This window comes from Tachysurus vachellii, chromosome 12 (genome assembly GCF_030014155.1).
Source record: "Tachysurus vachellii isolate PV-2020 chromosome 12, HZAU_Pvac_v1, whole genome shotgun sequence".
Classification (NCBI taxonomy): Eukaryota; Metazoa; Chordata; class Actinopteri; order Siluriformes; family Bagridae; genus Tachysurus; species Tachysurus vachellii.
This window is the reverse complement of record NC_083471.1, coordinates 2,215,336-2,285,219: the sequence shown is the minus strand read 5'-3', so window position 1 is coordinate 2,285,219 and position 69,884 is coordinate 2,215,336. Positions and strand designations below refer to the sequence as shown.

At 43.3% G+C, this 69,884-nt stretch overlaps 5 protein-coding genes and 1 pseudogene across 8 annotated transcripts; all 6 read right to left on the bottom strand.

Moving 5' to 3' along the window:
- Positions 1-4,140: 4,140 nt before the first annotated feature.
- LOC132855057 (E3 ubiquitin/ISG15 ligase TRIM25-like) lies at positions 4,141-7,580 on the bottom strand. 2 transcript variants are annotated; one of them, XM_060883772.1, is made up of 6 exons: positions 6,933-7,580; positions 6,475-6,570; positions 6,094-6,336; positions 5,750-5,939; positions 5,505-5,561; positions 4,141-5,345 (listed from the first exon to the last, which is right to left on the bottom strand). In XM_060883772.1, the coding sequence occupies exons 1-6, from the start codon at positions 7,530-7,532 to the stop codon at positions 4,795-4,797; spliced, it is 1,737 nt and encodes a 578-aa protein (XP_060739755.1). In that variant the 5' UTR covers positions 7,533-7,580; the 3' UTR covers positions 4,141-4,794. The 2 variants fall into 2 exon arrangements, with proteins under 2 accessions (XP_060739755.1, XP_060739756.1); XM_060883773.1 differs by lacking the exon at positions 5,505-5,561.
- Positions 7,581-21,191: 13,611 nt separating this feature from the next.
- On the bottom strand, positions 21,192-24,016 carry LOC132855063 (tripartite motif-containing protein 16-like). The gene is made up of 6 exons (XM_060883784.1): positions 23,393-24,016; positions 22,980-23,075; positions 22,598-22,840; positions 22,203-22,392; positions 21,847-21,903; positions 21,192-21,760 (listed from the first exon to the last, which is right to left on the bottom strand). Exons 1-6 carry the CDS (start codon positions 23,981-23,983, stop codon positions 21,210-21,212), a joined length of 1,728 nt encoding a protein of 575 aa, XP_060739767.1. The 5' UTR covers positions 23,984-24,016; the 3' UTR covers positions 21,192-21,209.
- Positions 24,017-25,793: 1,777 nt separating this feature from the next.
- Positions 25,794-42,721, bottom strand: LOC132855056 (tripartite motif-containing protein 16-like). Of its 2 annotated transcripts, XM_060883771.1 has the most exons (9): positions 42,095-42,721; positions 41,654-41,749; positions 41,272-41,514; positions 27,920-28,009; positions 27,538-27,780; positions 27,183-27,372; positions 26,938-26,994; positions 26,697-26,753; positions 25,794-26,600 (listed from the first exon to the last, which is right to left on the bottom strand). In XM_060883771.1, the coding sequence occupies exons 1-9, from the start codon at positions 42,692-42,694 to the stop codon at positions 26,050-26,052; spliced, it is 2,127 nt and encodes a 708-aa protein (XP_060739754.1). In that variant the 5' UTR covers positions 42,695-42,721; the 3' UTR covers positions 25,794-26,049. The 2 variants fall into 2 exon arrangements, with proteins under 2 accessions (XP_060739754.1, XP_060739753.1); XM_060883770.1 differs by lacking the exons at positions 25,794-26,600; positions 26,697-26,753; positions 26,938-26,994; ... (1 more) ...; positions 27,538-27,780; positions 27,920-28,009 and adding exons at positions 39,483-40,556; positions 40,665-40,721; positions 40,909-41,098.
- Positions 42,722-49,154: 6,433 nt separating this feature from the next.
- LOC132855058 (tripartite motif-containing protein 16-like) lies at positions 49,155-52,141 on the bottom strand. The gene is made up of 6 exons (XM_060883775.1): positions 51,512-52,141; positions 51,061-51,156; positions 50,679-50,921; positions 50,314-50,503; positions 50,069-50,125; positions 49,155-49,930 (listed from the first exon to the last, which is right to left on the bottom strand). The coding sequence occupies exons 1-6, from the start codon at positions 52,100-52,102 to the stop codon at positions 49,380-49,382; spliced, it is 1,728 nt and encodes a 575-aa protein (XP_060739758.1). The 5' UTR covers positions 52,103-52,141; the 3' UTR covers positions 49,155-49,379.
- An 8,768-nt stretch (positions 52,142-60,909) lies between these two features.
- On the bottom strand, positions 60,910-64,782 carry LOC132855054 (tripartite motif-containing protein 16-like). 2 transcript variants are annotated; one of them, XM_060883769.1, is made up of 7 exons: positions 64,289-64,782; positions 64,051-64,111; positions 63,647-63,742; positions 62,655-62,897; positions 62,330-62,519; positions 62,090-62,143; positions 60,910-61,993 (listed from the first exon to the last, which is right to left on the bottom strand). In XM_060883769.1, exons 1-7 carry the CDS (start codon positions 64,774-64,776, stop codon positions 61,449-61,451), a joined length of 1,677 nt encoding a protein of 558 aa, XP_060739752.1. In that variant the 5' UTR covers positions 64,777-64,782; the 3' UTR covers positions 60,910-61,448. The 2 variants fall into 2 exon arrangements, with proteins under 2 accessions (XP_060739752.1, XP_060739751.1); XM_060883768.1 differs by having other exon boundaries at positions 64,051-64,782.
- Positions 64,783-69,877: 5,095 nt separating this feature from the next.
- Positions 69,878-69,884, bottom strand: part of LOC132855064 (tripartite motif-containing protein 16-like) — a 7,366-nt pseudogene continuing 7,359 nt past the window's right edge.

Sequence of the window (69,884 nt, the reverse complement as noted above, 5' to 3'; positions counted from 1 at the left end):
TGTAATATTGGTGATTAGTGATTCTTGTGAGTATTGGTGATGAGTGATTCTTGTGAGTATTGGTGATGAGTGATTGTTGTGAGTATTGGTGATGAGTGATTGTTGTGAGTATTGGTGATGAGTGATTTTTGTGAATGGTGAGCAGTGATTATTGTGAGTATTGGTGATCAGTGATTATTGTGAGTATTGGTGATGAGTGATTGTTGTGAATGGTGAGCAGTGATTATTGTGAGTATTGGTGAGCAGTGATTATTGTGAGTATTGGTGATGAGTGATTCTTGTGAGTATTGGTGATGAGTGATTGTTGTGAATGGTGAGCAGTGATTATTGTGAGTATTGGTGATGAGTGATTGTTGTGAGTATTGGTGATCAGTGATTGGTGTGAGTATTGGTGATGAGTGATTGTTGTGAATGGTGAGCAGTGATTATTGTGAGTATTGGTGATGAGTGATTGTTGTGATTATTGGTGATCAGTGATTGGTGTGAGTATTGGTGATGAGTGATTGTTGTGAATGGTGAGCAGTGATTATTGTGAGTATTGGTGATCAGTGATTATTGTGAGTATTGGTGATCAGTGATTGTTGTGAATGGTGATCAGTGATTGGTGTGAGTATTGGTGATGAGTGATTGTTGTGAGTATTAGTGATCAGTGATTGGTGTGAGTATTGGTGATGAGTGATTGTTGTGAGTGTATTGATCAGTGATTGTTGTGAATGGTGATGAGTGATTGGTGTGAGTATTGGTGATGGGTGATTGTTGTGAGTATTGGTGATCAGTGATTGTTGTGAATGGTGATCAGTGATTGTTGTGAGTATTGGTGATCAGTGATTATTGTGAGTATTGGTGATCAGTGATTATTGTGAGTATTGGTAATCAGTGATTGTTGTGAGTATTGGTGATAAATTGCTGAGCATTGGGAATGATGCTGATAGTGAGCCAGCACAGTGAATAATAGTGACCAGTTGATCATTGGGAATAAAGGTGATCAGTGAGTGGCTCTTAATAGCAATGGAGTTCAGTATCTGGTCGCTGTGAATAAAGGCGATCAATGATTGGTTGCCAGGTGATTGGTTGACCCTCATTACTTTGGATCCTGGGGAATCCAATATAAAAGATTAAACAGAGCTCACATTAGATATCTAACTAACAATTATTTGAAATGTCTTTTACATTGTGGTACGTTTTCTTTCCTGAATGGAATGTTTGGATTTTACTGTTTACTTATATGACAGGCTAAAACAGAGCAGAAAAAGCACACACACATACACATACACACACGCGCCTGCACACACACACACACACACACACACACACACACACACACACACACAGAATACACTCTCCTCAAAGAGTAGTAAACAGCAGCAATAACATCAGACAAAGATGATGATGATGATGATGATGATGATGATGATGATTGTAGGTGTAGGTCGTGCAGAGTGATTTAAAACCATTTCGAGCACATCTGATTCTTCTTAAAGAAAAAATCTCAAAGAATTGAACATAGCCAAAAGAATGCTACAATCTCATAGCTTCCATCTGAGCTCCATGTTTAAATCTTTACAATATCTAAATCTTTTGTACTGTAGATTATCGACATGACATACCTCAAACCTCTGGAAGCGTCACATCATCAACTCGGAGTTGGACTTATTATGTTTTATTATGGTTTTGGTGGGTGATGAGGAAAAAGACTGACCATGTCGTGGAGCTTCTTAGTACTGAAGAAAAAAGAGCAAAACTTCATTCCTTACAGGATATAATACAATCATTACCTACATGACAATGTGGAAACAGGAAATATAGAACACCCGAGCTTATTCCACGGATTCAGACGTATCTCAGATCCCAGAGATACCGTGATAGTATTGTATGTAATCCCAGTATAAAACTAATCCCCTTAAAATGGCATGTTGACATAAAATGTCAGCGTGTTTCATATGTTTGTTTGTTGCTGTTTGGGTGTATTTGAATTAAATTTAAGGTCATTATCAGTTATTTTCTTTATTTTTATCTTAGAATGATGAAGAGGTTCACTGAGAATCGGATAACTGTTAATTCATCGGCTACATAACAGAGTCGACCAGATGGATCACTGACTGTTGGTGGTCTGATCTGGTTTCTTCTGAGAAACATGTTGCATAAACATGGGGGAATTGTGTAGGTGGATGTGGGCACACACAAGGACACACACACAAGGACACACACACACTCCAGGATGACATGCTGACGCGTATGTTTTACTGCAATGTAAAAAAATTCCCATATATCACACAAACTACTTCCCAATTTCTAACTATATTACTAACGAATGATATGAATTAATAAAAATAATATGTCTCTCCTTTTTGTCATAGTTGCTATGGAAATGTCTGAAATTGGTGGAAGTTTTGTGAACACAGGAAATGGATTTGTTTCAGAAATATTTCTATCACAAATCAGCTTTTTTTTTACATGCAACAGCTTGTTTATTTTTGGATAAAATAACGATAAAGTGTGATAGAGTGCCAGATTTGGATGAGTCCATCTCTGTCATTTCAGAGCCTGTGTGTGGGCCGAGACTCTTCTGCTGTCTGGGACACGGTGTCCAGATTGGTGTTGGAGAGCCTGTAATTTCATCACGCTGGCCTTGGATTGGAGAACAATGTTTCGTGATTTTATTTTTTCCAAATTTCCAAAAATACAACCTCTGCCACCTCCTGCTCCAGACCGGTGCGTCTGCAGACGTTATTTCATAATCGATTGTACGAGATGGTTTCATTTTTGCTCACCTTTATTACAGATAGAATAGAAAGGATGTTACAAAATGACAGAATTAAAATTCCTGATCAATTGCATCTATAACATGTCCTCAGTTACAATGCAGTAATAAAAATGGACGTAGTAAGTGATTTGAATATCTGAATATTAGCATATTTAAAGAATCTCCGCCCACTTCATAATCACGTGAGGTCAAACAATCCCTGGAATAATTCAGTTTTCTTGTTTCTACATTGATTTTTAACAAGAGTTTTCCTCAGTCATTTTTTCCTACATTCAGAACCTCAGATCTCAGTTTCTAAATGACATCATAAAGCTTGTTCCAGACACAAATTTAAAGCTTATTACTGAAGATTTGCCTCAAATGCTGACTATTGTTCTAATACTGAAAAAGTATTTTCAGGGTTTTTTTAATGCTAATTTACGGATGAATTAATTAACATAATTAACAAGACCTCTTTTGTCTTGTAACATCTTGCATTAAACTTTGACTCATATAATTTCACTTTTTATTATGTTATGTGTTAAAGTAAATAATTTGTAGTTGAATTTAAAGTTTTAGCATAAATATAACTTATTTCACATCATCTACGAGGGTCAATTATATGAATTATATGGAAACGATATGAAACTGGCTGTTGAAATATGTTAAAAGATCAAAATAACAGACATTAATAGATTCGATATTAGGTAATATTTTTATTTGACCATTTTATTCACTTTATTTTATAGAACTCTAAGGCAGAATAGTGAGCAGAAACCTCCCACACAACCAGTGCTCACATCATGTCAAAGCGACATACAACTTGTTTCCTATAGCTTAACATTTGAGTTAGAGATGATTGTTTATGTATATATGTGGCCTTAGGGGTGAAGCAGGGTGGCAGCTGCCACCCCAAAATAAGCCTTGCTGTCTCGAGCCACATATCTGTTTAAGGTTTATTACTTTCTCTGTGTTCTCTCATTCAATACGTTCCACACAGTCGTGGCATTTGACTCATGATGGGCTATTTTCTTATATACTGATTTTACACACACACACAACCACACACAGTTTCACTTTAACAGTAGATCATTAACTATAGCTCAGCAGGAGGTTATAAATAGTTACTTATATACAGAAAACAGACTGGGTGTCTATTTGTGTGTGTGTGTGTGTGTGTGTGTGTGTGTGTGTGTGTGTTTTCCCAAGTTCCCAAATTACACAAGACGTCCAGCTACACAACCCCATATTTGGCGCATTTACCGTTTAAAAATATGGCTGTTTTACTGCCCCATAGTGGTCATAACAGGTAACTACAGTTCCTATAATTATTATCAAAGGCACATCTTCTTTATATTTATAAAGATCTGGAGTTTATTCTTTTGATTGTATACATGGAGAATTAATGCCCTGAAAACTTAAAAAAGAACAAATATGAAAACATGGTAATGAGCCTGAAAAATCCCCAGAAAGCTATGGATTACATGTTTATGGATTACGTTTTCATTACAAATTATGGATTACATGTTCATTAATGACAGCAAGTTGTCAAGTCCTCAGTATTTGTACAGTCAGAGACTCGTGTGTACAAATAATGACAGTGTGTACAAATGTATTGATCTTTACCATGAAATTAGCCATCAGGTCCAGCAGCCTTTTTCTTCAGGGTCACAGACCCGCTTGTCAGACTGGCGGTACAAAGCGGCGAAGGCGTGGGATGGGGTGGGGGGATGGGTGAGTGCATATCTTTATATATGTGCGTGTGTGTGTGTGTGTATGTATAAGTGTGTAGGCCTGGAGAGTCGTTGCTCCCAGCATCAAATCTCGGTGCCTCAGTCCGCAAGATTGTCATAGCGATACACAGCAAGTTGCCATGGAGACAGCCTTGATCAGGTCCCAGACAGAGTCAACATTATTACCATTTTTACAAAGTTTTACATTTCCAGACATAAACCCCAGTGATTAGAGGCCATTTCCCTATAAGTAACTAATTAAATAGGTAAAGTTCATAGAGTTTAAAATTTAAAAGAGTTTAAAACACCACAAACCCATTATTTCTTTCGTTCACACAACCTCACAGTTGATTCTGGTTTACATGAAACATTCCAGATGAGCCAGAACCCAGCGTATAGAGGCTGAGTGAATGTGGTGTGAACTCTGTGGAGGAGCTTCATGGTGTCAGAGACGCTGTAGAAGGACAGAGTTCCTGCACTGTGATCCACATACACTCCTATTCTGGAGGATGATAGAACTCTGAGATCAGTCTTAATGCTGTTATGATAGAAGAAGAGAGAAGAAGGAGAACATTCCAGACTCCAGGACTGATTGTTGCGTCCAAACCAGCACTCAATACCCCGACCTTTCCTGCTGATGTCTTTATATGAGACTGATATTAACACGTGTTTCTGACTGCTCCACTTCACCTCCCAGTAACAGCGTCCACAAACACTCTCCTTACACAACACCTGACTGTAGTAGTTAAATCTCTCTGGATGATCAGAGTACAGCTGATTTGTCTTGGTGTACGTCACTGCTCTGTTGTTCTCAGACAGAATGAGGTGATAATTTGCTGTGTTGGGATCCAGAGTCAGATCACAGAAATCTAAACACATGACATTTACAATTACATTTACAGAATTTGGCATACGCCCTTATCCAGAGCGACGTACATAAGTGCTTAAATCTTAAATGTGTGTGTGTGTGCGTGTGTGTGTGATTGTGTGTGTGTCTGTGTGTTTGTGTGTGTGTGTTATAGACTTACATTTTAGAAACTCGTCTCTGCCTTTTGGCTCTAAGAGTAAAGTCTGAACGTCCTCAACTGTTGAGACAGAAATAAAATGCCCTTATGTTAAAACCCATAAAACCAGACAGTTGTATAGCTCTGAAGTGTGTGTAGATCAAGTGCCACACTTCAGTGATGAAGCACCAGAGTGCAGAGTTTCTCAGCTCTAACACAAACTCATTCACATCAGCAGTTTATCATCTCTAAAAGGATCATTTCTTTACCATGTTCGGGGATTTTGATGAATTCCTCCTGACAGATTTCCTCGAGTCTCTTTTTCAGATCAGAGAGAGATTTCCTCATTCTCTCAAATGAGAGATGTTGATTGGAAGTGATGCTGGATGAATCCTCACAGAGATCAGACTGAAAATTTTGTCTATTGTATGGAAGAGAGCAACGACGAGAGACTAAAGCCTGCAAACAGCAATTAGACATACATTTATTTTAAAGAATCTTAAAGCTCGTTGTTTCCATATCAAAAAAGGCTTGAAGTGGAAACATTTTAGAAACCTAAGAACCATCATTTATCCACTAGAGCACATAACCTGGAAATGTGGATGTTGTTTACCTTTATTTCCTGGAGGAAATGGATGTGATCGTGTGTGTGTGAAAGCTTCTCCATCTCAGTGACTCTCCTCTGAAGATCATCAATCTCCTGCTCCAGTTGCTCCAGGAGTCGTTCAGCTCGACTCAGTTCAGCCTTCTCCTGAGCTCTGATCATCTCCGTCACCTCCGAGCGCTTTTTCTCCATGGAGCTGATCATCTCAGTAAAGATCCTCTCATTGTCCTCCACTGCTGTCTGTGTACTGAGCTGTTAGGAGACACACAACACATGAAGGTCCATTTAAAGCTCATCTCTCATTCTCTCTCTTACTGGGACTCTAAATGACTCCATGTTGTCCATGTCCATGTGTTTCTAGGAGCAGCTCTGTCTCTGCTCACTGCTCACCTTTATAGTGTTCACAGTCTGTTTCAGCTCCTGCAGCTTCTTCTGCTTCTCCTGGAGTCTCTGCTGGGATTTCATCTGCTCCTTCTTTAACTCACTCTGAGGACAAATAGTGATTTAGGTTATTTTTTTTTAACTTTACTTCCTCCTGCATTTGTTCCTTCTGTATACATGAGTTCACACCCTCACAGATTCTGACAGTACTGTCTATACAACATTCTCTCTCTCTCTCTCTCTCTCTCTCTCTCTCTCTCTCTCTCTCTCTCTCTCTCTCTGTTAAACCTACAGTATGTTGACTCACCCAGTCAGCAGGAATGTTCTCTGACCTGTTTGATGGGTTTATAATTAATGCTGAACAAAAATATATTCAACAGTCTCTTAATGATGTTAAATTATATTTAAATAATTTTTATCTCGATTTAAAAATAATTTTGATAAATACATAAATGGGATTTTCTCACCTGTTTTTTAGTTCTTTCTGCTGCAGCTGTGACTGTGTCATGACCTCTGTGTTTATCCATCATACACAGATAACAGATGAAGCTTTGGTCAGAACGACAGAAGATCTTCAACACTTCATCATGTTCAGAGCAGATCTTCTCTTGTAGATTTCCAGAAGCTTCGACTAACTTGTGCTTTTTCAAAACAGGAATTTCAAGATGAGGTTTGAGATGAGTTTCACAAAACGAAGCCACACACACCAGACAGGACTTGACGGCTTTGTGTTTTCTCCCGGTGCAGAAATCACACTCCACATCTCCAGGTCCAGTGTAACAGTGATCAGGAGAAGCAGCTTGAACTTCAGTCTTCTTCAGTTTCTCCACCACTTCAGCCAGAATGTTGTTTCTGCGTAGAACAGGCCTTGGTGTGAAAGTGTCTCTGCACTGAGGACAGCTGTAGACGTCCTTCTGATCCTCCTGATCCCAGCAGCCATTAATACACACCTTACAGAAACTGTGACCACAGGAGAGAGTCACTGGGGCCTTCAGGAGATCCAGACACACAGAACAGGTGAACTGATCCACTGAAAGCTGATCTACTGAAACACTCACCTCAGCCATTTTTCTGAACTCACCCAGTGACAGAATACATGAGAGGGAAACTCTGACTTTCGTTTTCTCTGAAATGAGGAATGGCTCGCTGCTTCCTTCTGAGAGAGAGAGAGAAGGAGGAGGAGCATTTATTACACATAACTGTAATGGACATTCTATTAAAAAAGTGAATGAATGGTTTTTCAATCACGCATTAATCATGTTAGGAAATAAAAGTTTAAATGATTTAAATGCTGCATCTGTGATGTTACTTTGCAGAGTGATGCAGTTCATACCAAAACCAGGATTGGGAGAATCAGGAAGAAGGGTTTGTAAATGTTAGGTATATGGAAGTGCAGCAGAAAAGCTTAAAATAAGTTTGAATAAGATTTAATGAAAGAATTCTTTACATTATTACCAGTCAAATAATTCAAGGAGGGTTTCTATGTGAATCATCTTTAATAATTAATTATTACAGTCTTAATGGATATATGTGTATCATCACAACACAGTAGTTGAAATAAATTTTAGAATAACCTGATAAAAGAAGAAAGACAGGGAGAGTCCAAGAGTTACGTTTACAAACTGTTATAACAACCCAAGCTCCCAGCCACCATAGGGAACCCTCGATGGTTCACACAGTTTCACCTTCGGTTGTTACTTCTGGGTTCACAGACTTATAAACCACGCTCATGCCACAATGTACCATGAAGTAACGTCAGTTTGTTCTGCATACTGAGCCATTTGTTATGCTCTAGTGTTGCTTTTCTTTGTTTTGACCATTGCCTGTGAATTTGTCGTTTTCTTTGTTGCCATATTTTTCTGCCTGTTTTGTGACTATGCCTTTGCTCTGCTGTTTGTGCATTTGTATGTCTGATCCTATTAAAATGCCTTTATGTGTCACATGGATTTTGCACAATCAACATTTCAGGGTACTTTGCCACAAATGGATCCAGTGGATATTACACAACTCTAAGCCATCAAGGTACTACAGGGCATAGCCTTACTGGATAAAGTAGGTCGCTCTTAGTAGGCGTGCCATCCAAGACAGCCCCACAACATCCAGAGACTTGAGGTACTCAGGGCGAATCTCATCCACCCCCGGTGCCTTGCCACTGAGGAGCTTCTCAACTACCTCAGTGACCTCAGCTTGGGGGATTGACGAGTCCACAACTGAGCCCTCGGCCTCTGCTTCCTCACTGGAAGATATGTTGGTGGGGTTGAGGAGATCCTCGAAGTACTCCTTCCACCATCCGAGGATGTCCCCAGTTGAAGTCAGCAGATTCCCACTCCACTATAAACAGTGTGTGCAGGGCACTGCTTCCCCCTCCTGAGGCGCCGGACGGTTTGCCAGAATTTCTTCAAAACCGACCAATAGTCCTTCTCCATGGCCTCACCGAACTCCTCCCAGACCCAAGTTTTTGCCTCCGCAACCACCCGGGCTGAAGCTCGCTTGGCCCTCCGTTACCTATCAGCTGCTTCCGGAGTGCCGCGAGCGAACCAAGCTCTATAGGAATCCTTCTTCAGCTTGACGGCATCCCTTACTTCTGGGGTCCACCACCGGGTTCGGGGATTGCCACCATGACAGGCACTGGAGACCTTACAGCCACAGCTCCGAGCGGCCGTGTCGACAATGGGGGTGGAGAACATGGTCCACTCAGACTCAATGTCTCCAACCTCCCTCGGGATCTGGTTGAAGCTCTGCCGGGGTCGGAGTTGAAGATCTTTCTGACCGGAGACTCTGCCAAACGTTCCTAGCAGACCCTCACAGTAAGTTGGGTCTGCCAAGTCTGTCCAACTTCCTCCCCTGCTATCGGATCCAACTCACCACCAGGTGGTGATCATTTCACAGCTCTGCCCCTCTCTTTACCCGAGTGTCCAAGACATTAGGCCAAAGGTCAGATGAAACAACCAAAAAGTCGATCATCGACCTCCAACCAAGGGTGTCCTGGTGCCATGTGTACTGATGGACACCCTTATGCTTGAACATGGTGTTCGTTATGGACAAACTGTGACTAGCACAGAAGTCCAATAACAGAACACCACTCGGGTTCAGGTCAGGGGGGCTGTTCCTCCCAATCACGCCCCTCCAGGTGTCACTGTCACTGCCCACGTGGGTGTTGAAGTCCCCCAGTAGAACGGCGGAGTCCCCAGTCAGAGCACTTTCCAGCACCCCTCCCAGAGACGCCAAGAAGGTTGGGTACTCTACACTGACATTTGGCCCATAAGCACAAATAACAGTGAGAGACCTATGAAACGACCCTCTCATTCACCAGGGTGAACTCCAACACATGGCGGCTGAGCTGGGGGGCTATGAGCAAGCCCACACCAGCCTGCCGCCTCTCACCGCAGGCAACTCCAGAGTAGTAGAGAGTCCAGCCTCTCTCGAGGAGTTGGGTTCCAGAGCCCAAGCTGTGTGGTGAGGCGAGCCCAACTATCTCTAGTCGGTATCTCTCAGCCTCCCACACCAGCTCAGGCTCCTTCCCCCCAGCGAGGTGACATACCATGTCCCTAGAGCCAGATTCTGTGTCCGGAGATTGGGTCGCCGAGGCCCCTGCCTTCGACTGCCACCCAATCCACAATGCAACGGCCCCTTACGGTTCCTCCTGCAGGTGGTTGGCCCACGGCAGATCGGCCCCATGTCGCTCCTTTGGGCTGAGCCTGGCCGGGCCCCAACACTAAAATAGTTTAGCATTAATGTTTGAGCAATACTGACACATTTTAAAGGGTTATTAAATTCAAATTCAGATTTATTTGTACAGTGCTTTTAACAGTTGACATTGTCTGAAAGCAACTTTACAGAACATAAAAAATGGTTAATATAAAGATTAATATAATACAAAAATTCAAGATTAATATATATTTAAATGTGTTTGGATTTATCCCCAATTAGCAAGCCTGAGGTGACTGAGGCAACAGTGTCAAAGAAAAACTCCCTTGGACAAGGAAGAAACCTTGACAGGATCCAGACTCAAAGGGGAACCTCATTCTCAAAGGGGAACCAAATTTGGGTGACACTGGAGGTTGTGATTATAAATATATGCTAATTCAATATACAGTCAGACAAATGTTGTATTAATGAGGAGTTTGTTGTCCTTAATGACCACATGTAGTTGGTATCTTCTCTTAGAAGTGACATGACGTGACGTGATGTGACATACAGCTAAGTATGGTGGCCCATACTCATTCGTTCTCTGTATTTAACCCATCCAAAGTACAGACACACACCGTGAAGACACACCCAGAGCAGTGGGCAGCCATTTATGCTGCGGCGCCCGGGGAGCATTTGGGGGGTTCGGTGCCTTGCTCTCCGGGTATCAGTAAGCAGTATGGAGGTGCTAGGAAGGAATAAAAGGGCACCTCAGTCGTGGTATTGCCGGCCCGAGACTCGAACCTGCAACCTTAGGGTTAGGAGTCAAACTCTCTAACCATTAGGCCATGACTTCCCCACCAAATGTATGAATACTTCATGAAGCAGAGTTCAACTGGAGCTGGTAAATCTCTAGATGTCTCAGGATCCTCCTATGGGTGGCCTCATCTCAGTGAGGGTCCAAAATCTTCATGGTATGGAAGACAATCCGAGCTGGTACAATTTCTGGATGCCTCGGGGTGGGTAGAAATAGAAAAGCAGTGGAGGGCTGCTGTTCATAATATTAACAAGCACTAGATGATAATGTGCATTTGGTCAGATCTATTAAAGCACAAGATATGGGAAGTATTATGTATATGTCTGACTAAAGAGGTTTTTAATGTAAATTTTAAACTGGGAAGGTGTGGGAAAGTGTGTCTGGGCCCCAAACATTATCAGGAAGACTATTGCAAAGTTTGAGAGCTAAATACAAAAACATAGATTTTGGTAGATTAGTAGATTTTGATATTCTGGGAACTACCAGAAGTTCTGAATTTTGTGATCTCAGAGAGGCTGAAGGATTGTAATGTGTTAGAAGACTAGTTAGCTACATGGGCGCTAAACCATTAAGAGACTTGTACGTAAGTAGCAGCATTTTGTAATCAGTTCTAAATTTAACAGGTAGCCAGTGTAGAGATGATAAAATTGGGGTTATGTGTTCATATTTTCTTGTCCTGGTAAGAACTCTGGCAGCTGTATTTTGGACCAACTGTAGCCTATCTATTAAAGATGCAGGACAACCCCCTAGTAACAATAGTTACAAACGTCCAGTCTGGAGGTCTTTTAAATTCTAAGGACTGCAAAAAATTCTAACTAAAGCATTTTTACAAAGTATTATATCTCCAGACATAAACCCTAGTGAATAGAGGTATCAGTAAGCAGTATGGAGGTGCTAGGAAGGAATAAAAGGTCTTGCGACCTGAAAGTGACGTTACTAGTGAGCACCACAAACTGGAACTCCGGAGGAATACGCTGACAGTACCCCTCCCTCCACGGGGCGTCTCACGACATCCCACCTGGCAGGACAGGGTGCTCACGATTGCCAGAACCCTCCCAGTCAACCAGGTACTTTAGTCCTCTCCCAGAATGAAGAATGATCCTCGGCACAGAGGAGGCGAAGTCCCGTCTCCAGCTCCTGGATGAGCCATTCCGTCTGCCCATTAGAGGGGTTAAACCCCAAGGATAGGCTAATGGAGACACCTAAGAGCTGGTAAAATTCCCTCCAAAACTTGGAGGTAAACTTTGGTCCTCTGTCTGAGACTAAGTTCCAGGGAATGCCTTGGAGTCGGAAAACATGGAGGAGGACAAGGCCAATTCTTTGGCTGAGGGAAGTTTGGTCAGGGGAACAAAATGGGAGAGCTTAGAAAAGAGATCGACCACAGAGAGAATAGTGGAGTAGCCATCGGAAAGAGGGAGACCGGTGACAAAATCTAACGAGGTATGTGACATTGGTCGGCAAGGAATCAGCACGGGCTGAAGGAGACTGGATGGGAGAGATCGAGAGCGCTTGTCTGTTAGCCCGGTTCTGCTTGTACACACTACACCCTGACTCCCTACTTTTTACACAGGGCGAACACATCGGCAATACATCTTAAACCTAGAATAATCGCTCGATATACGTTTTGATATCGCTACATCCTATTTATTTGTTTTCCCAGCGTCCACCCCTAGCCGGCTAGCATAACTAGCCTGTTAGCCAGAGTATCGCTAGTACACCTTTTCACACCAATTATCTCTGTTGTACTTGCTATAAAACATCATGTCGGATACGTCTCTGCCTTTGAGTGCAGGTGAGAACACGTTCGAGCTGCACTCGGTGGAACTGGAGCTGGAGGCCGTGGAGAAGCAGATCCGCGACCTACCGGTGAAGCAGGCCGAGCTGCGGGAGCGGAAAGCTGCGCTGGAAGCTCCCCGGTCGGCCGCTCACCTGTCTCAGGTAAACTCCCGGCATGTAATTACTACTCCCTCCACCTCTACTCTGTTTCTCTGTCCAGGCCCAACGCACCCAGGAAGTGGCCTGGCCATGGGCAGTTCACTCCGGCGCCAGGGCACTGCGGATCTTGGGTGCAGCAGCGGAGGACACGTGCCGGGTCCCGGTCGAGGACCTCTCCCCCTCCACAACCGCCGGTCTTCGAGATCCCCACCCGGAACTGCTTTGCCCCACTTCGCGAGATTAGAGATAAAACGCGTGCACCTTGGTATAATAGTCATACTCACACCCTCAAGAGAGAGACCAGTAACCTCGAGTGAAACTGGAGAAAAACTAAATTAGAGGTTTTTAGAATTGCATATAAGGAAAGTATGTCTAACTATAGACAGGCTCTAAAAGCTGCCAGGGCTGAGCACCTGAGCAAACTCATAGAAAATAACCAGAACAATCCCAGGTTTTTATTTAGCACAGTGGCTAGATTAACAAAACACCAGAAATCTGAACACACTATTCCATCACAGTTCAGTGAGGATTTTATGAGATTCTTCACTGATAAAATCGAAAGTATCAGGAATAAAATAGGTGACGCTCAACATATGAGAGCAACTAGTGACCCAGTCTCACCTAAGGCTCTAGACACACAACTACATTGCTTTGCAAGTACAGGACAGGAAGAGTTAGATAAGCTTATTACTAGAGCTAAATCAACAACTTGTTCACTAGACCCCATTCCAACTAAATTACTGAAAGAAGTGTTAAATAAAGCTGGTGAGCCTCTTCTCTATATTATTAACTCCTCGCTATCTTTAGGTTACTTCCCTAAGTCTTTCAAGTTGGCAGTTATTAGGCCACTCATCAAAAAACCTAATTTAGATCCAAATGAACTATCAAATTACAGACCTATTTCACACCTTCTGTTTATGTCTAAAATACTTGAAAAGGTTGTGTCTGTTCAACTGATCTCCTTACAGGAGAACAATATCCTCAAAGAGTTTCAGTCAGGTTTCAGGCCCCACCACACCATTCTTAGCTTCGGACCAAGACTGTATGTCACTATCAGTTCTACTTGACCTTAGTGCAGCATTTGACACTATAGATCACAACATTCTCCTAGATCATTTACAAAATTACACAGGTATTCATGGACAAGCTTTAAGAAGTTGGTTTAGATCCTACCTATCTGACCGATACCATTTTGTAGAATTAGACGGTGAACCCTCCAGTTTACTACCAGTTAATCATGGGGTTCCTCAAGGATCAGTTCTAGGACCTCTGCTTTTCTCGATATACATGCTTCCATTAGGGAACATTATTAGAAGACATGGGATTAGTTTCCACTGCTATGCTGACGATGAAATAACTAAATTGTCCAAATTAACTCAATGCTTTAGAGAGATAAAAGACTGGATGAGCTGCAATTTTCTGTTGTTAAACTCTGATAAGACAGAAATACTCCTTATAGGTCCAAAAACCAGTACACAGAAACTCACAATTTAACTTCCAATTAGAGGGATGTACTGTTACTAGTAACTCAACAGTGAAAGACCTGGGTGTTATATTAGACAGCAACTTGTCCTTTGAAAATCATGTCGCCCATACCACAAAAACAGCCTTCGTTCACCTTAGAAATATTGTCAAGCTGAGAAACATCCTGTCTGTATCTGATGCAGAGAAGCTAGTTTACGCTTTCATGACCTCTAGACTGGACTATTGTAATGCGTTTCTAGGTGGTTGTCCTGCACCTTTAATAAATAGGCTACAGTTAGTCCAAAATGCAGCTGCCAGAGTTCTCACTAGGACAAGAAAGTATGATCATATAACCCCAATTTTATCATCTCTACACTGGCTACCTGTTAAGTTTAGAATCGACTACAAATTCCTGCTACTTACGTACAAGGCTCTTAACGGTTTAGCTCCCACGTCTTCTAACACGTTACGATCCTTCACGCTCTCTGAGATCACAAAACTCAGGGTCTTCTGGTAGTTCCCAGAATATCTAAGTCTACTAAAGATGGTAGAGCGTTTCTCTAAACTCTGGAATAGTCTTCCTGATAGTGTTTGGGGCTCAGACACACTTTCCCAGTTTAAATGTAGATTAAAACAGGCGTACACATAACACATCCCATTATATTGTGCACTATTACACTAGACTTGCACATTTTTAGGAACAGCAGATATGTTAATCCCTCTGCACTGCTCTTCTCTTTTTCTACCCATACCGAGACACCCAGACATTGTACCAGCTCCGATCGTCTTCCGTGCGATGAAGTTTTTGGACCTCCCCTGAGATGAGAATCCTGATCTCTACATCTACAGATCTACCAGCTCCAGTTGGACTCTGTGATACTAAGAGGAGATCTGAACGCCATGTGATCCCTACACCAATACAACACCTGTCTGACTGTATATTTGTAGTCACACCATCTAGTGTCACCCATATGAGGATGGGTTCCCCTTTGAGTCTGGTTCCTCTCAAGGTTTCTTCCTTTACCATCTAAGGGAGTTTTTCCTTGCCACTGCTGCCTGAGTCACCTCAGACTTGCTCATTGGGGATAAATACATATACATACATACATACATACATACATACATACATACATACATACATACACACTGTGAACAATATATATTTTGAATTTTTATTATATTAATTCTTTATACTACTCATTATGTTTATCTTCTGTTCTATGTTTATGTTCTGTAAAGCTGCTTTGAGACAATGTCCATCGTAAAATGCGCCATACAAATAAACTTGAATTGAATTGAATTGTGTTGAGCCCATACTGGACAGGCAGCAACAAATCCCAAATGTCCCATCTGAGTGAGGGCCACCAGAACCGTTGCTGGAGAACCGAGAATCCGAGGGTGACAGAAAAGTCGGGAATTGTGACACCACAGGAGAACTTGGGACCAGAGCTGATCTGGAACATAGAGTTTGCCATCCAGACAGTCAGTAGGAAAAGGCAGGTTAGAACTCTTCTCTCTATCCCCAGTTAAAGGGCCAGAATAGCGACTGAGTGAGGAAGAATGTGTTCAGCGACGGCCTCGACGGGATCAGGGGAGAACTGACGAGAGAGCGCATCTGGCTTCTCGTTCTTTGTTCCCGGCCGGTAGGACAGCGCTGAGTTGAACCTCCCAAAGAAGAGGGCCCAACGAGCCAGTGGGGGTTTCAGCCTCTTGGCTGTCTTTCCAGGTTCTTGTGGTCTGTCCAGACCAGAAAAGATTGTTCAGCCTCCTCCAAACAGTGATGCCATTCCTCCAGGGCAAGTTTGACAGCCAGTAATTCACATTCGCCAATGGTGTAGTTCCATTCGGACGGGGAGAGACAACGAGAAAAGAATGCACAAGGGTGAAGTTTATTGTCCTTGGGGTCCTCCTGAGCCCTAATACCGGTATCTGATGCATCAACCTCCACCACAAATTGTCGAATGGAATCCGGCGAGGCGAGGAAGGGGGCAGAGGTGAAGAGCTGCTTAAGTTGTTTGAAGGCTTGAGGTCTCCAAGAGTAGGGTTGAATGGGGGAAGTTAGCTGGTGCAGGGGTGCTGCGACTGAACTGTAGCCCCGGATGAATCGTCGATAAAAGTTGGCAAATCCCAACAACTGCTGCACATTTTTCAGCTTTCATGTGTAATTGGTTCTGTAAGAGCCTCTGAAGCACCACACAGACATGACAAGTGTGTTCCTCAGGCGTGCTGGAAAAGATGAGGATATCATCCATTTCATTTCTAGCGCTTATCCGAACTACCTCGGGTCACGGGGAGCCTGTGCCTATCTCAGGCGTCATCGGGCATCAAGGCAGGATACACCCTGAACGGAGTGCCAACCCATCGCAGGGCACACACACACTATCATTCACTCACGCAATCACACACTACGGACAATTTTCCAGAGATGCCAATCAACCTACCATGCATGTCTTTGGACCGGGGGAGGAAACCGGAGTACCCGGAGGAAACCCCCGAGGCACGGGGAGAACATGCAAACTCCACACACACAAGGTGGAGGCGGGAATCAAACCCCCAACCCTGGAGGTGTGAGGCGAACGTTTTAACCACTAAGCCACCATGGACAAGTGGTATAGGTCACAATGGGGGGGTTGGTGGAGTGCCCGGCAGGAGGTCGATGGCACAGTCATAAGGTCTATGAGGTGGCGGGGAGGTAGCACAAGCTCTACTGAACACTTGGCCCAGATCAGGGTACTCAGCAGGCAGCAGAGAGATGTCAGATGGAGGGTCATCCTTGACCTGTACTGGACAGGATGTTAAGGTGGTCAGGCAGTGCACCTGGCAGTAAACCCCCCAACCAAGGACCCGGCCACTGGACCACACACACATGTCACTCCTTCTCCGCTGAGGACAGGAGGCGACGTCCAATCTCCATGGGTTGGGGAGATGGCAGTGAGTATGATCTGCTAGGTTCTGAGCGGGGCTTGACAAACGGGGTTCTGGGAGGCAAGTATGATTTGCCAGGTTCTGAGCAGGGCTTGACATATGGGGTTCTGGGAAGCCAGGAGCGGGTTGGGTGATCAATCCTGGTTGCCAGACAAATCAGGTCATCAAGCTCGTAGGGAAGTTCTCATGCAGCTAATTCATCCTTCAACTGGGGAGCTAGGCCTCGGTAGAAGGCATCATAGAGAGCCATGGTGTTCCACCCACTGTCCCCTGCAGCCATGCGGAAGTCCACAGCATACTCAGCCACGGAACGGGACCCCTGGGATGACTCAAACAAGGCTCGAGTGGCGTCCATCTTAGGTAGAGTGGAGTCAAAAACCTTGTGAACCTTGTGAAAGGCATAAAATGAAAAACAGATAAACAACTGATGCTCCCATTCTGCTGTAGCCCAGATCTTGGCCTTTCCGGATAACAAGGAGATCACGTACGCTACCTTAGACCGATCTGAAGGGAGGGAGGAGGGTCGGAGCTCGAAAATCACTGAGCACTGCATCAGAAACGCACAGGAAAGTCCCGCCTCCCTGGAGAAATGCTCGGGGTGAGGTAGATGTGGCTCCTGAATGGTGTTTTGGTTCTGCCCAACCACGGGTAGGGGAGACTGAACTGGTAGGGGATGTCTGTGCATTGGTGAGCATGATCATGCACCGAATGAGTTTGTTAGTGGAGGAGGCTATGTCCTTGAGTTAGCGCTCATGCGAGATGGGACTGTAACTCCTGAGATCCTGCTGGGTTCATTGTTGGTCGGATGATACTATCAGTGAGCAGTATGGGGGTGCTAGGGAGGAACCCAAATGCAGGACAATATCCAAAAAAGAAAATTTAATGAATAATATGATAACAATCCAACATAGGACACAGTTCAGGTGTGAGTCACACAGGCAGAAAACAAAGAAAGAGGCATAAGCAGGGCAAAGTCTCAGAACAAACCTCATTGCAGATAAACGGTAGCACAGATGACAATAGTCCACAGGTGCCAGTCTTTAATCCACGGACTTTACAGTGCATAAACAGGAAATAATCCACACATGGGCAATGATAACCCACGGGGGGAAAAAGAAATAGCAAAAATCATGACAAAAAACACAAAAATACAATCCTACCCACAGGAAAATCGCCAGAGCACGAAAACCGGAACAAAGCACTGGCAGCAGAGTGTACAAAGATTGCGACGTAACAGGAGAGAGACTATCCAGCGAAAGCCTAGCATGAACGGTGTGCTTAAATAGCGCTGCCGGGAATAAAAGGTCTGGCCACCGGAGTTCCAGCAGATAAATAGAACAGGTCTCACCATGGTCGACCAAAGATGTTGAGTGCTCATGGTCAGCATCATATCCAGAGGTTCATTCATTCATTCATCTTCTACCACTTATCCGAACTACCTCGGGTCACGGGGAGCCTGTGCCTATCTCAGGCGTCATCGGGCATCAAGGCAGGATACACCCTGGACGGAGTGCCAACCCATCGCAGGGCACACACACACTCTCATTCACTCACGCAATCACACATTAGGGACAATTTTCCAGATGCCAATCAACCTACCATGCATGTCTTTGGACCGGGGGAGAAAACCGGAGTACCCGGAGGAAACCCCCAAGGCACGGGGAGAACATGCAAACTCCACACACACAAGGTGGAGGCGGGAATCGAACCCCGACCCTGGAGGTGTGAGGCGAACGTGCTAACCACTAAGCCACCGTGCCCCCCATATCCAGAGGTTGTGTTTGGGAAATAGACATATAAATGCTGCCAGCATTGCTGCAAAGGTCGAATGGGTGGGGGGTCAGCCTGTCAGTGCTCAGACCATACGCCGCACACTGCATCAAATTGGTCATCCCAGAAGGAAGCCTCTCTAAAGATGATGCACAAGAAATCCTGCAAACAGTTTGCTGAAGTCAAGCATGGATAACTGGAACTATGTCCTGTGGTCTGATGAGACCAAGATAAACTTATTTGGTTCAGATGGTGTCAAGAGTGTGTGGCGGCAACCGAGTGAGGTGTACAAATACAAGTGTGTCTTGCCTACAGTCAAGCATGGTGGTGGGACTGTCATGGTCTGGGGCTGCATGAGTGCTGCTGGCACTGGGGAGCTACAGTTCAATGAGGGAACCATGAATGCCAACATGTACTGTTTACATACTGAAGCAGAGAATGATCCCCTCCCTTCAGAGACTGGGCCGCAGGGCAGTATTCCAACATGATAACGACCCCAAACACACCTCCATGATGACCACTGCCTTGTTAAAGAAGCTGAGGGTACAGGTGATGGACTGGCCAATCATGTCTTCAGACCTAAACCTGTTGAGCATCTGTGGGGCATCCTCAAACGTAAGGTGGAGGAGAACAAGGTCTCTAATGTCCACCAGCTCAGTGATGTTGTCATGAAGGAGTGGAAGAGGACTCCATTGGCAACCTGTGATGCTCTGGTAAACTCCATGCCCAAGAGGGTTAAGGCAGTGCTTTAAAATAATTGTGATCACACAAAATATTGACACATTTGGCCCAATTTGGACATTTTCACCTAAGGGTGTACTCACTTTTGTGGCCAGCAGTTTAGAGATTAAAGGCTTTGTGTTGAGTTATTTTGAGGGGACAGCAAATTTACACTGTTATACAAACTGTAGACTCACTATTTTACATTGTAAAACAGTGTCAGTTCTTCAGTGTTGTCACATGAAAAGATATAATAAAATATTTACAAAAATGTGAGGGGTGTACTCACTTCTGTCAGATATTCTGTGTGTGTGTGTTTGTGTGTGTGTGTTTTCCCAAGTTCCCAAATTACATCAGATGTCCAGCTACACAAACCCATATTTGGCGCATTTACCATTTACATTTATGGCTGTTTTAGTGCCCCATAGTGGTCATAACAAGTAACTACAGTTCCTAAAATTATTATCAAAGGCACATCTTCTTTATATTTATAAAGATCTGGAGTTTATTCTTCTGATTGTATACATGGAGAATCAATGATCAATGCCTTGAAGACTTAAAAAAAAGAACAAACATGAAAAAATGGGAATGAGCCTGAAAAATCCCAGAAAGCTTTATTATGGATTACATATTCATTAATGACAGCAAGTTGTCAAGTCCTCAGTATTTGTACAGTCAGGGACTCGTGTGTGTTCAAATGTATTGATTATTTGTTAAAAAATACTATCTTCCAATGAAAACAACCCATATTTACTCATATCTCTTAATACTTGTAATGAAAGGTCGTGAGACGGAGGATCCATTTGCATGCTTTTTAATGCAAGCTTGATGTACAACAGGCTTAGGTCAGGCTGGAGGTCGGGGCAGGCGGCAGACAATCATAGAACAGAGCAAAATCAAAACAGAGTCAAAAACCAGGAATACACAGACAGACAAACGCTCAGACCGATAGCAGAGGCAAATCGAGACTTTGCAGTGAAAGGGAGTTCATGCTTTATAGGAAGCAGATGATTGAGAGCAGGTGGTGGTGTAATCATGACAGAAGCAGTGGTTTGTGGGAGATGTAGTGTGGAAACTGCTAGAACTAGAGCTGCTAGATCTGGTGGTGGTCGGGAGACGAGGCAGGGGCTTCATTCATAACAATACTATAACAGGTTATTAATAATTTAATATTTCTGAGCTACACTTACACATTTTACAAATTTATTAAATTCTGTAAAAATTCTGATTAAAGCATTATTACCATTTTTACAAAGTTTTACATTTCCTGACGTAATTATATTTCCAGACATAAACCCCAGTGAATAGAGGCTTTATAGAACCTTCAGACATTCTACTACAATAATTTCAGAAATCAGAAAACTTTTATATAAATCAGAACTTTAATTTAATTTCCGTTATAAGTTACTGATGATCCTAGAAAACAATTGATGGTTAAATAGGAAAAGTTCATAGAGTTTAAAATTATTAAAACACCACAAACCCATTATTTTTTTCGATCACACAACCTCACAGTTGATTCTGATTTACACAAAACATCCCAGTAGAGCCAGAACCCAGCGTATAGAGGCTGAGTAAATGTGGTGTGGACTCTGTGGAGGAGCTTCATGGTGTCAGAGACGCTGTAGAAGGACAGAGTTCCTGCCCTGTGATCCACATACACTCCTATTCTGGTGAATGATGGAACTCTGAGTTCAGTCTTAATGTTGTTGTTATAGAAGAAGAGAGAAGAAGGAGAACATTCCAGACTCCAGGACTGATTGTTGCCTCCAAACCAGCACTCAATACCCCGACCTTTCCTGCTGATGTCTTTATATGAGACTGATATTAACACATATCTCTGACTGCTCCACTCCACCTCCCAGTAACAGCGTCCACACACTCTCTCCTTACACAGCACCTGACTGTAGGAGTCAAATCTCTCTGGATGATCAGAGTATTGCTGCATCGTCTCACTGTACGTAACTGCTCTGTTCTCCTCAGACAGAATGAGGTGATGATTTACTGTGTTGGGATCCAGAGTCAGATCACAGAAATCTAAACATATGAAAAATATGAAGATGGAACATCAACCACAGGATATATAGATGTGGAGAGTGTGTGTGTGTGTGTTATAGACTTACATTTTAGAAACTCTTGTCTGCTCTTTGGTTCTGAAAGTAAAATCTGAATGTCCTCAACTGTTGAGACAGAAATAAAATGTCCTTATGTTAAAAACCCATAAAATCAAACAACTGTTTAAATCATTGTGTGTGTATTTTAGAAGTGTGTGTAGATCAGGTGTCACACTTCAGTGATAAAGCACCAGAGTGCAGTTTCTCACTCATCAATGATCAATTCATCATGAAGACTTGAATCAATCGAGTGTTAAAACTCTAAACTGTACAGTGCTTTTGTGCTCAGGAACAAAGTCTGACACCTGAACATTTCTGTCACAGAGTAAGAAAAGACTTAAAGTAGCAGGAACACATCCTCTTACCATGTTCAGGGATTTTGATGAATTCCTCCTGACAGATTTCCTCGAGTCTCTTTTTCAGATCAGAGATAGATTTCCTCACTCTCTGAAATGAGAGATGTTGATTGAAAGTGATGCTGGATGAATCCTCACAGAGATCAGTCTGAAAATCTGGTCTATTGTATGGAAGAGATTGACGACCAGAGACTAAAGCCTGCAAACAGAAATTAGACATGAAATTAGAAGAATAAATTAAAGTTACTTTTAGTTTAAGTTGCAATTACTTTTTTGTACAACCTCAAATCTTAAAGCTCATTGTTTCTATATAAAAAATGTTTTGAAGTGGAAACATTTTAGAAACCTAAGAACCATCATTTATCCACTAGAACACATAACTTGGAAATGTGGATGTCATTTACCTTGATTTCCTGGAGGAAATGGATGTGATCGTGTGTGTGTGAAAGCTTCTCCAGCTCAGTGACTCTCCTCTGAAGATCATCAATCTCCTGCTCTAGTTGCTCAAGGAGTCGTTCAGCTCGACTCAGTTCAGCCTTCTCCTGAGCTCTGATCATCTCCGTCACATCTGAGCGCTTTTTCTCCATGGAGCTGATCAGCTCAGTAAAGATCCTCTCATTGTCCCCCACTGCTATCTTTGCACTGAGCTGTTAGGAGACACACAACACATGAAGGTCCATTTAAAGCTCATCTCTCATTCTCTCTCTTACTGGGACTCTAAATGACTCCATGTTGTCCATGTTGTGTGTGTTTCTAGGAGCAGCTCTGTCTCTGCTCACTGCTCACCCTTATAGTGTTCACAGCCTGTTTCAGCTCCTGCACCTTCTTCTGCTTCTCCTGGAGTCTCTGCTGGAATTTCAGCTGCTCTTCCTGTAGCTCATTCTGAGGACACATAGTTTTTAGGTTAATTTTTTAATTTCACTTCCTCCTGCATTTGATACTTCTGTATACATGAGTTCACACCCTCACAGATTCTGTGTACTGTCTATACAACAACTCTCTCTCTCTCTCTCTCTCTCTCTCTCTCTCTCTCTCTCTCTCTTTCTATAGGAATGTTCTCTTACCTGTTTGATGGGTTTCTGACTAATGCTGAACAAAAATAAATTCAACAGTCTCTTAATGACATTAAGTTATATTTAAATAAGTTTTATCTTGATTTAAAAATAATTTTGATAAATACATAAATGTGATTTTCTTACCTGTTTTTCAGTTCTTTCTGCTGCAGCTGTGACTGTTTCATGTCCTCTGTGTTTATCCATCATACACAGATAACAGATGAAGCTTTGGTCAGAACGACAGAAGATCTCCAGCACTTTATCATGTTCAGAGCAGATCTTCTCTTGTAGATTTCCAGAAGCTTCGACTAACTTGTGCTTTTTCCATGAAGGAACTTGATAGTGAGGTTTGAGATGAGTTTCACAAAATGAGGCCTGACAAACCAGACAGGACTTGACGGCTTTGTGTTTTCTCCCGGTGCAGAAATCACACTCCACATCTCCAGGTCCAGTGTAACAGTGATCAGGAGAAGAAGCTTGGACTTCAGTCTTCTTCAGTTTCTCCACCACTTCAGCCAGCATGTTGTTTCTGCATAGAATAGGCCTTGGTGTGAAAGTGTCTCTGCACTGAGGACAGCTGTAGACATCCTTCTGATCCTCCTGATCCAAGCAGCCATTAATACACACCTTACAGAAACTGTGACCACAGGGGAGAGTCACCGGATCCTTCAGGAGATCCAGACACACTGGACAGATGAATTGATCCTGATCTACTGAAACACTCGCCTCAGCCATTTTATCGAACTCACACAGTGACAGAATACATGAGAGGGAAACTTTCGTTTTCTCTGGAACGAGGAATGGTTCCTCATTCCATTAGGTATATGGAAGTGCAGCAGAAAAGCTTCAAATAAGTTTGAATAAGATTTAATTAAATAATTCTTTACATTATTACCAGTCAAATCATTCAAGGAGGGTTTTTATGTAAATCATCTTTAATAATTAATTATTACAGTCTTAATGGATATATGTGTATCATCACAACACAGTAGTTGAAATAAATTTTAGAATAACCTGATAAAAGAAGAAAGACAGGGAGAGTCCAAGAGTTACGTTCAAACTGTTACAACACCCCAAGCTCCCAGCCACCAGAGGGAACCCTCACAGGTTCACTGAGTTTCACCTTCGGTTGTCACTTCCGGGCTCACAGATTTATAAACCACGCTCATGCCACAATGTACCGTGAAGTACTGTCAGTTTGTTTTGCATACTAAGCCACTTGTTATGCTCTAGTGTTGCTTTTCTGTGTTTTGACCATTGCCTGTGAATTTTGGATTTTGCGCTGTCTTTGCCGTCTCAGACTTTTCTTTGTTCTTGTTCTCCCTCACCCATGCCTACTCTGGCCTCACACCTTTTCATTCCCATAGTCACAAGATTCATCGGTCGTCCCATCCATCGACAACTAGTTCCACTATAGTGGCAAAGTCTAGGAAAGTGCCCACGTCTGCCTCCAATGGGCAGTCCACTGCCAGCACCCAGAGGCCAACTGCAGGAGGTGCCGCCATCCACCATATCAACCAGGGCAAATGGTATGGCTATCCATAAGAAAGCTTCGCCTGAGACTACATTACCACATAACTTAAACGTTATTCAAAGCCCACTTCAAGCTGGCCCACACCAGTAACTCCACCTAACTGGTCCACACATCCCCCTGATGAAGTCATGAGTTGTATAGCCCTTTATATTTCTGTTCTAAAATTCTTCTTTAAACGGTGGATTGAGACCTTTACCCCTGCCCTCTGGAGGTTCTTGGTGATGTCATTGACTGTTTTTTGTTTTTTTCATTACAACTCTCACAATGTTTTGGCCATCTGTTGATCAGTTCTTCCTTTATCAGGACATCCCAAATTGTTATACAGCATAGATAATAGCAGTATTTACTGTTAAAAACACTGCACAGTGTGGCGCTCTTCACACAGATGTGTGTAGGGAATCAAAATGGGTGACAGCAAAGTCCATGTCACATGAAAACAACCCACATTTTACTTAACACTAAAACAGTTTATCAATAATTTTATATTTCTGAGCAATTCTTACACATTTAAAGGTTTATTAAATGTATTAAATCACTATCAGGAAGACTATTCCAAAGTTTGGGAGCTAAATACGAAAACTCCTTTAGTAGATTTTAAAATTCTGGGAACTACCAGAAGTCCTGAGTTTTGTGATCTCAGAGAGCGTGAAGGATTGTAACGTGTTAGAAGACTAGTTAGATACATGGGAGCTAAACAGTTTAGAGCCTTGTACGTAAGTAGCAGCAGTTTGTAACAATTCTAAACTTAACATGTAGCCAGTGTAGAGATGATAAAAGTGGGGTTATATGGTCATATTGTCTTGTCCTGGTAAGCACTCTGGCAGCTGCATTTTGTAGCCTATTTATTAAAGATGCAGGACAATCACCTAGTAACAATAGTTACAAAAATCAAGTCTGGAGGTCTTTTAAAGGATAAAGTTTGCAAAAAATTCTAACTAAAGCAATATTACCATTTTTACAAACTATTATATTTCCAGTCATAAACCCCAGTGAATAGAGGCTTTATAGAACCTTCAGACATTCTGCTACAATAATTTCAGTAATCAGTAGAACTTTAATATAAATCTTTATCAATATGATCAGAACTTACAGTTTCATTTCTTTTATAAGTAATTTATGATTTGAAAACAAGACAAAACTCAGTGTTTTAAAGTTCAGTGTTTTGTGTGATTTTAGGTTGATGTTTTTCACTGTTAAAGATCAATGAGGAAAAGTTCATGGAGTTTATTTAATGATAAATTATTGACCATAAAACACCACAAACCTATTATTTTATTCGATCACACAACCTCACAGTTGAATCTGATTTACACAAAACATCCCAGTAGAGCCAGAACCCAGCGTATAGAGGCTGAGTGAATGTGGTGTGAACTCTGTGGAGGAGCTTCATGGTGTCAGAGACGCTGTAGAAGGACAGAGTTCCTGCACTGTGATCCACATACACTCCTATTCTGGAGGATGATGGAACGCTGAGATCAGTCTTAATGTTGTTGTGCCAGAATGAGAGAGAAGAAGGAGAACATTCCAGACTCCAGGACTGACTGTTGCCTCCAAACCAGCACTCAATACCCCGACCTTTCCTGCTGATGTCTTTATATGAGACTGATATTAACACGCATCTCTGACTGCTCCACTCCACCTCCCAGTAACAGCGTCCACACACACTCTCCTTACTCAGAACCTGACTGTAGTAGTCAAATCTCTCTGGATGATCAGAGTATCGCTCCATCGTCTCACTGTACGTAACTGCTCTGTTCTCCTCAGACAGAATGAGGTGATGATTTACTGTGTTGGGATCCAGAGTCAGATCACAGAAATCTAAACACATGAAAAATATGAACATGGAACATCAACCACAGGATATATAGATGTGGAGAGTGTGTGTGTGTGTGTGTGTGTGTGTTATAGACTTACATTTTAGAAACTCGTCTCTGCTGTTTGGCTCTAAGAGTAAAGTCTGAACATCCTCAACTGTTGAGACAGAAATAAAATGCCCTGATGTTAACACCCATCAAATCAAACAATTGTGAAAATCATCATTTTAGAAGTGTGTGTAGATCAGGTGTCACACTTCAGTGATGAAGCACCAGAGAGCAGTTTCTCACTCATCAATGATCAATGTGTGTGTGTGTGTGTGTGTGTGTTACAGACTTACATTTCAGAAACTCGTCTCTGCTGTTCAGCTCTAAAGGTAAAATCTGAACGTCCTCAACTGTTGAGACAGAAATAAAATGCCCTTATGTTAAAACCCATAAAACCAGACAGTTGTATAGATCTGAAGTGTGTGTAGATCAAGTTCCACACTTCAGTGATGAAGCACCAGAGTGCAGAGTTTCTCAGCTCTAACACAAACTCATTCACATCAGCAGTTTATCATCTCTAACAGGATCATTTATTTACCATGTTCAGGGATTTTGATGAATTCCTCCTGACAGATTTCCTCGAGTCTCTTTTTCAGATCAGAGATAGATTTCCTCACTCTGTAAAATGAGAGATGTTGATTGACAGTGATGCTGGATGAATGCTCACAGAGATCAGACTGAAAATCTGGTCTATCAATTGAAGGAGAGTGACGACCAGAGACTAAAGCCTGCATACAGCAATTAGACATAAAATTAGGAGAATAAAATAAAGTGATTTTAAAGAAGCTCGTTGTTTCCATATCAAAAAAGAGTTTGAAGTGGAAACATTTTAGAAACCTAAAACCATCATTTATTCAGTAGAACACAAACCTAGAAATGTGGATGCTATATACCTTTATTTCCTGGAGGAAATGGATGTGATCATGTGTGTGTGAAAGCTTCTCCAGCTCAGTGACTCTCCTCTGAAGATCATCAATCTCCTGCTCCAGTTGCTCCAGGAGTCGTTCAGCTCGACTCAGTTCAGCCTTCTCCTGAGCTCTGATCATCTCCGTCACCTCCGAGCGTTTTTTCTCCATGAAGCTGATCAGCTCAGTAAAGATCCTCTCATTGTCCTCCACTGCTGTCTGTGTACTGAGCTGTTAGGAGACACACAACACATGAAGGTCCATTTAAAGCTCATCTCTCATTCTCTCTCTTACTGGGACTCTAAATGACTCCATGTTGTCCATGTTGTGTGTGTTTCTAGGAGCAGCTCTGTCTCTGCTCACTGCTCACCTTTATAGTGTTCACAGAATGTTTCAGCTCCTGCACCTTCTTCTGCTTCTCCTGGAGTCTCTGCTGGAATTTCAGCTGCTCCTCCTGTAGCTCATTCTGAGGAAAAATAAAAGACATTTCACTGTTTATAAACTTTACGAGCAGTTTATACAGAGTGTATGAGCTCAGTGTTTGAACACTAACTGCACAGAAAGGGTTAAAGTTCACTCGGGTTCTACGGAGCACCTTATTAAATATAACACTGGATGTTGGCTGTTACAAAGTTCATAGGTTAACATGGAAATATATTTTAGTCTTTAATGAATATACTTGGGTTCCTTTGGGTTACATCACAATTAACAACAAAAGATGTATCGATTTTTTTCTTTTTTAATAATAATATATCCAAAGCTTAAAAGTTTAATATGAACCCTAAGTTGTAGCTTCTGCTTGGAAACCTTCAGCCACTTTACATTAGAAATATAAATTGTATGAACTGACTGAATAGATGAGACTTGTATTTCTCACCTCTTTCTGAGTTCTGTAAGCTTTAACTGAGACGGTGTCGTGGCTTTTATGTTCATCCGTCATACACAGAGAACAGATGAAGCTTTGGTCAGAATGACAGAAGATCTCCAGCACTTTATCATGTTCAGAGCAGATCTTCTCTTGTAGATTTCCAGAAGCTTCGACTAACTTGTGCTTTTTCCATGAAGGAACTTGATAGTGAGGTTTGAGATGAGTTTCACAAAACGAAGCCACACACACCAGACAGGACTTGACAGCTTTGTGTTTTCTCCCGGTGCAGAAATCACACTCCACATCTCCAGGTCCAGTGTAACAGTGATCAGGAGAAGCAGCTTGAACTTCAGTCTTTTTCTCAAAAAAAAAAAAAATCACAAAGTTAAACCAAAGTATATAATGACTTTGTGTCTACCTCATGTTAGTGAAATGAAGAAAGCTGTGTTTGAACATTTCACATTAAAGATACAACACTTCAGTGGAAATAAGAACAATAAAAAAGCATGTGACTATAGCAGTGTATCGTTATTTAACTATAAGGGCAAAGTGCTCTCTCTCTCTGTCTCTCTCTCTCTCTCTCTCTCTCTCTCTCTCTCTGTCTCTCTCTCTCTCTCTCTCTGTCTCTCTCTCTCACCCTGTCATAGATGGGAACAAACACGTTCACTGACTGGTTTGAAGAGTTTTTTTAATAAACACGAATTTAACACTCGCTTAACTACAAAACATTTGATTTTAGATTTGAAGAAATGTGAGAGAACAATCATAGACAGCAAGAATACACAGATGTGTATGTGACCTACATAGTATGTACAACCTGGTGTGTATCCTCCAACAGATATAAAGAATGCCTCATGCCAGTGCTTGATAAAATGATGTTGCGTTACCAGATAGGATGGTTTGTTGTTCTTTAATTGAAACGTCCCTGAATATGTGGTCCATGTTTGTCATATTTGCAATGTCCTCCAGAGTCTGCTCTAATACCAGCATTATGTTAAGGGTAAGAAGAATTTGGTTTCTGAGGTCATCAGACCCGATGGAATAGAGATGGACCAGTCATTCATTTGGGTGCTCAACTGCCAGCCCCCCAGTTCCCTGTGATTTGCTATATCCATGATCTGGGATAGGGAGGATGAGGGGAAGTCTGAGACAGAGAAAAATAGAGAGAGATCCCGAGGGAGGGTACTGGTGCATTGAACTCAGAAGAGGGACTGAGGCAGGGAGAATGGAGTTGATGAATTCCCAGGTTGTGGAGCAGTGTAATGTTTCCCAGGGCCGAGGTAGGAGTGATTAGATAGAAGGCAGGCTTGGGACAACTCAAGGAATCTTCATTTGATAATCTTTTTTCTTCCAGAATATACTATTAAAAATAATAAAATAAACCTCATTGGATGCTCATACAGCAAAGCCATAAGCAAAGAATTAATAGAAAACAGTGGAACCCAGTTACAGTACACCCATCAAGTCTGGCCAGAAAGGTCTTCATGGCAGAATTGTGGCCAAAAAGCCATACTGTCGACGTGGAAACAAGTTTAAGCCACTCAACTATGCACGAAAACATAGCAACTGGGGTGCAGAAAAATGAATTACTCAAATACTTGTCTCAGTCATTTTCCTAAACACACTCAGACAGAGCTCTATAGAGAGAAACTGAGGTTCCTTTTCTCTGGAAGTGGCTTTGAATTGTGCAAAATTACCCATTTTTTACTTGTCCTTTAATACCATCGCTGCCATTCTCTCTCATTACCTCCTTTGCAAATGGCTGCCCCGTCAGAATGAGAGCGGAAGGGAAAGCAAACGATAAGCCCATCCCGTCATTGTCACAGCACAGTTACATTACCGATAGTGATATGACACTCAGCCACAGTCATTGTGTTTTCAGCATTAATCGAGGTGGCAGATACATCAACAAAAGGTTGTAAAGCATCTGGACATCCACACATACCTGCACCTTAGTTGTCATGTATCCAGGCAATTGCTAGGGTTTCTAACAGTGGTGGCTCCATCACCAAGTGCACCCAGCCCCTCCTCCTGCTGGCCGTCACACTTCTACATGATCACAGTGAGCAGCTAGTCACCACCTCTGCCAAGCACCCTGTAATATGGAGCACCACAACTCACAGTTGTCATGGTTAGACAGGCAGCTCACCCACTGGTCCCTGTACTGCCTAGGGCACTGCTGTCATAATCCAATACAGGGGCATTAGGCAGTGAATGGTCAGATACCCTTTACCTTTATGGCCCTTTATATTTCTGCTTTAATATTTTTATTCAAACAGTAGATTGTGATACCTTTACCCCTGCCCTCTGGGGGTTGATGGTGCTGTCACCGACTGTTGTTTTTGCTTTGTCTTTAGAACTTTCACAATGTTTTGGCTATTATCTGCTGCTGTTTTCTTTGGCTGTCTTGTTTGTTGCCTGTTGATCAGTTTCTCCTTTTTCAGGACATCCCAAATTGTTATAGAGCACAGATAATAGCTGTATTTATTATTGAAAACACTTCACAGTGTGGTTCACACAGACAAATAAAAATGGGAGACAGCAAAGTCCACATCAAATGAAATCAACCCATATTTCACTTAACACTAAAATCCATCCATCCATCCATCGATTTTCTACCACTTATCCGGGGCTGGATCGTAGGGGCAGCAGTCTAAGCAGGGACTCCCAGACTTCCATCTCCCCAGACACTTCCTCCAGCTCTTCCGGGGGAATACCGAGGCATTCCCAGGCCAGCCGAGAGACATAGTCCCTCCAGCATGTCCTAGGTCTTCCCCGGGGCATCCTCCCGGTTGGACATGACCGGAACACCTCCCCAGGGAGGCATCTAGGAGGCATCCGGAACAGATGCCCGAGCCACCTCAGCTGACTCCTCTCGATTTGGAGGAGCAGTGGCTCTACTCTGAGCTCCTCCCGAGTGACCGAGCTCCTCACCCTATCTCTGAGGGAGCGCCCAGCCACCCTAGGGAGGCAAGTCATTTCGGCCGCCTGTATTCAGGATCTTGTCCTTTCGATCTCCTGCTCCATCCTTCCCTGACTCGTGAACAAACCACAAGATACTTAAACTCCTCCACTTGAGGCAGGAGCTCTCCACCAACCTGAAGGGGGCAAACCACCCTTTTCTGGCTGAGAACCATGGCCTCGGACTTGGAGGTGCTGATTCTCATCCCCGCCGCTTCACAATTGGCTGCAAACCTTCCCAGTTTATGCTGAAGGTCCTGATTTGAGGAAGCCAACAGGACAACATCATCTGCAAAAAAGCAGAGACAAAATCCTGTGGTCCCCAAACCGGACTCCCTCCGGCCCCCGACTGCGCCTAGAAATCCTGTCCATATAAATAATGAACAGGACCGGTGACAAAGGGCAGCCCTGCCAGAGTCCAACATGCACCGTGAACAAGTCTGACTTCCTGCCAGCAATGAGAACTAAACTGCTCCCCTTAGGAACCCCTTAGCAGAGGGCCCTGGACCCCATACTCCCAGAGCACCCCCACAGGTTGCCACGAGGGACACAGTTGAATGTCTTCTCCAGATACACAAAGCACATGTAGACTGGTTGGGCAAACTCCCATGAACCCTCCAGCAACCTGGCGAGGGTATAGAGATGGTCCAGTGTTCCACGACCAGGACGAAACCCGCACTGTTCCTTCTGAATCCGAGGTTCGACTATTGGCCGAATTCTCCTCTCCAGTACCCTGGCATAGACTTTTCCGGGGAGGCTGAGGAGTGTGATCCCCTGTAGTTGGAACACACCCTCCGGTCCCCCTTCTTAAACAGAGGGACCACCACCCCAGTCTGTCAGTCCAGAGGCACTGTCCCCAGGTGCCACACGATGTTGCAGAGGCGTGCCAACCAAGACAGCCCTACAACATCCAGAGACTTGAGGTACTCAGGGCGGACCTCATCCACCCCCGGTGCCTTGCCACTGAGGTGCTTCTGAACTACCTCAGTGACCTCAGCTTGGGGGATCGATGAGTCCACAACTGAGCCCTCGGCCTCTGCTTCTTCAGTGGAAGACATGTCGGTGGGGTTGAGGAGATCCTCGAAGTACTCCTTCCACCGTCCGAGGATGTCCCCAGTCGAAGTCAGCAGAATCCCACTCCCACTGTAAACAGTGTATGCAGGGCACTGCTTCCCCCTCCTGAGGCGCCGGACGGTTTGCCAGAATTTCTTCGAGGCCGACCAATAGTCCTTCTCCATGGCCTCACCGAACCCCTCCCAGACCCAAGTTTTTGTCTCCGCAACCACCCGGGCTGAAGCTCGCTTGGCCCTCCAGTACCAATCAGCTGCCTCCGGAGTCCCCCGAGCCAACCAAGCTCTATAGGACTCCTTCTTCAGCTTGACTGCATCCCTTACTTCCGTGGTCCACCACCGAGTTCGGGGATTGCTGCCACAACAGGCACCAGAGACCTTACAGCCACAGTTCCGACTGGCCATGTCGACAATGGAGGTGGAAAACATGGTCCACTCGGATTCAATGTCTCCAACCTCCCTCGGGATCTGGTTGAAGCTCTGCTGGAGGTGAGAGTTGGAGATCTTTCTGACCAGAGACTTTGCCAAATGTTCCCAGTCTGCCAAGTCTGTCCAACTTCCTCCCCTGCCATCGGATCCAACTCACCACCAGGTGGTGATCAGTTGACAGCTCCGCCCCTCTCTTTACCCGAGTGTCCAAGACATACGGCCGAAGGTCAGATGAAACAACCAAAAAGTTGATCATCGACCTCCGACCTAGGGTGTCCTGGTGCCACGTGTACTGATGGACACCCTTTTGCTTGTACATGGTGTTTGTTATGGACAAACTGTGACTAGCACAGAAGTCTAATAACAGAACACCACTCGGGTTCAGGTCGGGGGGCTGTTCCTCCCAATCATGCCTCTCCAGGTGTCACTGTCACCCAGTCGGAGTGCTCCCAGTCGGAGCACTTTCCAGCACCCCTCCCAGAGATGCCAAAAAGGTCGGGTACTCTACACTGCCATTTGGCCCATAAGCACAAATAACAGTGAGAGACCTATCCCCAACCCGAAGGCACAGGGAAACTACCCTCTCGTTCACTGGGGTGAACTCCAACACATGGCGGCTGAGCTGGGGGGCTATGAGCAAGCCCACACCAGCCCGCTGCCTCTCATCGCGGGCAACTCCAGAGTAGTAGAGAGTCCTGCTTCTCTCGAGGAGTTGGGTTCCAGAACCCAAGCTGTGCGTGGAGGCGAGCCCAACTATCTCTAGTCGGTATCTCTCAGCCTCCCTCACCAGCTGAGGCTCCTTCCCCCCAGCGAGGTGACATACCATGTCCCTAGAGCCAGATTCCGGGGATTGGGTCACCGAGGCCCCCCGCCTTCGACTGCCACCCAATCCACAATGCACCAGCCCCTTGCGGTTCCTCCTCCAGGTGGTTGGCCCATGGGAGATCGGCCCCATGTTGCTCCTTTGGGCTGAGCCTGGCCGGGCCCCAACACTAAAATAGTTTAGCATTAATGTTTGACCAATACTGACACATTTTAAAGGGTTATTAAATTCAAATTCAGATTTATTTGTATTGTGCTTTTAACAGTTGACATTGTCTGAAAGCAACTTTACAGAACATAAAACAAATGGTTAATATAAAGTTTAATATAATACAAAAATTCAAGATTAATATATTTTTAAATGTGTTTGTATATATCCCCAATTAGCAAGCCTGAGGTGAGGCAACAGTGTCAAAGAAAAACTCCCTTGGACGAGGAAGAAACCTTGACAGGAGCCAGACTCAAAGGGGAACCAAATTTGGGTGACACTGGAGAGTGTGATTATAAATATATGCTGATTCAATATACAGTCAGACAAATGTTGTATTGATGAGGAGTTTGTTGTCCTTAAAGACCACATGTAGTATGTTCTCTTAGAAGTGACGTGACGTGACGTGATGTGACATACAGCTAAGTATGGTGGCCCATACCCAGAATTCGTTCTCTGTATTTAACCCATCCAAAGTACACACACAGCAGTGAACACACACACCGTTAAGACACACCCGGAGCAGTGGGCAGCCATTTATGCTGCGGCGCCCAGGGAGCATTTGGGGGGGTTCGGTGCCTTGCTCAAGGGCACCTCAGTCGTGGTATTGCCGGCCCGAGACTTGAACCCACAACTTTAGGGTTAGGAGACAAACTCTCTAACCATTAGGCCACAACTTCCCCACCAAATGTATGAATACTTCATGAAGTAGAGTTCAACTGGAGCTGGTAAATCTCTAGATGTCTCAGGATCCTCACATGGGTGGCCTCATCTCAGTGAGGGTCTAAAATCTTCATGGTATGGAAGTCAATCGGAGCTGGTACAATTTCTGGATGCCTCGGGGTGGGTAGAAATAGAAAAGCAGTGGAGGGCTGCTGTTCATAATATTAACAAGCACTAGATGATAATGTGCATTTGGTCAGATGTATTAAAGCACAAGATATGGGAAGTATTATGTATATGCCTGACTAAAGAGGTTTTTAATGTACATTTAAACTGGGAAATTGTGTCTGGGACCCAAACACTATCAGGAAGACTATTCCAAAGTTTGAGAGCTAAATACAAAAACGCTCTCCGACTTTAGTAGATTTTGATATTCTGGGAACTACCAGAAGTTTTGAATTTTGTGATCTCAGAGAGCATGAAGGATTGTAATGTGTTAGAAGACTAGTTAGCTACATGGGAACTAAACCATTAAGAGACTTGTACATAAGGAGCAGCATTTTGTAATCAGTTCTATATTTAACAGGTAGCCAGTGTAGAGATGATAAAATTGGGGTTATGTGGTCATATTTTCTTGTCCTCGTAAGAACTCTGGCAGCTGTATTTTGGACTAACTGTAGCCTATCTATTAAAGATGCAGGACAACCCCTAGTAACAATAGTTACAAATGTCCAGTCTGGAGGTCTTTTAAATTCTAAGGTCTGCAAAAAATTCTAACTAAAGCATTTTTACAAACTATTATATCTCCAGACATAAACCCTAGTGAATAGAGGTATCAGTAAGCAGTATGGAGGTGCTAGGAAGGAATAAAAGGTCTGGCGACCTGAAAGTGACTTTACCAGTGAGCACCAGAAACTGGAACTCCGGAGGAATATGCTGAGAGTACCCCTCCCTCCATGGGGCGCCTCACGACGTCCCACCTGGCAGGACAGGGTGCTCACGATTGCCGGAACCCTCCCAGTCAACCAAGTACTGTAGTCCTCTCCCAGGACGTCTGGAGTGCAGGAGTCGACAGACCATAAAAGCAGGGCCCCCATCTGGTGGAGGGAACCAGCACACAGGACTGGACAGGTCTGGAGACATGAAAAGTGGGGTGGATACGCAACACCCTGGGGAGCTTCAGCTGGACCGCAACCGGATTTATCACCTTGGATATAGGGAATGGACCAACAAACTGGGGGGCAAGCTTCCTGCATGCCAGTTTCAAAAGAAGGTCCTTAGTGGAAAGCCACACCCGTTGTCTGACATGGTATGGAGGGCAGTGCATGTGGTTGGCCCAGTGAGCATACATTTGGGAGGACTTAAGCAAGGCGAGGCAAGCTCTCATCCAGACCCGACTACAACCTCTCACAAGGGCCAAGGGTGAAGGAACCGAGGCTTCCTCATGCTGAGTCAAGAAAAATGGGGTTGATAGCCATAGGCAGCCTGAAATGGGGACAGACCCATGGCAGCAGAAGGCAGGGAGTTGTGGGCATACTCCACCCATACCAAGTTGGAGGCCCAGGAAGAATGATCCTCAGCACAGAGGAGGAGAAGTCCCGTCTCCAGCTCCTGGTTGAGCCATTCCGTCTGCCCATTAGACTGGGGGTTAAACCCCAAGGAGAGGCTAATGGAGACACCTAAGAGCTGGCAGAATTCCCTCCAAAGGTTGGAGGTAAATTTTGGTCCTCTGTCTGAGACTATGTTCCGGGGAATGTCATGGAGTCTGAAAACATGCTGAAGGAGGAGCAAAGCCGTTTCTTTGGCCGAGGGATGTTTGGTCAGGGGAACAAAATGGGCGAGCTTAGAAAAGAGATCGACCACAGAGAGAATAGTGGAGTAGCCATCGGAAAGAGGAAGACCGGTGACAAAATCTAATGAGATATGTGACCATGGTCGGCAAGGAATTGGCAGGGGCCGAAGGAGACTGGATGGGAGAGATCGAGAGCTCTTGTGTTAAGCCCATACTGGACAGGCAGCAACAGATGTCCCGTCTGAGTGAGGGCCACCAGAATCGTTGCTGGAGAACCGAGAATCCGAGGGTGACAGAAAAGTCGGGAATTGTGACACCACTGGAGAAATTAGGACCGGAGCTGATCTGGAACGTAGAGTTTGCCCTCTGGACAGTCAGTAAGAAAAGGAAGGTTAGAACTCTTTTCTCTATCCCCAGTCAAAGGGCCAGAATAGCGAAGGAGTGAGGAAGAATGTGTTCAGCGGCAGCCTTGACGGGATCGGGGAAAGAACTGACGAGAGAGAGCATCTGGCTTCACGTTCTTCGTTCCCGGCCAGTAGGACAGCGCTAAGTTGAACCTCCCAAAGAAGAGGGCCCAACAAGCCTGTCTGGGTTTCAGCCTCTTGGCTGTCCGAAGGTACTCGAGGTTCTTGTGGTCTGTCCAGACCAGAAAAGGTTGTTCAGTCCCTTCCAACCAGTGACGCCATTCCTCCAGGGCGAGTTTGACAGCCAGTACCATTCGCCAATGGTGTAGTTCCATTCGGACAGGGAGAGACAACGAGAAAAGAATGCACAATGGTGAAGTTTATTGTCCTTGGGGTCCTCCTGAGACAAAACGGCCCTAATAATGGTATCTGACACTTCAACCTCCACCACAAATTGTGGTGTTGAATGCAGTCTTCTATTTGTCACCCTCTTTGATACGGACTAGATGATAGGTTTTCCAAAGGTCCAACTTGGTTAATATGGTGGCACCTTGGAGGAGTTCAATTGGACATGAGTGGCAGCAGGTAGCGATTCTAAACGTGATGGAATTAAGACCCTGTTAGTTGATACAGGGTCGTAGAGTACCATCCTTCTTCTCTACAAAGAAAAACCCAGCACAGGCAGGGGATGATGACAGGCGAATGATGCCTGACCCCAAGGATTTCTGTATATACTGTATATACAGCAGGCAGCAGAGAGAGGTCAGATGGAGGGTCATTCTTGACCACTACTGGACAGGGTGTTAAGGTGGTCAGGCAGTGTGCCTGGCAGTAAACCCCCCAACCAAGGACCCGGTTGCTGAACCACACACACATGCTGCTCCTTCTCCGCTGAGGACAGGAGGCGACGTCCAATCTCCATTCGTTGGGGAGATGGTGGTGAGTATGATCTGACAGGTTCTGAGCGGGGCTTGACATACGGGGTTCTGGGAGGCAAATATGATTTGCCAGGTTCTGAGCAGGGCTTGACATATAGGAATTCTGGGAAGCTAGGAGCGGGTTGGGTGATCAATCCTGGTTGCCAGACAAATCAGGTAATCAAGCTCGTAGGGAAGTTCTCATGCATCGAGTTCATCCTTCATCTGGGGAGCTAGGCCTCGGTAGAAGGCATCATAGAGAGCCATAGGGTTCCACCAACTGTCCCCAGCGGCCATGCGGATGTCCACAGCATATTCAGCAACGGAGCTAGCATGAACAAAGCAGCATACTCAGCCACAGAAAGTCTAGCATGAACGGCATACTTAAATAGCGCTGCCGGGAATAAAAGGTCTGGGCACCAGAGTTCCAGCAGATAAACAGAACAGGTCTCACCATGGTCGACCAAAGAAGTTGAGTGCTCATGGTCAGCATCATATACAGAGGTTGTGTTTGGGAAATAGACATATAAATGCTGCCAGCATTGCTGCAAAGTGGTGGGGGGTCAGCCTGTCAGTGCTCAGACCATACACCGCACACTGCATCAAATTGGTCATCCCGGAAGGAAGCCTCTAAAGATGATGCACAAGAAATCCTGCAAACAGTTTGCTGAAGTCAAGCATGGATTACTGGAACCATGTCCTGTGGTCTGATGAGACCAAGATAAACTTATTTGGTTCAGATGGTGTCAAGCGTGTGTGGCGGCAACCAAGTGAGGCATACAAATACAAGTGTGTCTTCCCTACAGTCAAGCATGGTGGTGGGACTGTCGTGGTCTGGGGCTGCATGAGTGCTGCTGGCACTGGGGAGCTACAGTTCATTGAGGGAACCATGAATGCCAACATGTACTGTTTACATACTGAAGCAGAGAATGATCCCCTGGGCCACAGGGCAGTATTCCAACATGATAACGACCTCAAACACACCTCCATGATGACCACTGCCTTGTTAAAGAAGCAGAGGGAACAGGTGATGGACTGGCCAATCATGTCTTCAGACCTAAACCTATTGAGCATCTCTGGGGCATCCTCAAACAGAAGGTGAAGGAGCACAAGGTCTCTAACGTCCACCAGCTCGGTGATGTCGTCATGAAGGAGTGGAAGAGGACTCCAGTGGCAACCTGTGATGCTCTGGTAAACTCCATGCCCAAGAGGGTTAAGGCAGTGCTTTAAAGTAATGGTGATCACACAACATATTGCCACATTTGGCCCAATTTGGACATTTTCACTTAGGGGTGTACTCACTTTTGTGGCCAGCAGTTTAGACATTAAAGGCTTTGTGTGGAGTTACTTTGAGGGGACAGCAACTTTACACTGTTATACAAACTGTACACTCACTACTTTACATTGTAAAACAGTGTCAGTTTTTCAGTGTTGTCACATGAAAAGATATAATAAAATATTTACAAAAATGTGAGGGGTGTACTCACTTCTGTCAGATATTCTCTGTGTGTGTGTGTGTGTGTGTGTGTGTGTGTGTGTGTGTGTGTTTTATCAAGTTCCCAAATTACACAAGATGTCCAGCTACACAAAGCCATATTTGCCAATTTAACATTTAAAAATATGGCTGTTTTACTGCCCCATAATGGTCATGGCAGGTAACTACAGTTCCTATAATTATTATCAAAGGCACATCTTAATATTTATATAGATCTGGAGTTTATTCTTCTTATTGTATACATGGAGAATCAATGATCAATGCCTTGAAGACTTAAAAAAGAACAAACATGAAAACATGGGAATGAGCCTGAAAAATCCCAGAAAGCTTTATTATGGATTACAAGTTCATTAATGACAGCGAGTGGACTCGTGTGTATAATGACAGTGTGTACAAATGTATTGATTATTTATTAAAAAATGCTATCTTCCAATGAAAACAACCCATATTTACCCACATCTCTTAATACTATAACAGGTTATTAATAATTTATTATTTCTGAGCTACCCTTACACATTTTATAGATTTATTAAATTCTTTAAAAACTCTGACTAAAGCATTATTGCCATTTTTACAATGTTTTAAATTTTCTGACGTAATTATATTTCCAGACATAAACCCCAGTGAATAGAGACTTTATAGAACCTTCAGACATTCTGCTACAATAATTTCAGAAATCAGAACTTTTATATAAATCAATATGATCAGAACTTACAGTTTAATTTCCTTTATAAGTAACTGATGATCCTAGAACACAATTAATGATTAATAAGGAAAGGTTTATAGAGTTTAATTATTATTGAACATAAAACACCACAAACATATTATTTTTTTCTATCACACAACCTCACAGTTGAATTTGATTTACACAAAACATCCCAGTCGAGCCAGAACCCAGCGTATAGAGGCTGAGTGAATGTGGTGTGGACTCTGTGGAGGAGCTTCATGGTGTCAGAGACACTGTAGAAGGACAGAGTTCCTGCACTGTGATCCACATACACTCCTATTCTGGAGGATGATGGAACTCTGAGATCAGTCTTAATGTTGTTGTGATAGAAGGTGAGAGAATAAGAAGAAGAACATTGCAGACTCCAGGACTGTTTGTTGCGTCCAAACACACACTCATCAACCTGTCCTTTCCTGCTGATGTCTTTATATGAGACTGATATTGACACGCGTCTCTGACTGCTCCACTCCACCTCCCAGTAACAGCATCCACACACACTCTCCTTACTCAGAACCTGACTGTAGTAGTCAAATCTCTCTGGATGTTCAGAGTATCGTTGCCTTCTCACACTATATACAACCTCTCTGTTCTCCTCAGACAGAACGAGCTGGTGATTTACTGTGTTGGGATCCAGAGTCAGATCACAGAAATCTAAACACATGAAAAATGTGAACATGTTAGATATCAATCTCAGGATATATAGATGTGGGGTGTGTGTGTGTGTGTGTGTGTGTGTTTGTGTGTGTTTTATAGACTTACATTTTAGAAACTCATCTCTGCTGTTCGGCTCTAAGGGTAAAATCTGAAAGTCCTCAACTGTTGAGACAGAAATAAAATGCCCTGATGTTAAAACTGATAAAACCAGAAATTTGTATAGATCTGAAGTGTGTAGATCAAGTGCCACACTTCAGTGATGAAGCACCAGAGTGCAGAGTTTCTCAGCTCTAACACAAACTTATTGACATCAGCAGTTTATCATCTCTAGCAGGATCATTTCTTTTACCATCTTCAGGGATGTTGATGAATTCCTCCTGGCAGATTTCCTCGAGTCTCTTTTTCAGATCACAGAAAGATTTCCTGACTCTCTGAAATGAGAGTTGTTGATTGAAAGTGATGCTGGATGAATCCTCACAGAGATCAGACTGAAAATCTGGTCTATTGTATGGAGGAGATTGACGACCAGAGACTAAAGTCTGCAAACAGCAATTAGACATGAAATTAGAAAAATAAATTAAAGTCATTTTAAAGAATCTTAAAGATCGTTGTTTCCATATCAAAAAAGGTTTGAAGCGGAAACATTTTAGAAACCTAAGAACCATAATTTATTCACTAGAACCCATAACTTGGAAATGTGGATGTTGTTTACCTTTATTTCCTGTAGGAAGTGGATGTCATCGTGTGTGTGTGAAAGCTTCTCCATTTCAGTGACTCTCCTCTGAAGATCAACAATCTCCTGCTCCAGTTGCTCCAGGAGTCGTTCAGCTCGACTCAGTTCAGCCTTCTCCTGAGCTCTGATCATCTCCGTCACCTCCGAGCGCTTTTTCTCCATGAAGCTGATCAGCTCAGTAAAGATGATCTCATTGTCCTCCACTGCTATCTTTGCACTGAGCTGTTAGGAGACACACAACAAATGAAGGTCCATTTAAAGCTCATCTCTCATTCTCTCTCTTACTGGGACTCTAAATGACTCCATGTTGTCCATGTTGTGTATGTTTCTAGGAGCAGCTCTGTCTCTGCTCACTGCTCACCCTTATAGTGTTCACAGTCTGTTTCAGCTCCTGCACCTTCTTCTGATTCTCCTGGAGTCTCTGCTGGAATTTCATCTGCTCCTTCTTTAACTCATTCTGAGGACACATCAGTTTTTTAGTTTCATTTTTTAACTTTACTTCCTCCTGCATTTGTTCCTTCTGTATACATGAGTTCACATCCTCACAGATTCTGAGTACTGCCTATACAATTCTAGACATTCTCCCTCTCTCTCTCTCTCTCTCTCTCTCTCTCTCTCTCTATTAAACCTATGTTGACTCACCCAGTCAGCAGGAATGTTCACTGACCTGTTTGATGGGTTTATGATTAATGCTGATCAGAAATATATTCAACAGTCTCTTAATGACATTAAATTATATTTACATAATTTTTATCTCGATTTAAAAATAATTTTGATAAATACATAAATGGGATTTTCTCACCTGTTTTTCAGTTCTTTCTGCTGCAGCTGTGACTGTGTCATGACCTTTGTGTTTATACATCATACACAGATAACAGATGAAGCTTTGGTCAGAACGACAGAAAATCTCCAATATTTTATTATGTTCAGAGCAGATCTTCTCTTGTAGATTTCCAGAGACTTCGACTAACTTGTGCTTTTTTAATCCAGGAACTTGATAGTGAGGTTTGAGATGAGTTTCACAAAACGAAGCCAAACACACCAGACAGGACTTGACGGCTTTGTGTTTTCTCCCGGTGCAGAACTCACACTCCACATCTCCAGGACCAGCGTAACAGTGAGAACGAGAAGCAGCTTGGACTTCAGTCTTCTTCAGTTTCTCCACCACTTCAGCCATTATGTTGTTTCTGCGTAGAACAGGCCTTGTAGTGAAAGTGTCTCTGCACTGAGGACAGCTGTAGAAGTCCTTCTGATCCTCCTGATCCCAGCAGTCATTAATACACACCTTACAGAAACTGTGACCACAAGAGAGAGTCACCGGATCCTTCAGGAGATCCAGACACACTGAACAGCTGAACTGATCCACTGAAAGCTGATCTACTGAAACACTTGCCTCAGCCATTTTCCTGAACTCACACAGTGACAGAATACATGAGATGGAATCTCTGACTTTCGTTTTCTCTGGAATGAGGAATGGCTCCCCGCTTTCATCTGAGAGAGACAAAAGGAGGAGGAGCATTTATTACACATGACTGTAATGGACATTCTATTAAAAAAGTGAATAAATGGTTTTTGAATTATGCATTAATCATGTTAGGAAATAAAAGTTTAAATGAATCCACTGCTGCATCTGTGATGTTACTTTGCAGAGTGATGCAGTTTGTAAGGAAACCAGGATTGGGAGAATCATTCATTCATTCATTCATTTTCTACCGCTTATCCGAACTACCTCGGGTCACGGGGAGCCTGTGCCTATCTCAGGCGTCATTGGGCATCAAGGCAGGATACACCCTGGACAGAGTGCCAACCCATCGCAGGGCACACACACACTCTCATTCACTCATACAATCACACACTACGGACAATTTTCCAGAGATGCCAATCAACCTACCATGCATGTCTTTGGACCGGGGGAGGAAACCGGAGTACCCGGAGGAAACCCCCGAGGCACGGGGAGAACATGCAAACTCCACACACACAAGGCGGGGGCGGGAATCGAACCCCCAACCCTGTAGGTGTGAGGCGAACATGCTAACCACTAAGCCACCATGCCCCCCATTGGGAGAATCATTATGAAGTGAAATTGACAGTCGTATGTCAAGAAAAATCCCAGTAAAGTTATAAAACATTATGCTAATATGATCAAGGGTTTGTAAATGTTAGGTATATGGAAGTGCAGCAGAAAAGCTTAAAATAAGTTTGAATAAGATTTAATGAAAGAATTCTTTACATTATTACCAGTCAAATCATTCAAGGAGGGTTTCTATGTGAATCATCTTTAATAATTAATTATTACAGTCTAAATGGATATATGTATATCATCACAACACAGTAGTTGAAATAAATTTCAGAATAACCTGATAAAAGAAGAAAGACAGGGAGAGTCCAAGACATATGTTCATACTGTTACAACAACCCAAGCTCCCAGCCACCAGAGGGAACCCTCGCCGGTTCACAGAGTTTCACTTTCGGTTGTTTCTTCCGGGCTCACAGATTTACAGTATAAACCAGGCTCAAGCCACAATGTACCATTAAGTACATCAATCTGAAACTCTTTCACTTTGGCTGCGAAGCACTGCATTCGTGACATTGAAAGATACATCAGATTGGTAGTCAATAAGTACAGCCTGTACTTCATGCGCTGACCACTTGTCAATCGGTTTGGACCTGAAGGTTAAGGCTAAGTCTTTACTTGGGCAGTGTCTGATAAACATGTGCACTATTTCCACACTGGGCTTGTCAAGCATTTTACCTTGCTCTCGCAGGCATTCTGATTGCTTTGTTGAGTCTCAGCCAGTAGTCTCCGGAATACTAAAGCTCTTCCGGACTACACACCCCAGAATCCTTCGCCACCGCTGATTGCACCACAACCTGTTCCACCTGGGGCTGTTCTGTCACAACGCCAGGGTCCAGCCAGTAAAATGTTTCCGTGCGGATATTTCTCCCGCAAGTTGTCACCTACGGAGCGCATGACGTGGGAGACCGCGAGCTGTTGGCCATAAAAGCGGCGTTCCAGGAATGGTAGCACTGGCTGGAGGGCGTGCAGCATCCATTCGTGGTTTTCACTGACCACCGCAACCTCGAATACCTGCGCGCTACGAAGCACATGAACCCACTCCAGGCATGGTGGGCCATGTTCTTTACCCGTTTTAACTTCACAGTAACCTACAGACCCGGAAGTAAGAACACCAAAGCCGATGCCCTGTCACGCGTGCACCGAGAGACAGATCAGAACAAGCCAGCTGAATCCATCATCCCGGAAACCCGCATTCTCGCTCCCATCCAGTGGGACTGACCCCTGATCCCTGAGATCTCCCAAACCAACGCACAAACACCACCTCCAGTGGATTGTCCAGCAACCAAGACCTACATGCCCGAGAACCTGCGTATGGCCCTCTTGGAGCTCCTACACACCAGCCCTAGCGTTTTAGGCATTGCCGGAACAATCCACTTGGCCCAAAATCAATTCTGGTGGCCATCACTACCCAGGGACGCACGGGAATTCGTCCAAAGCTGCATGGTGTGCAACACCTCTAAAGCCTCCCATCAACGCCCCGCAGGTTTATTACAGCCTCTACCCATGCCACAACGACCAGGGTCTCACATCGCCCTAGATTTTATTATCGACCTGCCTCAATCAAATAACTACACGGTCATCCTAACCGTCACTGACAGGTTCTCCAAGGCCTGCTGCCTGATCCCGCTACCCAAGCTCCGCACGGCCTTCGAGGCAGCTGAAGCTCTGTGTAATTATGTTTTCCGCTTTTACGGTCTGCCCGAAGACATCGTATCTGACAGAGGCCCCCAGTTCACATCACGGGTCTGGACGGCCTTCTTTGAGCGACTAAACGTCAACATCAGCCTCACCTCGGGGTACCACCCACAGTTCAACGGACAGACCGGGCGTCTGAATCAGGAAGTCATCCGCTTCCTCTGTTCGTATTGCCAGAACAACCAGCATGAATGGAGCAGATACTTGATGAGGGCGGAATATGCTCAAAACTCCCTCGTAAAACCCGCCACCGGCCTAACTCCCTTACAATGTGTCCTGGGTTTCCAGCCTTCCTTATTCCCATGGTCCGACACACCCACCAACCTGCCAGCCGTTGACGATTGCTTTCACCGGAGCAAAGAGACATGTGAAGCGGCACATCAACAGCTACAGAGGGCAATCCGGAGACAGAAGATCCAAGCTATAGCACCCCGAATATCAACCCGGCCAGTGGGTATGGCTCTCGACCCATGACCTCCGTCTCCGCCTACCCAGCCAAAAACTAAGCCCCAGGTACGTGGGGCCATTCCGAATCCGCAGACAGGTCAACCCGGTCTCATACCGCCTCGCACTGCCCCCAACGTACCGCATCTCACCTACCTTTCACGCCTCGTTGCTGGAACCTGCCGACAAACCAAGAAGAGACCCAGATAGCACCATCGCTCTGTCTGAACCACCGCCACTGCTAATCGATGGTGAAGAGGCATACAGATGTGGCCTTTAAGAACGAACGTCTTCTCCCGCGGCATTCTGCAATTCGTGCCGCAGCTTCCCACGGCATCCCACACTTCTGTTCGGGGGGACTATCTTAGCAATCACCTTAATGTGTTTCGCTTCACAGAATATCCACCAGGTGGCGCATAAGAACCCTGTTTCTCTTAAACACTCAAAGGTTTTTTAAGATTGTATAATATGTTTATATTATTAATTTACATTTAAAAAATTTAGATTTTTTATTTTACTTCACATTGCATCAGAATTGTGAGAAAACATCCACAATAAAATATAATTATAAAGACGTATGAAACACTGTTGGCTATGGGATTTTTTAAATTAACATTTGTTCTTCTTCTTATTATTATATGTTGCCTACATTTACTCAAATAATAGCAATGTAAAATATAAAGGAAATCACAGTTCAAGTTAGGCATAACATAACATAAGTGACAATAAGAGATTTTATTAAGTTACTTTAATCATTTATTTTAGAGATATTTATAGAAATATCTCTAAAATCATTTATTTGCATTGCCTTCTGTATTGCATTTGTTTTGTACATTTAAAGGTGCACAAATACTGGCTAATTTTAATTTCATTAAGACACTGCTGTGTTCTGTATTGATCGATGTTCTGTAAATTTGTACTTAACAAGCCTAAACCATATTATTCAATTTGATATTATTGTTATTATTATTATTATTATTATTATTATTACTATTATTATTATTATTCAAAAAATATATATTTAGCTGTAATATAGTTTGTGTTAATTTTGTCTTAATTTTTATATATATTATTTATTATTTACTGACATTAAAAATGGTCAAAATGGTTTCAAAACAATCTCCTGGCTTTGACATATACCAGCCTGTAATTGTGCATTAACCTTTGTGCCTCTAGAGTGAAAATAATTTTAATAATTTCTGTTGTTTTTTTTTACTAGAAAATGAGGCATTTTTGCATATTAATGAGGTTTATTATACCAAATATTACAAATGTTTTTGCAAAATATATGTTAATATGTTGTAAACAAGTTAGACAAAAAAGGTGAAAAAAAAGGCTATCATATATACTTCATTTTTTTATAAGCAGTCAAAACAGACAAGGTCAAGTTGACTCAGCGCTCCTAATTTGTAATTTCAGACGAGGTCTGCAGGATGGTTAAGTGCGAAGTCTCGATTTGTTTTGGCAATCATTCCGAGTGTTTCCCATGTAGTCCTAGTTTGGTTTCGATTCTGTTTCTGTATTCTGGTTTTTCTGATTGTTTGCTGCCTGCCCCGACCTTCTGCCTGTTTTGCCGTTTCTGATTTCTGTCTGCCCTCTGACATAGTGTTTACCGGTTTTGACCCTGCCGGTCTGATTCTTAGTGTGGATTTAATAAAACAGCTGCACATGGATCCTCAGCCTTATGACTCCTCATTATATCCGCCTCTGGCACGGTAGTGTAAAAATCAGCAAGAGGGACAGGGGAGCAGTGATTACAGCTAAAATGTTTACGTAGCAGACTGTAGACAGACTTAGGGCAGATAGTAGTTGAGGAGTCACAGTTCCTGATCCAGAATTTGACTAAATCTTTTGCTCTACCACGCAGGTGTGCAAGGATTTCTTCTACATGTTCATCGACACTTATGTTGCTCTTTTTGACAAATGTCCTCATCAGATCTTCCCATTCTTCAATTTCAATTGTGTCAGAACCATCCCCTCTGAATGAAGGTGGCTCCTTGACTTTTCTGTGATGGATTACATGGTTTTGTGACAAATTTGCCATGCTTGAAGAGCTGGTAGCCTTATTATCATCAGAGTGTAGTCTATTCAGAGTGTCTGTGCTAAAAGGACTAAAATGAGATATAATATTGTCTGCTAACTGTTGACCAATCTGAAGGACAATTGAACTCATTTGCCCTAACATATCAGGAACGCTATGTTCAGCATTAGGTGTTGACGTGATCACTTCACTAGGATTAAGATTGACATTTGACTGCATGTCTGCTGCATCACACTCTGTGTACACCCTTCTGGTGATGCCAGGTCTACCATCACTATTGGGGCTGTCCATTGAAAAGGGAATTGGTACACCTAAAACCCCTCTGCCTCTGCCCACTGGACTAGGAGTGAATTGGTCATTCAAATATCTATTGCTGTTACTCATAATTGGCATTACAACATGTACATACACAAATAAACAAACTTAATATTAATACTCAGAGTGAAATGACCAATGAACTGAAAAAGGATGAAGCAAGAAGTCCCTTAAGGAAGGCTGTGAACCAATGATGAGCTGTTCAACTGATGATGGATGCTACCAGAATGCAGCAGCACAGCAATCTCTTAAGAATTTTTTCGAAGATGAGACCCAAAGCAACACAGCGTCATCACAACTTCTAGGCACCAATGTGACGGTCTTGCCCGGGCAGTCCTTTCTGCTGAGCTGCACAATGGAAAACACAGGAAATAAGGGAACCCGCATGGAGAATTAAACAAAACTTCCACAGCACAGTCTCATTATCTCTTTTTATTTAGAACAGTTCTTTTTTTAATCTTTTTAAATCGATCTTTATGCGTTGTGATCGTATAGTGTATTCAATAGATATTTTCAATGAATTTATAAACAGAGGTGGGTAGTAACGAGTTACATTTACTCCGTTACATTTACTTGAGTAAGTTTTTGAAAAAATTATACTTCTAGGAGTAGTTTTAAATCACTATACTTTTTACTTTTACTTGAGTAGATTTGTGAAGAAGAAACTGTACTCTTACTCCGCTACATTAGGCTACAATGATCTCGTTACTTTTCTTTTTACCTCTTTGGTATTCTACGCATCAATTTTAATGTTTAATTTTGACAGATAGAGAAACTTCCGCTAAGGCTCTACCACGTGACAAGAGCCGACAAACAGATGACATCAGACGTGTCGTTTCTTGCAGCGCCGAACACACATATTAACAAATCCCAAAACAAATTAACAAATCCCAAAACAAATGAACAAATCCCAAAACACATTAACAAATCTGGATCAGGAACTGTGACTCCTCAACTACTATCTGCCCAAAAAAAATGTGTGTGGGTGTGTGTGTGTTTGTGTGTGTCTGTGTGTGTGTGTATGTGTGTGTGCGTGTGTGTGTTTTCCCAAGTTCCCAAATTACACCAAACATCCAGCTACACAAACCCATTTTTGGCGCATTTACCGTTTACAAATATGGCTGTTTTACTGCCCCAGAGTGGTCATAACAAGTAAAGATCTGTTTATTCTTCTGATTGTATACATGGAGAATTAATGCCGTGAAGACTTAAAAAAGAACAAGCATGAAAACATGGGAATGAGCCTGAAAAATCCCAGACAGCTTTATTATGGATTACATGTTCATTAATGACAGCAAGTTGTCAAGTCCTCAGTATTTGTACAGTCAGGGATTTGTCAGACATTCTGCTAAAATAATTTCAGAAATCAGAAGAACTTTTATATAAATCAATATGATGAGAACTTACAGTTTCATTTCCTTTATAAGTAACTGATGATCCTAGAACACAATTGATGATTAATAAGGAAAAGTTCAAAGAGTTTAGAATTATTGACCATAAAACCCCACAAACATATTATTTTTTTCGATCACACAACCTCACAGTTGATTCTGATTCATACAAAACATCCCAGTAGAGCCAGATCCCAGCATATAGAGGCTGAGTGAATGTGGTGTGTACTCTGTGGAGAAGCTTCATGGTATCAAAGACGCTGTAGAAGGACAGAGTTCCTGCACTGTGATCCACATACACTCCTATTCTGGAGGATGATGGAACTCTGAGATCAGTCTTAATGTTGTTGTGATAGAAACAGAGAGAAGAAGGAGAACATTCCAGACTCCAGGACTGATTGTTGCCTCCAAACCAGCACTCAATACCCCGACCTTTCCTGCTGATGTCTTTATATGAGACTGATATTAACACGTGTCTCTGACTGCTCCACTCCACCTCCCAGTAACAGCGTCCATACACACTCTCCTTACTCAGAACCTGACTGCAGCAGTCAAATCTCTCTGGATGTTCAGAGTATCGCTGACTTCTCACACTACATGAAACCTCTCTGTTCTCCTCGGACAGAACGAGGTGATAATTTACTGTGTTGGGATCCAGAGTCAGATCACAGAAATCTAAACACATGAAAAATGTGAACATGTTAGATATCAATCTCAGGATATATAGATGTGGGGTGTGTGTGTTTGTGTTTTTGTGTGTGTGGGGTGTGTGTGTGTGTGTGTGGGGGGGGGGGGGGTTTGTTATAGACTTACATTTTAGAAACTCGTCTCTGCTGTTCGGCTCTAAGGGTAAAATCTGAAAGTCCTCAACTGTTGAGACAGAAATAAAATGCCCTTATGTTAAAACCCATAAGACCAGACAGTTGTATAGATCTGAAGTGTGTGTAGATCAAGTTCCACACTTCAGTGATGAAGCACCAGAGTGCAGAGTTTCTCAGCTCTAACACTAATTCATTCACATCAGCAGTTTATCATCTCTAACAGGATCATTTCTTTACCATGTTCAGGGATTTTGATGAATTCCTCCTGACAGATTTCCTCGAGTCTCTTTTTCAGATCAGAGAGAGATTTCCTCACTCGCTGAAATGAGAGATGTTGATTGAAAGTGATGCTGGATGAATCCTCACAGAGATCAGACTGAAAATCTGGTCTATTGTATGGAAGAGATTGACGACCAGAGACTAAAGCCTGCATACAGCAATTAGACATGAAATTAGGAGAATAAATGAAAGTTATTTTAAAGAATCTTAAAGCTCATTGTTTCTATATCAAAAAAGTGAAGTGGAGTGGAAACATTTTAGAAACCTAAGAACCATCATTTATTCACTAGAACCCATAACCTGGAAATGTGGATGTTGTTTACCTTTATTTCCTGGAGGAAATGGAGGTCATCATGTGTGTGTGAAAGCTTCTCCATCTCAGTGACTCTCCTCTGAAGATCATCAATCTCCTGCTCCAGTTGCTCCAGGAGTCGTTCAGCTCGACTCAGTTCAGCCTTCTCCTGAGCTCTGATCATCTCCCTCACGTTCGAGCGCTTTTTCTCCATGGAGCTGATCAGCTCATTGAAGATCATCTCATTGTCCACCACTGCTATTTTTGCACTGAGCTGTTAGGAGACACAGAACACATGAAGGTCCATTTAAAGCTCATCTCTCATTCTCTCTCTTACGGGGACTCTAAATGACTCCATGTTGTCCATGTTGTGTGTGTTTCTAGGAGCAGCTCTGTCTCTGCTCACTGCTCACCTTTATAGTGTTCACAGCCTGTTTCAGCTCCTGCACCTTCTTCTGCTTCTCCTGGAGTCTCTGCTGGAATTTCATTTGCTCCTCCTGTAGCTCATTCTGTGGACACAGTTATTTAGGTTAATTTTTTAGCTTCACTTCCTCCTGCATTTGTTCCTTCTGCATAAATGAGTTCACACCCTGACAGATTCTGTGTACTATACAACAATCTCTCTCTCTCTCTGTCTCTCTCTCTCTCTCTGTCTCTCTCTCTGTCTCTCTCTCTCTGTTAAACCTATGTTGACTCACCCAGTCAGCAGGAATGTTCACTGACCTGTTTGATGGGTTTATGATTAATGCTGATCAGAAATATATTCAACAGTCTCTTTAATGACATTATTTTGAATTATATTTAAATAATTTTTATCACTAGTTAAAAATTATTTTGATAAACACATAAATGGGATTTTCTCACCTGTTTTTCAGTTCTTTCATCTGCAGCTGTGACTGTGTCATGACCTCTGTGTTTATCCATCATACACAGATAACAGATGAAGCTTTGGTCAGAACGACAGAAGATCTCCAGCACTTCATCATGTTCAGAGCAGATCTTCTCTTGTAGATTTCCAGAGACTTCGACTAACTTGTGCTTTTTTAATCCAGGAACTTGATAGTGAGGTTTGAGATGAGTTTCACAAAATGAAGCCACACACATCAGACAGAACTTGATGGCTTTGTGTTTTCTCCCGGTGCAGAACTCACACTCCACATCTCCAGGTCCAGCGTAACAGTGAGCACGAGAAGCAGCTTGGACTTCTGTCTTCTTCAGTTTCTCCACCACTTCAGCCAGAATGTTGTTTCTGCGTAGAACAGGCCTTGGTGTGAAAGTGTCTCTGCACTGAGGACAGATGTAGATGTCCTTCTGATCCTCCTGATCCCAGCAGCCATTAATACACACCTTACAGAAACTGTGACCACAGGAGAGAGACACCGGATCCTTCAGGAGATCCAGACACACTGAACAGGTGAACTGATCCTGATCTACTGAAACACTTGCCTCAGCCATTTTCCTGAACTCACACAGTGACAGAATACATGAGAGGGAATCTCTGACTTTCGTTTTCTCTGGAATGAGGAATGGCTCTTCGCTTTCTTCTGAGAGAGACAGAAGGAGGAGGAGCATTTAGTACACATGACTGTAATGGACATTCTATTAAAAAGTGAATGAATGGTTATTGAATCATGAAACAACATAAAAGTTTAAATGAATCCAATGCTGCATCTGTGATGTTACTTTGGGAGAATCAGTAAGAAGTGAAATTGACAATCGTTTCTTCTTCTTCTTCCTCTTTCGGCTTTTCCCTTCAGGGGTCGCCACAGCGAATCATCTCTCTACACCTATCCCTATCTTCTGCATCAACACTTGCACCCACTAGCTTCATATCCTCATTAATTACATCCATATACTCTACCTCCTTTTTGGCCTTCCTCTTTGCCTAATGCTTGGCAGCTCCATGTCCAACATTCTCCTACCAATATACTCACTCTCCCTCCTCTGAACATGTCCAAACCATCTTAATCTGGCCTCCCTAACTTTGTCCCCCAAATGTCCAACATGAGCTGCCCCTCTGATGTACTCGTTCCTAATCCTGTCCAATCTTGTCACTCCCAAAGAGAACCTCAACATCTTCAGCTCGGCTACCTCCAGCTCTGACTCCTGTCTCTTCTTCAGTGACACTGTCTCTAAACCATACAGCATGGCCGGTCTCACCACTGTCCTGTACACCTTCCCCTTGATTCTTGCTGATATTTTCCTATCACACAGAACTCCTGACACCTTTCTCCACCCATTCCAACCTGCCTGCATTCGTTTCTTTACCTCTTTCCCACTCTCTAGATTTACTCTGGACTGTTGACCCCAAGTACTTAAACTCCTGTACCTTCTTCACCTCTTCACCCTGTAACCTTACTGTTCCACTTCCCTCCCTTTCATTCAGTCTTACTATGACTGACTTTCATTCCTCTTCTCTCCAGCGCAAACCTCCACCTCTCCAGGTTTTCCTCTACCTGCTCCCTGCTCTCACTACAGATCACAATGTCATCTGCAAACATCATCGTCCAAGGAGACTCCTGTCTGACCTCCTTTGACAACTGGTCCATAACTATAGCAAACAGGAAGGGGCTCAGAGCCGAGCCCTGATGGAGTCCCACCTCCACTTTGAACTCCTCTGTCTGACCTACAGCACACCTCACCACTGTCCTGCTTCTCTCATACATGTTCTGCACCACATACTTCTCTGCTACTCCTGACTTCCTCATACAGTACCACAGCTCTTCTCTTGACACCCTGTCATACGCTTTCTCCAAGTCTACAAACACACAGTGCAACTCCCCCTGACCATCCCTATACTTCTCCATCAAAATTCTCAGAGCAAAATTTGCATCTGTTGTGCTCTTTCTGGGCATGAAGCCATACTGCTGCTCACAAATTTCCACTACCTTCCTTAACCTAGCTTCCACTACTCTTTCCCACAGCTTCATTGTATGGCTCATCAACTTTATCCCCCTATAGTTGCTACAACTCTGCACGTCACCCTTATTCTTAAAGATCGGCACTAACACACTTCTTCTCCATTCCTCAGGCATCCTCTCACTCTCTAAAACCCTGTTGAACAAACTAGTTAAAAATTAGTTTCACCGCTGCCTCTCCTAGACACTTCCAGACCTCTACTGGGATGTCATCAGGACCAACTGCCTTTCCACTTTTCATCCTCTTCAAGGGCTTCCTGACTTCATCCTTTCTAATCTTATCTACTTTCTGTTCCACAGAGTTCACCCCTTCTACTCTTTTTTCCCCTCTCATTTTCCTCATTCATCAGCTACTCAAAGTATTCCTTCCATCTCCTCTGTACACTCTCCTCGCTTGTGAGCACCCTTCCATCGCTATCCTTAAAATATCGAACTTGCTGCACATCCTTCCCATCTCGATCTCTCTGCCTAGCTAACCTGTACAAGTCTTTCTCTCCTTCTCTAGTGTCTAACCTAGTGTACAACTCATCATATGCCTTCTGCTTAGCCTTAGACACCTCACTCTTCACTCTGCGCTGTAACTGCTTGTATTCCTGTCTATTCTCTTCAGTCCTGTCCATGTCCCACTTCTTCTTGGCTAATCTCTTCCTCTGGATACTATCCTGAACTTCCTCATTCCACCACCAAGTCTCCTTATCTTCTTTCCTCCTTCCAGATGACACACCCAGCACCTTTCTCCCTGTCCTTGATCACTTCTGCTGTACAGTGATACCTCGAGATAGAGTGCATTGACATATGAATTTTTTGAGATACGAGCTGTGATTCGACCAAATTTTTGCCTTGAGATACGAGCAAATTTTTGAGATACGCGCATCCGAGCCACCGCCACCGAAACAAAGATCCCCAACAACCACGTGTGCTCTGTTTCCCCCGCCTCAGCTTCCCGAGTCTCACTCAGTTAAAGCCACCTTTCCACTGCACGCGACAAACGACGGCAGATAAACCGGAAGTCATTCATTTCCTATGGAGAGTCGCAAAGGGGCTGCGTGAGGTGCCGACCATCTGCGGACCCGTAATTTTTGGGTTACGTTTTGAGCGTTGGATCCGTTAAAAATTTTGAACTTGTGTGACTACACCGCATCTGATATGCCGACCGGACAGGTTTTTATTAAAACGACCGGCAGATGTTAGTGAGGAAAGAGTGACAAAAAAGGCAAAAACTAGTCAAGAGAAAAGCGATGAAGAAAATTAAGCAAAATTAATGTAAAGAAAACAGAAATTGTAGCAATTAAGCAGTTAAGTTAAGAGAATTTCAGTTAAGTTTGTTAATTTTAGTGAAGTTTAGTTAAGTTCCATTTAAATGTAAAGTAGCATTAAGAGTGCACAGTAGCGAGTAAGTGAACGAAAGTGAAAGTGTACGTACGAGACAAAATTCCACCTGTTTAATCCTCCCTCAACCTCCGTGCTCATCTTCCGTAAAGTAAAACCAGATTATTTTTTAATATTCTTTTTTATTACTGTATGTTTTTATACAGTATTTGTCATTTATAAATACAGGTACTGTACATTTTTCATATGCCACAATGTACCATGACGTATCGTCAGTTTGTTTTGCACACTAAGCCATTTGATATTGCCTGTGAATTTTGGATTTTACGCTGTCTTTGCCGTTTCAGACTTTTCTTTGTTCTTGTTCTCCCTCACCTATGCCTCCTCTGGCCTCACGCCTTTTCATTCCCATGGTCACAAAATTCATTTGTCATCACATCCATAGACAAATAGTTCCACTGGAGTGGCAAAGTCTAGGAAAGTGCCCATGTCTGCCTCCAATGGGCAGTCCACTGCCAGCACCTAGAGGCCAACTGCAGGAGGTGCTCCCATCCACCATATCAACCAGGACAAATGGTATGGCTATCCATAAGAAACCGCCTGAGACTACATTGCCACATAACTTAAACGCTATTCAAAGCCCACTTCAAGCTGGCCCACACCAGTAACTTCACCTAAGTGGTCCACACATCCCCCTGATGAAGTCATTAGTTGTATAGCCCTTTATATTTCTTCCCTAAAATTCTTCTTCAAACGGTGGATTGTGAGACCTTTACCCCTGCCCTCTGGAGGTTGTTGGTGATGTCAATAACCTTTTTGTTTTTTTCTTTACAACTCTCACAATGCTTTGGCCATTCGCTGCTGCTGTTTTCTTTGGCTGACTTTGGTGTCTGTTGATCAGTTCTTCCTTAATCAGGACATCCCAAATTGTTATACAGCACAGATAATAGCAGTATTTATTGTTAAAAACACTGCACAGTGTGGTGCTCTTCACACAGATGTGTGTAGGGAATCAAAATGGGAGACAGCAAAGTTTGGGAGCTAAATACGAAAACACTCTACACCAAAATCTTTAACAGATTTTGAAATTCTGGGAACTACCAGAAGTCCTGAGTTTTGTGACCTCAGTGAGCCTTCAGGAAGCGCTCTGTGTATGCGTGTCAATTGTTTGTCCTCTCTAGTGCAGGGACAGAAAAATGTATATTTTAGGGAAAGCTAGGTGAGAAAAACAAAAATATGTTGCAATCCAAGCATCTCTTAAAATGCTTGGATTGCAACATATTTTTGTTTTTCTCACCTAGCTTTCCCTAAAATGTAGGTGAGAAAAACAAAAATATGTTGCAATCCAAGCATTTTAAGAGATGCGTGAATCCGTGCCCCCGCTTTATCATGGGGGAAGACACACACTCTCTTTGCATTGTTTGTTTGGGAGAGGAGCATGCCCAGTTGGCTCTCGAGGGAGCTGGCTGCATGCATTGTGAGGGATTCCCTCTGCATACTCTCCGATCCCGCCTGGCTGTATTTTCAGCTTCGGCTGCGCCTCATGGTTTGGGTCCCGTGTCCACCAAGGCAGTGCAGCGGCTTTGATCATGGGGTTCGCAGGTTGAGTTAGCAGAAGTGGAGCAACAGACGTCCCTTTCCCTTTCTCTTGCCCTCTCCCCTGACTCTGTTTCAGTTTCGGGAGCTCACACTGCAATTTCTCCCGACCCGGAAGAGAGCATGCTGCTTTCCGCGTCGGGCTCTGAGGAGCTTGATGCAGGTGGGGAGGGGCTTTCCCCCTCTGAACTGCTGATGCAATCAGTGGCATTCGAGGAGCTCCCCGAGGTGGTGACACACGCTGTGTCTAGGTTAAATTTAGATAGGCCAGGAAGTTAGTGTCGTCCGTTCCAAGCTAGATGACTGCTGGCCATGAAGAGGCACCTGTGGCTCAATTTAACTGACATCCATTCTCCTGGATGCTCCGGTTTCACCTCAGGGCGTGTTCGGCGACGCAGTGAGTAATGTCTTCGACAGGCACCAGGAGGTAAAATGCCAGTTGGCAGCATTCAGGGAGTTTCTCCCTCGCCGCAGCGAGCAGCCTGGGCCAACCTTCCAGCCGCACTCAACCCCCTCCTAGCTCACTCAGGGCAGTAAAAAGTCTAGGGTGGCCGGTCAGCGTACCTGGGCCCAGACCCGTCAGGTGAGAGGGTCCATCATCTCGGCCAAGCAGGCTACAAAGGAGTCCTGATGCCCAAAAGCTGGGGTTCCTAGGAGCGTCCTATTCAGGAACGCTCCCCCTACTGCCCGCCCCGCTGCATCCGGCTTTTCGGGGGGCAGTAGGGTCTGTGCCTGATCCTCTTCCCTGCATGGATCTCCCTGGGTTAGCACCTGCCAGTGCGCTGTTTCAGGGCACACGGGAGGTCTGTGCGAGGTTGACACCACTCTCAGACAACCAGGCAGCATGGAAACTTCTGCCAGAGGTGTCTCAGTGGGTCCTGGATATTGTAGAAAAAGGGTACAGGATCCAGTTCTTCTCCCATTCTCCGTGCTTCCAGGGTGTGTTGCCTACGATCGTTGGCAGGCACCAGGTGGTGTTCCTCCAAGAAGAACTTCTCTCACTTCCTAGGAAATGGACCATAGAGCATATTCCCCTCCCAGAGCGAGACTCCAGCTTTTACAGCCGATATTTCATTGTTCCCAAGAAGGACGGTGGTCTGCGTCCAATTTTGGACCTGCGGGCTCTGAACTGTACTCTGAAGACTTACAAGTCCAAGATGCTCACGCTGAAGGTTATTGTGTCCCAGATCAGGTCCAAAGACTGGTTTGTGATGATCGACCTCAAAGACGCTTATTTTCACATAGGCATTCTGCCAGAGCACAGGAAGTTCCTCAGGTTCGCTTTTGGGGGCAAAGTGTGCCAGTATTGTGTTCTTCCTTTTGGCCTAGCCCTTTCACCACGCACGTTTACAAAGTGCATGGACGCTGCCCTGGCACCATTGCATCTCCAGGGCATCTGTGTGGACATCTGACTCCCGCTCGGGTGGCTTCCATCTTGTCAGCAGTGAAAGCTATTCGGCTAAGCCGAGGCCTCTCTGTCACCAAGGCACAAAGGGTGCTCAGCCTCATGTCAGCAGCAGCCAACGTTATCCCTTTGGGTCTGCTTCACATGAGACCATTCCAGCTCAGGCTCAGGGGTGCGGGCTTTCATCCTCACAGACATCCCCTCAGGGTTATAAGGGTTACACGCCGTGGGCTTCATATCCTTCTTATGTGGAAAAGACCCCGGTTCCTGGCCTTGGGTCCATTTTAGGGGCATGTCACCATCGCAGGACTCTTTTGACAGACGCCTCACTTTCGGGCTGGGGAGCGGCCTTGGATGGCCATCCTACCCAGAGTCTATGGGAGAGCCCCTATCTCTCTTTACGTCTCACATAAATTGCCTGGAGATGAGGGCTGTGTTTCTAGCATTGAAACACTTTCTCTCACACCTCAGGGGCTGCCATGTCTTAGTAAGGACAGACAGCACTGCGGTGGTGTCCTACATGAATCATCAGGGCAGTCTGCGTTCACACTCCCTGTTCAGGTTGGCGCAGCAGATTCTGCTCTGGGCAGAGACCAGGTTCCTTTTGCTGAGAGCGTTTTTCATTCTCGGGGCATGTAAATCGGGAGGCAGACTTCCTGTCAAAGCAGGTGCTGAGGCATCTCCACCCCCACGTGGTGGAGCGAATTTGGCAGATTTTCGGCTGGGCGGAAGTGGATCTGTTTGCCTCCCAAAAGTCGACCCACTGTCCGCTGTGGTTTTCCCTCTCTCATCCAGCCCCTTTGGGCTTGGATGCCTTGGAATGGACATGGCTGAAGCTCTGTCTGTTCACCTTCCCCCAAGTAGCTCTGCTCCCACAAGTCCTAGCCAGAGTGCGCCACGACCGACCGGGGGCAATCCTACACCCCTGCCACGAGATGTGGAAGCTTTGGGCTTGGCCCCTGAGGGGGACCAGTTCCTAGAGGCAGGCCTCTCAGCTGAGGTGACAGAGAGTCTACTGAATGCTAGGGCTCCCTCGTCTAGGAAGCTGTATGCTCTAAAGTGGAGGCTTTTTCACCTCTGGTGCGATGAACACTGTCAGGATCCAATTCAATGCCCGGTCGGTACAGTGCTGGAGTTCCTGCAGTCTTGCTTTTCTTGGTGCCTGTCCCCATCAACTTTAAAGGTGTACGTGGCCACCATCGCTGCGAACCCTGAACCATCCTTGGAGCCTCCTTGGGTAAGTACCCTCTATTCCCTGCTTTCTGAGTGGTGTCAGGCGGCTGAGGCCTTCCTGTAGACCAAGCCTTCCTTCCTGGGACCTCTCTCCCTAGCCTTGGCCTCTCTCAGGTCTATGAGGTGTGCAGTCTTGCCTTGCCTCTCGGTATCAGGGCTCACTCGACTAGGGGTATTGCCTCGTCCAGTGCCTTAGCCAGGGGTGTCCCCCTTGAAGATATTTGTACTGTGGCAGGTTGGTCCTCTTCGCACACCTTTATCAGGTTCTACCTGGACTTGGACCCCACTCCAGGGTCCCAGGTCCTGCAGGGCCATTGATTGTCTGTTCCCAGTCTGCTCATGCTCTCTCACGGCCTCTGGCACAGTCATGAACTGGTGCGTGGCGTTGTGGGTATTAGCATTCCCATAGCGTCAGCCCTGATGCAGCGTTGAGTTCCCTCAAAAGGGAACTACACCAGTTTATGTATGTAACCCGGTTCCCTCAGAAGGGAACGCGATGCTGCGTCGCTGGCCACTCTCACTTCCTTTAGACAAATAGAAGCTGGAATAATGTGATGTAGATGCCCTTATATGGACTTACTGGCGCGTAATCACTTCGTCACGTGTCCTTGCCCAGCCATTAAATTGGCGCGTGTGCACACAGAGCTTCAGACACAATTTCCTCAAAGAAGCGTTCCCATAGCTTTGTACTAAAGATTTGCTCCAAATGCTGATTGTTTTTGTAATACTGAAAAAGTATTTTGGGGGAGTTTTAATGCAAATTTACAGATGAATTAATTAACATAATTAACAAGGCATCTTTTGCTAAAATAAATGCTGTCATGTCTTAAACTTTGACTCATATAATTTCACTTTTTATTATGTTATGTGTTTAAGTAAATCTTTTGTAGTTGAATTGAAAGTTTTAGCGTAAATATAACTTATTTCACATCATCTACAAGGGTCAATTATATGAATTATATGGAAATTATATGAAACTGACTGTTGAAATATGTTAAAAGATCAAAATAACAGACATTAATAGATTCGATATTAGGTAATATTTTTATTTGACCATTTTATTCACTTTCTTTTATAGAAATCAAAGGCAGATAAGTGACCAGAAACCTCCCACATAACCAGTGTTCACATCATGTCAAAGCGACATATAACTCGTTTCCTATAGCTTAACATTTGAGTTAGAGATGATTGTTTATGAATATGTGTGGCTTTAGGGGTGAAGCAGGGTGGCAGCTGCCACCCCAAAATAAGCCTTGCTGTCTGGAGCCACATATCTGTTTAAGGTTTATTACTTTCTCTGTGTTCCATCATTCAATACGTTCCACACAATCGTGGCATTTGATGATAGGCTATTTTCTTATATACTGATTACACTCACATACACACACATACACACACACACAGTCACGCACACACACAAATACACACACAGTTTCACTTTAACAGTAGACCATTTACTGAAGCTCAGCAGGAGGTTATAAATAGTTACATATATACAGAAAACAGACTGTGTGTGTGTGTGTGTGTGTGTGTGTGTGTGTGTGTGTGTGTGTGTGTGTGTGTGTGTGTGTGTGTTTGTGTGTGCTTTCCCAAGTTCCCAAATTACACCAGATGTCCAGCTACACAAACCCATTTTTGGCGCATTTACCATTTACAAATATGGCTGTTTTACTGCCCCATAGTGGTCATAACAAGTAAACATCTGTTTATTCTTCTGATTGTATACATGGAGAATTAATGCCGTGAAGACTTAAAAAAGAACAAGCATGAAAACATGGGAATGAGCCTGAAAAATCCCAGTAAGCTTTATTATGGATTACATGTTCATTAATGACAGCAAGTTGTCAAGTCCTCAGTATCTGTACAGTCAGGGACTCGTGTATATAATGACAGTGTACAAATGTATTGATTATTTGTTAAAAAAAATGCTATCTTCCAATGAAAACAACCCATATTACCCAAATCTCTTAATACTATAACAGGTTATTAATAATTTGATATTTCTGAACTATACATATACATTTTCTAGATTTATTAAATTCTATAAAAGTTCCGATTAAAGCATTATTAGCATTTTTACAAAGTTTTACATTTCCAGACACAAACCCCAGTCAATAGAGGCTTTATAGAACCTTCAGACATTCTGTTACAATAATTTCAGAAATCAGAAAATATTTATATAAATCATGATCAGAACTTACATTTCATCAGCAGTATCATTTCCTTTATAAGTAACTGATGATCCCAGAACACAATTGATGATTAATAAGGAAAAGTTTATAGAGTTTAAAATTATTGAACATAAAACACCACAAACCCATTATTGCTTTTGATCACACAACCTCACAGTTGATTTACACAAAACATCCCGGCTGAACCAGAACCCAGCGTATAGAGGCTGAGTGAATGTGGTGTGGACTCTGTGGAGGAGCTTCATGGTGTCAGAGACACTGTAGAAGGACAGAGTTCCTGCACTGTGATCCACATACACTCCTATTCTGGGGGATGATGGAACTCTGAGATCAGTCTTTAAGGCGTTGTGCCAGAAGAAGAGAGAAGAAGGAGAACATTCCAGACTCCAGGACTGATTGTTGCCTCCAAACCAGCACTCAATACCCCGACCTTTCCTGCTGATGTCTTTATATGAGACTGATATCAACAGAAATCTCCGATTGCTCCACTCCACCTCCCAGTAACAGCGTCCACACACACTCTCCTTACTCAGAACCTGACTGTAGTAGTCAAATCTCTCTGGATGATCAGAGTATTGCTGATTTGTCTTGCTGCTCGACACCGCTTTGTTCTCCTCAGACAGAACGAGGTGATGATTTACTGTGTTGGGATCCAGAGTCAGATCACAGAAATCTAAACACATGAAAAATGTGAACATTTTAGATATCAATCACAGGATATAAAGATGTAGAGTGTGTGTGTGTGTGTGTGTGTGTGTTATAGACTTACATTTTAGAAACTCGTCTCTGCTCGGCTCTGAGAGTAAAATCTGAACGTCCTCAACTGTGGAGATAAAAAAATGCCCTTATGTTAAAACCCATAAGACCAGACAGTTGTATAGATCTGAAGTGTGTGTAGATCAAGTTCCACACTTCAGTGATGAAGCACCAGAGTGCAGAGTTTCTCAGCTCTAACACAAACTCATTCACATCAGCAGTTTATCATCTCTAACAGGATCATTTCTTTTACCATCTTCAGGGATTTTGATGAATTCATCCTGACAGATTTCCTCGAGTCTCTTTTTCAGATCAAAGAGAGATTTCCACACTCTCTGAAATGAGAGATGTTGATTGAAAGTGACGCTGGATGAATCCTCACAGAGATCAGACTGAAAATCTGGTCTATCATATGGAAGAGAGCGACGACCGAAGACTAAATCCTGCATACAGCAATTAGACATGAGAATAAATTAAAGTTACAATTTCTTTAAAGTTTTTATGTAGACTCTAAAATCAGAAAAGTTTTATCATTTATCCACTAGAACACATAACCTGGAAATGTGGATGTCATTTACCTCGATTTCCTGGAGGAAATGGATGTCATCGTGTGTGTGTGAAAGCTTCTCCATCTCAGTGATTCTCCTCTGAAGATCATCAATCTCCTGCTCCAGTTGCTCCAGGAGTCGTTCAGTTCGACTCAGTTCAGCCTTCTCCTGAGCTCTGATCATCTCCGTCACCTCCGAGTGCTTTTTCTCCATGAAGCTGATCAGCTCAGTAAAGATCCTCTCATTGTCCTCCACCTCTGTCTGTGCAATGAGCTGTTAGGAGACACACAAGACATGAAGGTCCATTTAAAGCTCATCTCTCATTCTCTCTCTTACTGGGACTCTAATACCCTTTTCCACCAAAAAGAACCGGGTGCTGGTTCAGAGCTCGCACTGGTGCTGGTTCAAAGTTGGTTCCACTGGCGAACCTTCTAAGAACCGGTTTGCCTTTCCATCGGTTAGAGAGCATCACAGAGCCGAGTCTGACGTCACTGTATACGTGTCACGTTACACAGCAACTTTAGCGCAGCAGCGACAAACACAAACACATCAACAATGGCGGATGTTGCTTTACTGTTAATGCTCATGGCTTTGTGAACCTACATTAACATCCAAACGTGACGAATCCAACTTGTACGTGCAGCTCCATGTAATCTGTATGAACGGAGGTTGTTATCGAGAAAGTACATAACGTTATTTTATCATTAACACAGAAAAAAGTTAGCCTTAGCATGTAGCTACTTACTATCATGTGTGCTGATAATGTATCATATTGCGGTAAAGTAAAAGTGTATTAAACATTAGTAAACTTAAGGTACAAGTAGAACGTTTTGGTGCTACTTAAGAACCACTTTTCCTGGTTCAGAGCCGGTGCTTTGGCTGTCGAAAAAGAAAGAACTGGTTCTAAATTAGGCTCCGAACCAGCACTCAAACTGCCTCGGTGGAAAAGGGGCATAAATGACTCCATGTTGTCCATGTTGTGTGTGTTTCTAGGAGCAGCTCTGTCTCTGCTCACTGCTCACCTTTATAGTGTTCACAGCCTGTTTCAGCTCCTGCACCTTCTTCTGCTTCTCCTGGAGTCTCTGCTGGGATTTCAGCTGCTCCACCTGTAGCTCATTCTGAGGACACATAGTTGTGTAGGGTAATTTTTTAATTAATTTTTTATTTTTTTTAACTCTACTTCATCCTGCATTTGTTCCTTCTGTATACATGAGTTCACACCCTCACAGATTCTGAGGACTGTCTATACAACATTCTCTCTCTCTCTCTCTCTCTCTCTCTCTCTGTTAAACCTATGTTTACTATGATGATTAATGCTGAACAAAAATAAATTCAACAGTCGCTTAATGACATTAAATTATATTTAAATAAGTTTTATCTTGATTTAAAAATAATTTTGATAAATACATAAATGGGATTTTCTCACCTGTTTTTCAGTTCTTTCTTCTGCAGCTGTGACTGTGTCATGACCTCTGTGTTTATCCACCCTACACAGATAACAGATGAAGCTTTGGTCAGTGTGACAGTAGATCTCCAGCTCTTTATCATGTTTAGTGCAGATCTTCTCTTCTAGATTTCCAGAGACTTCGAATAACTTGTGCTTTTTCAAAACAGGAATTTCAAGATGAGGTTTGAGATGAGTTTCACAAAATGAAGCCACACACATCAGACAGTACTTGACAGCTTTTTGTTTCCTCTCGGTGCAGAAATCACACTCCACATCTCCAGGTCCAGCGTAACAGTGATCAAGAGAAGCAGCTTGAACTTCAGTCTTCTTCAGTTTCTCCACCACTTCAGCCAGCATGTTGTTTCTGCGTAGAACAGGCCTTGGTGTGAAAGTGTCTCTGCACTGAGGACAGCTATATACTCCGCTCTGATCCTCCTGATCCCAGCAGTCATTAATACACACCTTACAGAAACTGTGACCACAGGAGAGACTCACCGGATCCTTCAGGAGATCCAGACACACTGGACAGATGAACTGATCCACTGAAAACTGATCTACTGAAATACTCGCCTCAGCCATTTTTCTGAACTCACACAGTGACAGAATACATGAGAGGGAAACTCTGACTTTCGTTTTCTCTGGAATGAGGAATGGCTCGCCACTTCCTTCTGAGAGAGAGAAGGAGGAGGAGCTTTTAGTACACATGAGGCAATAGTGGTATGTGGGGATTTTAATGCACACAGTACATTATGACGAAGTAAAAACACAGCTATAAATGGATTAGCAATTGTGTATTAATGATGGAAAGGGCACCCGGTATAATAGTACAAGTAATACAGAAAGTGCCATTGAGCAAATGGACAGGAATTCAAGAGTTTTGTCTCAGATTTAGCAGATAGACCTCATGTAATATGTGTCCAAGAAACATGGTTAAAACCACAGTTGGACTTTGTATTGTATAGATATAATTCGATTAGGAGAGATAGAGAAACAGGAAAAGGCGGAGGTGTCGCAACTTTTGTTAAAAGATATAAACTTATTAGTAAAGGGAAAGGACAGGGATCTGTTGTAATTGAAGTATGGTCAGGGTAAAACAGTATAAAAATAGTCAATTTTTACAACCCTTGCAATAGATTAAGTGATTAAATGGATTAGCAATAGAGAAATTTATAGATGATAAGGAGCCAGTGTGTATTAATGATGGAAAGGGCACACAGTATAATAGTACATGTGATACAGAAAGTGCCATTGATCTAACACTAGTATCAATTGGAATTGCAGGAATTAGTGCATGGGAAGTAAGGAGTAGATCGACAGTGGGTAGTGATCACCATCCAATAATAACTAGAATTGGCATAGAGATACACTAGGATGGGGAAGCGTAAATACCAAGGTGGAAATTAGATAAAGCTGATTGGCAGACATTTCAAGAAATTAGTGAGTCTAAGTGTGTGGAAATACTGAGTAGAGAAATAACAAATGTGGAGGAAATGAATAGTGTCGTAGTCGCAACCATTATACAAGCAGCAAAAGAAACAATTCCTAAAAGTACAGGAAATAAGCAGGAAAAAGGTGTGCCGTGGTGGGATGAGAGCTGTAGAGTAGAAGTTAAAAAAAGAAATAAAGCATTTAAACAGCTTAAAGCTCATCACACTAGAAAGTTTAATTGGCTACAAAAGGGCACAAGCAGCATTTAGGAAAATGATTAGATCAGTCAAACACATGTATTGGAGACAGTATTGCAATAAAATTGGAAGTGAAACTCAGTTGTCAGATATATGGGGAACAATCAGAAGAATGAGTGGATTAAGTAAAAAGGTGGACATGCCAGTGTTATGTAGCAATAATAAGAATGCAGTTTGTAATGCAGAAAAAGCAGAGCTTTTGGTAGAAAATCCACAGTTCTGGAAATTTATCCACAATAGATAAGCAGAATAGGAATCGGACACTCTTGGAAAACCCTGGAATAAAAGAAAGTAGAACTGCATCAGGAGGAGATATGGACTTGCCTTTTACTATGTTTGAATTAAAAAGGGCTATATTAAATGCATGACAAACAACACCAGGAAAAGATGTTATATCTTATAGCTGATTAATATGATATGGAATACAGGTAAAATCCCACATTAATGGAAGCAGGCAGTGATAGTCCCAATACTCAAACCTGGTAAGAATGCTGTAGACCCATCAAGTTATAGACCTATAGTGTTAACATCACAATTAGGGAAAGTCATGGAAAGGATGGTAACAGATAGGTTAAGTTACTATATGGAAGGCAAGGGTCTCTTTTCATTGTATCAGTCTGGATTTCGTAAGGGTAGGGGGACAATAGACTCTGTTTTGTGCTTAGAAGCAGAAGTTAGGAAAGCACAAACTAATAAGGAAAGTGTAATTGCTGTGTTCTTTGATGTCGAAAAAGCATATGACATGCTGTGGAAGGATGGACTACTTATCAAACTTGACAAATTAGGAATAAAAGGTAAATTATTCGGTTGGATACTAGACTTCCTGGACAGAACAATAGAAGTTAACGTTGGTACAGAGTATTCAAGTAGGCATATTGTGGAAAATGGTACCCCACAAGGTAGTGTTTGCAGCCCTATACTGTTCAGTATTATGATAAATGACATTTTTGATCAGGTAAGCGGAAATGTAGGTCAGTCACTTTATGCAGACGATGGAGCAGTCTGGGTTAGGGGTCAAAATGTAGAATATTTAAGAAAGAAAATGCAAAATGCAATAGAGAAAGTTGAACAATGGACTTTGAGATTTCTAGGAGTTATCTTTGATGAGAGGCTGACTTGGTGTCAACATATTGATAAAGTCAGAAATAAATGCAAGAAGATCAACAACTTGTTGAGATGTCTATCAGGGTGAGACTGGGGAGCGAGTAGAGCATCGCTACTAAACATTTATCAGGCTCTCATGAGAGCTGCCTCTGACTATGATCGCTTAGCATATATGTCAGCATCGGAATCTAACCTTAAAAAGATTGATGTGGAGCACGCACAGGCACTTCGGATTTGTACCAGGGCATTTAAAACATCGCCAGTAACTGCATTACAGGAGGCAGGAGAGATTCCGCTACTGTACTGTACGTATTAGGGGGTATCAAGACCATGTTGGTGTATTGGACTAATTTGCAAGGACAAAACTATCATGAAGCAACATTCACTTAAAATATGGCAGGAATACAGGACACAGTGACGGATACAGGACATCACTTAGTATACAAAATCAAGTAGCCACAAGCATGAGGAAGGGCAGAAGCCCAAGGGAAGAGATGTTAGTCTCACGTCTTAGAATGGGTCACATTGGTTTAAATACAAGATTATACAGAATAGGAAAACATTCCACGATTATGCACTGATTGTAATATACAAAAGACAGTAAAGCATATACTGTTAGACTGCAAAAAATATGAAGAAAATAGGGCAGAATTAAAGGCACACATGGATGAACAAAGCATGACACTTGAGCATTTATTAGGAAAAGAATCTAGGAGAATACACAATTTATTAATTTTATTTTTGAAAAATACTGGGTTAAGTGAAAGAATTTAGTGTTTTTTTTATTTATTTAATCTAGCCATGGGGGTCACAGTCCAGTGACTTCTGTGCCGGTCCCAAGCCCGGATAAATAGAGAGGGTTGCGTCAGGAAGGGCAGCCGGTGTAAAACATTGCCAAATTTAACCATGCGAATCGTCAGTACGAATTTCATACCGGATCGGTCAAGGCTCGGCTTAACAACGACCACCATTGGCACCGTTGACCTACAGGGTGCCGGTGGAAATTGGGCTACTGTTGGTCAAAGAAGTAGAGGAGGGAGGAGAGTGCACAGACAGAGAGAGAAGAGGAAAGGTAAGACTGTAGGACTGAGAATAGGAACTCTGAATGTTGGTACTATGACAGGGAAAGGTAGAGAGCTGGCTGATATGATGGAGAGAAGGAAGGTGGATATACTGTGTGAACAGGAGGCCAGGTGGAAGGGTAGCAAGGCTCGTAGTATAGGAGCAGGATTCAAGCTGTTTTATTATGATGTAGATAGTAAGAGAAATGGGGTAGGTGTGGTCCTGAAGGAGGAGTTTGTGAGGAATGTTCTGGAGGTGAAGAGAGTGTCAGACAGGGTGATGAGTCTGAAGTTAGAGATTGAAGGGGTGATGTTGAATGTTGTTAGTGGTTATGCCCCACAGGTAGGTTGTGAGTTAGAGGAGAAATAGAGATTCTGAAGTGAATTAGATGAGGTGATGGAGAGTATTCCCACGGGTGAGAGAGTGGTGATAGGAGCGGATTTTAATGGACATGTTGGTGAGGGGATGAGGAGGTGATGAGGAGGTGATGGGCAAGTTTGGAGTTAAGGAAAGGAACCTTGAAGGACAGATGGTAGTGGACTTTGCTAAGAGGATGGACATGTCTGTGGTTAACACTTATTTTCAGAAGAGGGAGGAACATAGAGTGACTTACAAGAGTGGAGGTAGGAGAACACAGGTAGACTACATCCTATGTAGAAGAGGCAATCTGAAAGAGATTAGTGAGTGTAAAGTGATAGTGGGAGAGAGTGTAGCCAGACAGCATAGGATGGTGGTGTGTAGGATGACTCTGATGGTCTGTAAGACGAAGAGGTCAAAGATAGAGAAGTAAACCAATGGTTAATGCTTACACATTTAAAGGTTTATTAAATTCAACCACTATCAGGAAGACTATTCCAAAGTTTGGGAAAACGCTCTACGCCTTTAGTAGATTTTGAAATTCTGGTAACTAGCAGAAGTCCTGAGTTTTGTGACCTCAGAGAGCATGAAGGATTGTAATGTGTTAGAAGACTAGTTAGATACATGGGAGCAAAACAGTTTAGACACTTGTATGTAAGTAGCAGCAGTTTGTAATCAATTCTAAACTTAACAAGTAGCCAGTGTAGAGATGATAAAATTGGTGGTTATATGGTCATATTGTCTTGTCCTGGTGAGAACTCTGGCAGCTGCATTTTGTAGCCTATTTATTAAAGATCCAGTAAAATCACCTAGTAACAATAGTTACAAAAGTCCAGTCTGTTGATCTTTTAAAGTCTAAAGTCTCCAAAAAAATTCTAACTAAAACATTATTACCATTTTTACAAACTATGATTTTCCAGACATAATCCCCAGTGAATAGAGGCTTTATAGAACCTTCAGACATTCTGCTACAATAATTTCAGAAATCAGTAGAGCTTTTATAAAAATCTTTATGAATATGATCAGAACTTACAGTTTCATTTCTTTTATAAGTAACCGATGATCTGAAAACAAGACAAAACGCAGTATCTTAAAGTTCAGTGTTTTAAAGTTCAGTGTTTTGTGTGATTTTAGGTTGATGTTTTTCACTGTTAAGGATCAGTAAGGAAAAGTTCATGGAGTTTATTTAGTGACAAATTCATTCATTCATTTTCTACCGCTAATCCAAACTTCTCGGGTCACGAGGAGCCTGTGCCTATCTCAGGCGTCATCAGACATCAAGGCAGGATACACCCTGGACGGAGTGCCAACCCATCGCAGGGCACACACACACTCTCATTCACTCACACACTACGGACAATTTTCCAGAGATGCCAATCAACCTACCATGCATGTCTTTGGACCGGGAGAGGAAACCTGAGTACCCGGAGGAAACCCCCGAGGCACGGGGAGAACATGCAAACTCCACACACACAAGGCGGAGGCGGGAATCGAACCCCAAACCCTGGAGGTATGAGGCGAACGTGCTAAGCCACCATGCCCGCTAGTGACAAATTATTGAACATAAAACACCACAAACATAAAACACCACAAACCTATTATTTT

What these genes read in the sequence shown, in the direction of transcription:
- LOC132855057 (XM_060883772.1), bottom strand. Translation starts at nt 7,532, where the DNA reads ATGGCTGAGGTGAGTGTTTCAGTAGATCAGCTTTCAGTGGATCAGTTC. An exon ending in CAGAAAGAACTAAAAAACAG is followed by an intron (nt 6,571 to 6,932) that starts GTGAGAAAATCC and finishes ATTTGTCCTCAG; the next exon opens with AGTGAGTTAAAGAAGGAGCA. An exon ending in CATCAAAATCCCCGAACATG is followed by an intron (nt 5,562 to 5,749) that starts GTAAAGAAATGA and finishes CTGTCTCAACAG; the next exon opens with TTGAGGACGTTCAGACTTTA.
- LOC132855063 (XM_060883784.1), bottom strand. Translation starts at nt 23,983, where the DNA reads ATGGCTGAGGCGAGTGTTTCAGTAGATCAGGATCAATTCATCTGTCCA. An exon ending in ATTTCCTCCAGGAAATCAAG is followed by an intron (nt 22,393 to 22,597) that starts GTAAATGACATC and finishes TTCTGTTTGCAG; the next exon opens with GCTTTAGTCTCTGGTCGTCA. An exon ending in CATCAAAATCCCTGAACATG is followed by an intron (nt 21,904 to 22,202) that starts GTAAGAGGATGT and finishes CTGTCTCAACAG; the next exon opens with TTGAGGACATTCAGATTTTA.
- LOC132855056 (XM_060883771.1), bottom strand. Translation starts at nt 42,694, where the DNA reads ATGGCTGAGGCAAGTGTTTCAGTAGATCAGCTTTCAGTGGATCAGTTC. An exon ending in ATTCTGTGAACACTATAAAG is followed by an intron (nt 27,781 to 27,919) that starts GTGAGCAGTGAG and finishes GTCTCCTAACAG; the next exon opens with CTCAGTACACAGACAGCAGT. An exon ending in ATTTCCTCCAGGAAATAAAG is followed by an intron (nt 27,373 to 27,537) that starts GTATATAGCATC and finishes TGCTGTATGCAG; the next exon opens with GCTTTAGTCTCTGGTCGTCA.
- LOC132855058 (XM_060883775.1), bottom strand. Translation starts at nt 52,102, where the DNA reads ATGGCTGAGGCAAGTGTTTCAGTAGATCAGGATCAGTTCACCTGTTCA. An exon ending in AGGCTGTGAACACTATAAAG is followed by an intron (nt 50,922 to 51,060) that starts GTGAGCAGTGAG and finishes GTCTCCTAACAG; the next exon opens with CTCAGTGCAAAAATAGCAGT. An exon ending in CAGAGACGAGTTTCTAAAAT is followed by an intron (nt 49,931 to 50,068) that starts GTAAGTCTATAA and finishes TCATGTGTTTAG; the next exon opens with ATTTCTGTGATCTGACTCTG.
- LOC132855054 (XM_060883768.1), bottom strand. Translation starts at nt 64,776, where the DNA reads ATGTGTACTAAAAGCTCCTCCTCCTTCTCTCTCTCAGAAGGAAGTGGC. An exon ending in AGGCTGTGAACACTATAAAG is followed by an intron (nt 62,898 to 63,646) that starts GTGAGCAGTGAG and finishes GTCTCCTAACAG; the next exon opens with CTCATTGCACAGACAGAGGT. An exon ending in CATCAAAATCCCTGAAGATG is followed by an intron (nt 62,144 to 62,329) that starts GTAAAAGAAATG and finishes TTATCTCCACAG; the next exon opens with TTGAGGACGTTCAGATTTTA.